Source organism: Rhinatrema bivittatum, chromosome 16 (assembly GCF_901001135.1).
Source record: "Rhinatrema bivittatum chromosome 16, aRhiBiv1.1, whole genome shotgun sequence".
NCBI lineage: Eukaryota > Metazoa > Chordata > Amphibia > Gymnophiona > Rhinatrematidae > Rhinatrema > Rhinatrema bivittatum.
This window is the reverse complement of record NC_042630.1, coordinates 15,918,488-15,990,372: the sequence shown is the minus strand read 5'-3', so window position 1 is coordinate 15,990,372 and position 71,885 is coordinate 15,918,488. Positions and strand designations below refer to the sequence as shown.

The following is a 71,885-nucleotide window of genomic DNA, read 5'->3' as shown; positions in this document are numbered from 1 at the left end:
CTGAGGGATACTAGCCCAGCCAGGCTACTTCTGCTGCTCACTACTGCCACCTCTGGTGGCTTCATCACATTGTCCAATAAAAGATCAGTCTCTGTGTTTGTGTGTCCTAAGCTGAGCCTGACCTGTGGCCCCTCACGGGACTTCCCCCCATGGGCGTGGTCAGCTGCCACAGTGTCCAAGGGTCCACCCAAACCTCACTAATTATAACACTAATGCCTCAACTTAAATAAAAGTGAACCCCGTGGCCTGCTGGCCAGCCATACCTTTCCTTCTGGTTTCTTCCCTCAAATTATTTTTATGAAATCTGAAGGGAAAGCACTGGGATCCCCTTGCCTGCTCCAGTCCAAATAAGGATAGAGGGCTGGCCTGGAGATCCCTTTCCCTGTACCTCGGAGGAGCATCGGGAGGAAGAGGATGGGGACTGTGGGGCACTTTATTTTATATCAAATGAGCAATTTCTTTTTTTAAAGATGACTTAGCTGGTTAATGCCAGATTTTTAGGACTAACTGGTCAAGTTTTGCCAGGAAACCCCAGATGTGCTGAATCTATCTGGTTACATTTTGGCCAGCTAGATTTAGCCAAATATTCAGCTGAAAACTTGGATGTTTAAGTTCAGCTGAATATTTGGGTGATAACTGATCATAATTAGCTGCTTAGTGGGCTTTTACATATCTGCCTTACAAATACTACCACCAAACCTTCTTGACCTACATTGTGTATTTACATTTCCCACTTCAGCACTAGAGACTAGAATGAGAATACTAAGAGACCAGATGTTATAGCAGGTGCATACTTTAGGTGCTTTTTTGGATCACTAAAAGGGTTCTTCAGGAACTAATCAACCTGCTTATTAAAGATGGAAGTCCAGTAGACAGGTAAACCTAGTTTAAGACAATCATGGGTAAATGATAGATCAGTTGCTGAAAGTTCAGTTTAATATAGATCTTACGTAAATCAAAACCGCAACTAAAACTCGACATCATTTGCAAACAATAATATTGAGTGAGTCGCATATGAAGAAAGAGATCTGTCTGCTTTCTACAGTTCCTGTACTATGTCTCTTTGAGTGATCCAACATAATATATCAGAACCTACAGAGTCTTCCAATTTTTTTCAGGACAATTCTGGCTACTGGAAATGGAAAGTGACCATTTGATGTAGAATGCATGAGTGTGATGGATTACTAGATTGCCTTTATCCTCTTTTTGTTCCCAATCCCTTTCCCTAAGAGCTGCTCCCTGGTGTTCATGTCAGGTCTCAGTAATATGATGTAACACTTGGGTAAGAAAATACAAATGAGAATCCCTGCACTGGAAGAGATAATCCCAAAGATCTCCATAGTGACGGTGTTTCTCCCCTGGGTGCTCAGATAGCCAGGGATGAAGGACAGCCAGACGCTCAGGAACACAAGCATGCTAAACGTGATCCATTTGGCTTCATTGAAACTGTCGGGCAACTTGCGTGCAAGGAAGGCCACCAGGAAGCTGACACATGCCAAGAGCCCCATGTATCCCAGCATGCACCAGAACGCAACATCTGAGCATTCATTGCACTGCCATATGATAGTGCCAGTCTTCAGTTTCATGTTCTTCTCTGGGAAGGGAGGGCAGAGCAGCAGCCAGGTGGCACAGATAAGAACCTGTATAAATGTACAAGCAGTAACTGTAACAACTGGGACACGGGATCCCACCCAACCTCTTAAGTTACTGTTGGGTTTGGTGGCATTGAAGGCAATGACTACCATAATGGTCTTGGCCAACACACAAGAGACACAGAGAACAAATATGGTGCCGAAGGCAGGTTGACGAAGCAAGCAGGTTATTTGCTGAGGATCCCCAATGAAGAGCAGGGAACAGAGGAAACTCAACATCAGTGCCCCTAGGAGTATGAATGAGAGTTCCCGATTATTGGCTTTGGCAATGGGTGTATCTCTGTACTTGATGAAAACACACAATATGGCAGCTGTGGTGATAGAGCAGGAAATGGCAACAAGAGCCAAAATGATTCCCATGATTTCTTGATAGGAGAGGTATTCTATTCTCTTTGGGACACATTCACTTCTTCTTTCATTGGGCCAATGATCATTTGCACACTGCCAACATACAGTTGAATCTAGAAATCAGAAAATCAGAAATTCATTAGGAATAGGAAGAAGACTGTTTCCTGTCATGATGAGAAGCAACAAGTAATGTTTCTAAACTGACCATGCAAATATCTGTCAGTTACAGATGATGCTTTTACCTTTGTATTCCACCAGGTCATATATTTGGAAGGTATTGTTTTTAAAACTTGTTTGCAAGTTATGGATCGCAGTGAAGACATCAGTCATGTGATTGGGCAAAGTCATAAAAATGTAGATTATCTTGACTATGGCAGCCAAGGGTTTTCCACCAGCTATGCAGAACGAATAATTAAGATCACTCCAGTGGTGTCATACTATGGTTGGAGCCTGGTGATCACCAGGTTCATCCCAGGCATTTCTACAGCATTGGACATTGTTTAGCTTGGTGACTGTAAATTCCCCTTTTCTTCCTTCTCCAGCAGGCATGATAATAGCCATAATGACTGACAAACTATGTAAACTTAAGGAATTCATGTCCCTACTTTTGAGCCCTTAAGAATGTCATGTGTACATCCTAGCTCTGACTAAATCGTTTAACATCTTTTCAAGACTAGAGACTTTATCTCCTGAAGTGAAAAGGAATCTCTGTTAGTCAATGTAACTCCATGCACCGTAGTGCATGGATTCATTTGAGAAGTCATAATGGCAGCAATTATCTGTATTTCAAATAGTCTTATTTTCAGTTACATGGAATCCAGTAAATGCAGTAATCCGGCACTGTATACCTACTACGTTAGAAATCTCCCCCTCTGCACATGGGGTGCAGTCAAAGCAGCAGAGGGGCTCCCCCTGCTGAGCCACCTTCCTGTACCCGGGGCCACAGCTTTCGCTGCACACGGAGCGCGGTACCTGGGAGTGGATGGAGAAAGAAAGAGAAGGGAATCTGTTGGGGGTGCTAAGCTCTATTGAAAAGAGTATACATGAAAAAGAATATTTAACTGATAAGATGATAATTGAAGACTTCTGGAAAGGAAGGAAGGAGAAGCTGCAAACCTCCGGCACCTGCTTTTTCTGTGGGCAGTTTTTTACTGGGGAAAAGTACACTGGAAGATTTGAAAATGAGCACATTATCCCTCCTCCAGCCTAAGCACACCCTCGGGAACACCCCCTCTGATCGTGGCTAACAGTATTGGCGTTCTGGAGGAGTGCTTGGATTTTTTTTTTTTTTAAACTTTATTTTTAAATGTTTGAAGGCAATTACATTACAAGAACATCTTGACCGAGGAAATCTGACAGATTATAAAAATGCAACAATTCAAGAAAAATCACGAAAAGAAACAGAAACATCAATCCTCATCATTAGCTCACATCTTGCGGAGAGAGAGAGAAAAAGAGAGAAACAGAATCCAACTTTAAAATAAAGTCGCCATCTAAACTCAAAGGGCCTTCGCAGCCAGGGGGGGATCAGTTCCTGCAGCTGCCACCGGAGCAATCCCATTTGAAAGAAAACCTTCTAATTGCGCTGGATCCGTAAATACATAATGAGCACCCTGATATTTTATTAAACATTTACATGGAAATCTTAAAATAAAGGACAGCTCCCAAGTGCTGAAACCCTCGGTTTTTACCGAAGAGAAATTCTTCTCCTGGCCTGTGTCTCGTTCACCACATCCGGGAAATTGGATAAAGTTTGACCCATAAAGAAACCATTTTTCAGGACAAATAAAACAGACTCAATGTCCATTGCTTAGCACTCACAACAGTCTCAGGCAAAGGCCCGGACTGTTCAAGTGAAGCAGGTAGATCAGCTCCCAAAGACACTACTTGTCTCTTAGCCCACGTGATAGATTTCTACTAATAGGCAAATAATATAGTCTAGTAAACTCGAGGAGTATTTCTTTAGAGATATTTAAGAATTCCAAGTAAAATTTTCTCAAGATTTCCTTAGGAGATATCAGGGAGCAATGAGGAAAACTGAGAAATCTGAGATTGCAACGCCTAAGGAAATGACCCGCATTTTCTAGCTTCTGATGGACACGTTGAAAATCTTTAACACGGGAAGCATCATGTTCCTGCAAACTAACACATTGGCCTTTAGGTTCCTGGAGCTTCCCAGCCTGAGCCAATAATGTTTGAGAGTGATTATTAACAGATAGACAATGACCTTCCACACTTTCATGGAAACTGAATGACCCAGATTGGCAACTGCAATCCACAAAGCATGTGAAGGTGATAACCGCAGGTTTCTCCAAAGGCTGGGAATCAATTTCAGAGTAGGATGGGTAGACGTTACGCATTCCCCCTTACCATAAGAGAAGTCTCTCCATCCCCAGCCGGAAAAAGAAGAGAGACCATTGCTTGTTCCATCCTACTGGTAGCACCCTCTGAAATTCTTAAACCTGAATCAGGAGGAGTAGGTGCCGCGGAGCTGAGAGAAATGGCAGACTCATCTTGCATGGAGCAAAGCGCTCCTAATTCATTACCAGCCCATGACATACCTGGTGAAAAGAATTGTGGTATGATGATCGACTGGGAAGAAGCAACTGGAGTTCCTGAGATGGATGGGATTGGTTCCTCTTTTTCCCTATCGAACAACAGAACACGAGAGGAGCAGCAAGACTTTTATTAGGGGTGCGCCTTTTCGCCCTGTGGCTTTGGCGTGCCGCTGACAGCCACCTTTTAACACCTGGGCTGAGAGTGGGATGTCTACTGGAAGCATCTAAAAACAGCCGATATACCTCCTGCTCTCTCCCTGTACTTGGATTTTTCACCGAATTGAGGGAAGGCAATTTTCAGAATGGCCAATTAATGTGGGTTAGATGCATTTTACTGTCATTTTATCCTCCTCAGCACATTAAAGACTGAAATTTCCAATGTATTTACACTTATAAAACCTGATTTTATGTGCATAAACAGGCTTGTGACATTCCCAGGGATTGTGCATGTAAAAGTATACACATGGGTGTTTTTGTATGTACTTTTACGCGCCCTAGAAACAGGCATTCTGGGGGGTCGGAGTTTGGGCAGGGAAAAAATGTATGCTCACACTTTTGCTTTTCAAAAGCATGCACATACAGCTCCATGCACACATTTACATCTCGGAAGCAGATGTAAATCTCTACATGCATGTCAGTGTCAGTTCCACACATACACAGCCAATTTTCAATTTAGACTCATGTGCATAAGTCTGCTTTTAAATTTCGGGTTAAAGTCCATGTGTACTTTCTACACACAGCCTTTAGACCAATGTGGGCTGTTATAATATTACCCTTCCTGGGTCTTATCTGAATAAGGACTATTTATTTTCCCTATTCTCAGCCACTGGAAAACATCTTTATTGAATAGCAGCCCTAGATCATCATTTCAAGATTAGTAAAAAAAAAAAAAAAAGCCCAAAACAAACCAAGAGTCCTAGTTCACTAAGACTTGTCTCATTCCATAGCCACAACAAAAATTATTGGAAAATTTCTGCTCTAAATCCCCAAAACTTGTAAGTTTCTAGGACTATGACTTTGCTACTTGTAGATAATTTAAAAGAGAATAAGTTGACCTTATAGAATGTTTCCCATACTAACTGTATCATGTTGTGTTTTGCAAAGCAGAAGAATCTGCTGGAATGCCTACACATGCTACAGACAAAAGGAATTGGCAGCAAGAGAGAGAGAGAGGCTAAGCAAAGGTAAGTAAGAAGCCTCGTTTAGAACCATTGCAAGAGGAAAAGACATGGGGAAACTTGTCCGAGTTTCACAGATGTTTGGCTAACAAAAAATATCAAATGATACACTGTTGGGATGATGAGTAAACAGAGATTGAAGAAAGCAGTGGGGGTTAGGCTGCATGGCTTGTTCAAGACATGATATTATTGGATGTGTTTGGATTCATATCTCCATTCTTTACAACAGGATCTGAGAAGGTTCCAGGTCTTGCTTTCTGTATTTTGGGTTTCTACCTCTGTGTGTTGAGTATTCCATCGGATGGCGCTCATGTTGATGGACAACTCCTGACCTTTGTGTGCTCTAGCATCAAAGCTTCCCACTTTCACAGATTGAATGCTACCATCGGGATTTGGTTGCCAGTTAACGATGTCATATACAGCAGGAGGATCGCCATTGTTGTCAAAGTATATCTCTTCCCCCATCTTGTTCACAAAGTGCACCTTTTTCATGTAGTATAGAAGCTGTGGATAAAAAAATGCTTGGTATTAAAGTCATGCCGATGGTGTACGCAGGCAATGGAGCAGTTGCTCAGTTTGTTCATTTTAACACAGTAAAATTAAAGCACCTATGTTTTGGGTCCAGACCACATATTCAGGGCTTTACCTGAGGGCTCCCCTGGAGTTTATCCTATGTAAGCACATACTCACTGGCCATGTCAAAGGTGGAATCAACCCAAGGGACTCATCTGCACACTCACAAAACTATATCTTGGGAGCTTAGCCAATATAAATATATTCACTGGAATTATATCTGAGGACTTTAGTCCAGGAGTTTATTCCACACTCAAATAGTCACATGCACACTCTGGCTCACTTATGGCTCCAGGTATTTTATAATAGGTTTATATGAGCCAAAGGAGGATGGAACAGAGAATAAATAAAATCAGATAATATGGAAGAGTTAATTGCAGATAATACAATTACTAAAGAGAATACATAAATATGTAGATAGATAGATATAGCAAAGGTTAATTTCCTGACTGATATTGAAAACAAGGGGCAAAGAATACCATATGCCACTTACCGAAGTTTGAAGTATGTATTGATCGGATCTTATTTTTATATTAAAAACTAGCAACTGAATGAGACAAGAATTTACAGCTGCTCAAGACAGAAGTGATGCCGCCTCCCTCTCGGTGTTCTTGTCAGTTCAGACTGAGGAATTAGAGTTTTAAGAGCTTCTCAGTTTGAGACCTCTGAGAATCTTGGATCTCTAATTAGGCCAGCTAGAGGAATGTCATAGAGGAAAAATGTTTAAAGTTAGGCTAAGAATGCTGTTCCTACAGGCTACTGGCTTACGATATAATGTTGCATTCATGCTATCTAGAATCTAGGGTAATTTTAGATTTGCACCAGGATCCTAGCTAGAATGAAAGTGAAAATGTTCCTGTTTTTGAGGGATGAAAAACCATGTTTTTAAGTTGAGACGAAGAAAAACATCACATGATGCCTTCTACAAAATGGAAGCATAAGGGCTACGTGACCTTGAGACCTAAGATGGCCGATAAGGGATACATGGCCTACGGTGATTGGTAATGGGGCCTGCTATGGTATTATGATGTAAATTGGGAAATAAATACAGTTGATTATGTTGGGAATGGTAGACCAGACGCATGATTGGTTAGGGGCATAGCAGCTGAACATTAGAATATGATGCAAGGAAATACCTAAGGACATGGCAACGTATTAACTGGTTTTGATATGTCTTTAGTGAAACCTATAATTTATTTAAATGATTGTAAGTGCTTGGAAGTTCAGAACAGCTTTAAGGATTGCCACTGGCCTTTTTCTTTTTCTTTTTTTTTTAATCTTTCACAAGAAAAGTAGTTGTGGTCTGATGTGACATTTTTCTTTTAAATTATTTTAATTTGGACATAGCCCATAACCATTAGCTGTGCTCCTGGAGGAATTTCTACTGGGAGCCTTTATCCTTAAAAAAAAGGCCCATTTTGGTAACGGAAAACCGCAAGACCTCTCTGCCCAGTACACCTGTCAGCTGTTTATCTTTGTGCCTGGGAACCACCTTTGGCGCTAAGTCCAGTTCCCAGGTTCTCGCCTGGCGGTTCTCTAGACGCGTTAGCATAGCACGTTCCACATGGTTCCCAAAGCCGTTCTCGGAAGCATTTTATTATAAGCTGCATGGGATATGATTTATCATCACATTCTGCTTCTCTGCAAACCTTAACACTTTCTGAGTCAGGCTGAGTGTGACCGCCACCCAGACAGACTCAGAAAGACCCCGGGACCTGACCTTTCAGTGTTATATTCGTGGAACCTTGGGCCGGCTGAGACTGCAAATGTTATACTGTGGGAACCCACAGGAAGCGTCACAGTCGGGAGGCGGCGCTGAAGAGACTCCGGAGAAGACTTCACCACTGGAAGTCCGAGGTCCCCCAGGAGGAGCCCGTAGGAACCCGGACCTCTTGGACATAGGCGGGACCCTATGCGACCAAGGATCCAGGCAGCGGCCGAAGAGATAGGTGATGAGGACGGCAGGGCCCAGGAGGCTGGAAGAATCTTCACCCTCGGAAGCCCGTGGCTCCCCCGGGAGGAGCCCGTGAGAGCTCGAGCCGCTGGGACTTGGGAGAATCCTCTGGGCCTGCAAGTACCAGATACCTGAGGTGGTGGAAGAAGCTGAAGTCAGAGTCCAAGAACAAAGCTGAGTCAGAAGCCAGAAGTCAGCGGTCCGAAGCCAGAGCCAGGGGCGGAAGCTGGAAGCAGAGTTGTGGGACGGAGCCAGGACAGAAGCCAGAAGTCTGAAGTCAAAACCAAAACCAGGAGCGGAAGCTGAAGATGTAGTCAAGAGACGAAGCCAGGTCAGAAGCCAGAAGGCAGAAGAGACAATCAAGATCCAATGCAGCAACTAGCAACTCAGGGGACTGAGTGAACCTCGTTGCAAGGTGAAGTACAGCTGAAGCTGCCGGGTTTAAATGACCCGGCAGCGTCTGACGTCATCAGGAGGGCTGTCCTCAGATTCCTGCGCTGGCCCCTTTAAATGTTTAGCCCCGGCGTGCGCACCTATGGGGCAGGGCCAGCCGCGGCCCGTCGGCGGCGTCTCCCTCTCAGGGAGAGTGCCGTGGTAGGCCGCGTCTTCGGGCCTGGGCGGCCGACGAAGATGTCCCGCGGCTGGACCGGCCATGCGGTAAGCGAAGGTCCCGGGGCACGGCCCGGGACCGTAACATTCAGAACAATGCAATCCTCTTTTTGTTTGTGTAGGAGGTTGATAGCAAGGGAAGCTTCCTCAGTCTGCTCTGCTCTGGAAGACTTTAAATGGAAGGGGCACAATAGTAGATGGATTAAATAAATTAAATAAATCTTCAAGGGCATAGAGGTAGCTTGACTAAACAATGATGTCTTGTTGGTTGCTCAAATGTATAGGGAGGGGGGCAGTTTTCAAACTGTCCACATTGGGGCAAAGGCGCACTTTTTGACCGTTAGATTTGCACTAATTCTGAGAGTGAGAGTGCAAGCGCACTTTTGCTTAAAAACATGCTTTCATTACACAGTATGTGTGGTCACTCGCAGATGCTTTTCCTGCAGGTAGAAGTTTGCTGGAAAAGTAAGCACAGGGATATGAAAATGCCCTCTATGCCCTTCCTTTTCCTCCCTCTATCCTAAATATGTCCCCGGGAATTAGGGGCGTGGATGGGGAAACTCTTTTGTATAATTTCCTTTCTAGTTTGTTTTGTTTCTTTCATTTTGTTTGTAAAAGTATGTTGTTGAGTTTTTTTATTTTGTTTTTAATGTGCACTAATTTGTGGAGGTGTCTGCGTGGGAATGGCAGACTGAAAGGCCACGGCGTACTGCTATTTTGCTTTTGCAGCTTGTCGAGTGCGAGTTGGAGAGCAGAGGCGCTGATTCCCATTGAATCTGAAACAGTCACTGAGGTGGAAGCTTAGCTCTTGTGATACAGATCTTAGCTTATAGATTTATTGTATGCTGTCTTATGGCTGATTGTTATATCTCATTGTTTTCTACTTCCTGTCTCTGTTACTTTAACCTTGTGTGTTGCTTGCTTGGAAATACAACATTGCACCCGTTCACTAGTAACTTTCAGTTGCCTTTCTTTCTTCTTATGAAACAAACTGGATCCTAAAGGTCTTTGTGCTCTGGAGAATCATTAAGGGAGGGCAGGGGGTGGGTGGGTTGAGTCAGGGATTTTTTAAATTATATCTCAATAGTGGGCATGAAATGAAAAGGATTACGTTGACAACATTTCCTATCTCATTCCAAATAAAAGTGCATCCCTAGGTCAGGGTTTGAACCCACAATCCTAAGACTTCCAGGCTCTGAACTTGCAGCAAGTCTTCTGGCTTTCCTGGGAATCTTGGTATATTTATCTTGTTTCCTGGGAGAGTTAGACACGCCCCTTCAGTCTTCTGATTGGACCAGCACTAAGTGTGCCCGATATTCCCAGTAGTATATAAGGCATACCGAGAAGGCACATAGTGCTGGTCTGACAGTCCTCCTGCCTTGTGGGATTGCGCCAAATCCTGATTTTCTACTTAGACTAGTTCTAGTCTAAGTATTCACGTTCCAGCATTCCTGCATATAAGTCTTCCTGCTTCACAGTTCAATCTCCAGTGTTCTGCTTGAGTCCAGTTCGTGTTCATATTTCATGTGATTCTCCTATCTCTTCACCAACCCATGACTATCACTTTACCTTTACACATCTTCCCTCTGAGGTGGCCCTGATTGCCAAGCCCAGAGATCCTCATGACACCCTACCAGAAATGTCTCCTCTCATTGTGCCTAAAAGTACTGGTGTTGTAGATGAGCACATGGACACTTAGCCACATTGAAGACAGGCAGTTCTCAGGCAATTGATTAACATGGTTAAAGCACTTTTTGTCCTCCCCACACAAACATTACAGTTACTGCTGTTTCTTACCTGCCATGGTTTAAAATTCCTTATATCAGCGCACGTGTGATTAATGAAGGGCCCTTCCCCCGGTATACAGGAGTGCATGTCTTGAAGGCCATGGGCCACAGAGTAAACTGCATTGTAGACATTGTAGCTAGTGCTCATGTCAAATTCACGTGGAATTTGACCATTAAACTCCTTCAGCTTCTCAGCGCCAGTGCACATGGTCATGGGTGTACTGACATCCATGCTGGCCAAGGTGGTCAAGTTGTTCTCTGAGTCAGGCCAGTGGCACCTGAAGATCTCCTCCCATAATGGTTTGATAAATATGTCATGTGGAGAGGTGGAAGGATGAAGTTTGAGAAGGAACTCTTTGAACCCTGGTATCTCACCTTCATGAACTGCAAACCCAAGGGTGCCAATCAAAAGATGAGTGTATTCTCTTTTTAGTAAGTTGAAGCTGTTTGACCAGCTATGAGAGGTGATCCATATCTTGCCAGTAATGTTTGCTCTGGATAACTCCTCTACCACAGGTATGAAAAAAGCGACTGAAGAATAAACTAGTATGATTTTGGCAGATGATCTCTTGACCACCTCAAGGATGAGCTTGAGATTCTTGGCTGTGGACACTGTCGGGAATGTTTCATGAAAGGCAATACAGATGCCCAGCTTTAAGAGCTCCTCCTTCAAGATCTGGGATCCAAGAGTCCCATAGTCATTTGGACTGGATAGCAGTCCCACCCATGCCCAGCCAAAGCGGACCACCATCTGAGCCAGTCCCCGGGTCTGAATGTCATCACTGGGAAGCATCCGAAAAAAGGATGGAAACTGGAACTTGTCACTCAGCACTGGACTCGTTGAAAAATAACTTATCTAAAAGAGTAGAAGGTTCATTGAAGGGTCAGAGTTCCATAGTAGAAGCAGGGTGAGAATTTTACAATATTGCAATATTATTTGGATTAACAGTATCATCATAACATATGTGTCTTTATACTGTTTTTATGTTAACCATGGATAATAGCATCAGGAGAGGAAATGATCATTTTAAAGGAGCTGTCTGTTGTTGGGCTATCTTAGTCAATTTTGTCCTCAATCAGGTTTTATTTTATCCATTCTCTGACTTTGGTAAAATTGGTCTCAAGACTAAAGCCAAGAGGATAATTTTTGTTTGTTGTTCCTTGCTCTATGAATTCTTGTAGGAGTCTTAGTCTTTACAACCACCCTTATTACCATACCACTAAACTTGTTGCAGATTTCAGATAATGAGACCATGTCTTACCTGGGTATACATGTAAAGTCCCAGGACTCTTGCCATTGGAATGGAGAATGTAGAACTGCGTTCTCCAATGATGGCTGCCAATGGAGCCTGGCTTTGGCATTGATAGTTCAAGATGGGCTTCTCCTGCCCTGTCAACATCCATATGGTGCCCCTTAGAGCTCTAGTGGTGAAGAAACAGGTATCATAGATCTGGAAGCCCATGCTGATGTTGGGAAGGAGGGATTGGTCTTGGTTGATTTCGTTGATGGAGAACACCAAAGCTTGCACCCAGCTATATGCCTTAGTGTCTAATCTGAGAAGCAAACAAAATTCCACACTAAGGTGGTGTGTGCAATGATGTGTGCATAATAATCATCTTTGGTTGTCTGAAGCCTTCGTGTTTTTGTGTTAAGACTTCCAGATTATATCTGTAGCTTATAAACCTTATTTTGTTGTTTTCTAGTAAACTGCATTCTGGGCTTTGTCATCTTGCTTCTCTTAAGGAATCTGGAATCCTGGCTATAGCAAGTCATGTAGTTCATTTTGTTACTTCTGACCCTAATTTGTATGTTTGTAGCATTACAGAAATAAGTAGTACTTAGCAGTGATAGATTTTGGACTGATTTCTGAAGATCAAGCTCATTGCTTGTGACATCATTAAATGAAGACCAGGTGAAGGTCGAATGATGCAATGAAAGCAAAATATACAAAGGAAAAGATCAATTTTACCCAGAAAAACAACTGGCTGGGCCAAACAACATGGTTTATAGTCAGGAAACTGAGGCAGATGTAAGCTGAAGGTCACTAGAGATATACACAGAAAGGTGACATTCTCAGGGAGTGAGGAAGCAGCATCCGGGTAACATCACAGAGCTGACACATATACACACAAGTCACTCCTAGGAAGTTATAGGGCAGAGACATATACACAAACTGTCAGTTTTCAAGGGGAATCACCACACAAAGACACAAAAAGTTGCATCTGCTGAGATCATTCTTACACAAACAGGAAACTTTTAGAACATGAATGCAAGAGAATTAAGACGAACATGAAAAGTAGACATCTTACGTATCGCAGAGATCTGGCTGTCCAGTGATCTGATTGTTTGGTCTCAACCAGCTGAGGTGTACAGGAATTATTCCTCCAATCAGGATGTCCCCGTCTTGCATGAAGCCCACCTCTTTCTGGCTCTGGAGGGTGCAGCCCAGGGACAGGGAGAGAGGAGGGGGCATCACCAGCAGAACCATCAACCCAAGAAGTGCCATGATGCAGTCTGGCGTAAGGGGCGGGCTGAGGAAATATTAGTAATCAGTGGAAACACAAGAGACAATCACAAGGAGTCAGCAGTTCACAGGAAAAATTTTCCCAGTCTTCCTATGTTCACACTCTGATGTGTGGAAAGAGATCACTTCATTATATGTTGTATTTAAGGACTGCTCTTTGGCAAATCAATTCCAGGTAGCAATGAGCAGAACCAATGAAGATTTAAGTTTTGGAAATCTCCTCTTCCCCGCCCCCCAAAATATTTTGTGGGATTTGGTGAAACCTGAATCTCCCTCACCCTCTCAGATTCGGGAAACTTCACTGGTATAACAATTTGCATTTGTGTCAGCAAAGTAATAGTTGAAGTCTCTGGCTCTCTCTTTCATGGCTAGAACATCAAAAGTTAATAAAGAAAATAGAAAAACAGTGATTTCATGGAATGTAAAATCAAGATCTCACTCATCAATACAAAAAACGTTCTCTCAGTCTCTCGTTCTCATTTCTTCTATTAGCTTTATTTCTTGCGAAGAAAGTTTTCTAAAGATCAATTGATAAAAGAAAATGAAAAATTTCAGCAAAACAACCAATGCATCAAAATATTACATCAACACCTACTCCCACCCTCCCGAACAACATGCTGGAAGAATATATCACCTTAAATAATAAATTTAAAATAAAATTAAAATGAATTAAAATAAAATAACAATTCCTCACATACTGTATATTAATTCAGAAAACTTTGATCCAGAGGAGCCTTACACAGTCACCCAGGACAAAAACTCCTAACTTCCTATCCCATTTTCGAAATATTTTCCAAATTTCACTAATGTTACTGTATTTCTCTTTTATTGTTTGGGTTTAGCTGTTCCAGTGCGTTCACGCTCCATAGCAATTGTCTCCAAGCTTCTCGAGGCCCATGGTTGCTCTATTCCACTAACTTGAAGTTATCCTTCTTACTGCTACCATCATATGGTAATTAAAAGGTTTCACCCTTTCTAAATTGAAAAGGATCTTTTCCTTCTGAAGAACTTGGCAATAATATTACAGATTCTGCTGGCAGCAATTGTCCCTCTACGTCATTAATCCATGACCCAACCTGTGTCCAGAAAATCTGGATTATCAGCATTGCCACCACACATGACATAAAGACTCAATGCCACTACAATTCTGCCTAATTGCAAAAACTCTCCACTTGGAGCTATGAATCCCAGTAAATTACAAAAAACACACCTCTTTATAAATCAAAATGGACTAAGCAAAAAGTGAACCATATTTCATAACATTAATAATTGATATCACCAAATATATATATGGAAAGGGATGGCAGTTTCATATCATGCTCTATACCCTCCAGGTTATCAGGGCCACGAATTGCCATAATCATTAACTACCAACCACCTTCCACTGAACTTATAACAAAAAAAATGTTTTTTGAGAAATTAAAAACAGTGTATGCAGCACTCTATATCTAAAAACAGAACTTCACTGTTAGAGAAAAAAAAAATGTTGTGTATCTACAATAGAATATGGAGAGATCCACGATGAACTCTAATTTGTTTGAAGATAGCTGACAATAGAAAGTTCACAGCATAAACAATTGAAAGTTTTATCTTATTGCCCTCCCAATGTAGATGTGTTTCAAACAAAAGTTCTTCCTTAGGGGATGTCAATCCAAATCTGTAATGCTGTAACACCAGGATCTTCCAATTCCTTATATCAGTTGCGTAGCCATGGGTGGGCCTGGAAAGGGCTTGTAGTTGAGTTAAAAAGGGGTGCTCCTGCCAGTGTGTTTAGGTAGCTGGAGTAAAGCAGTGAGGGTACCTGACATTTTTGAATGCAAATGTGCTATTAAAACTCCGCCTCCACCCCCCCCCCCCCCCGGCAACTGCACTCACAGCAGATATGAGGTGCACGGGGGCTACTACCGCTCATACTTTGTGGCTTCTAATTTTCAAATGTGAGCAAGACGTGTTACTCCATTTTGGAAACCGACTGCAATGTGCGTGGCCTAAAAGTGTTCATGCACACTACAAATCACCCCCGTTACCAAAACTTCCAGAGGGGTGGCTGTGTCAGTCTTTAGCAGCAAAAAACGAAATGGAGGTTGGTGGCATCTTATAGACTCCATGGATTATTGAGGTATCAGCTTTCCACGACAAGAGTCAGTAAGGTGTCCCCATCCTATTTGTCATTTTTAACTCCCATTATGTGCACACACACAACCCTGGAAATGAAAGGATAAGATCTTTTTAACAGGCAAAAAGCAAAAAAATATCTAAACCAGAAATCTTGCTATAATACCTGAAATCACGATTGCTTGGCTGTATCCTTGTAGAGTTCAGACTGTGTGACCATTCTCAGACTCCCCAGGTCCTGATGTATCACCGCAGTGGTGACTGCCCCTGGATCCTGCCTGCATTTATACTCGTTCCTCCCCACCCCCTGACAGGGAGAGATCTCCCTCCGGAGAGAATTATCCTGTAATTGTCTCTCGTTTCTTCCAGATCCTATCGGAGGAGGAAGAGAGTCATTACTCATTGCTGATTTCAGTTGATTATAGAAATGGAGGACAGAAAGGTCCAAAGCTGTGGCCCAGTGAGGCTTGGGGATGATGCACTATGAACAATTAGGATTTGTGCATGAGATTGCATCCCAGCAAAGCTGATAATTCAGAAGGAGAGCCGTGTCTGGGGTGGGTGTCCTGAGCACATTTTCTTCAGCCGGGGCAGCATCAAAGCTTCCAATGAGGAGAGGGTGGAAGGAACAGCGCTATTTAAATTATTATTAAAAATAATAATGTGTAAAGTGAGGTACAATGAGATAAAATGACATATGCAAGGTAACACATTCAGAGTCACTGGTGAGAGCCACAGATAAGAACTGAAGCACAAGATTAGAGAGGGGCGCTATACAATGAACCTCAGTCGAAAGAATATGTTTTACTCGTGAAAAAATTTAGCTTTCAGTTTTCAGATAATTTGGGGAGATGGTAGGCAACCTGCAAGTGTATTTTTTAAACATGGGTCGGTGGTATGGCTCTTCCACCTACAATACAGAAAGTGGCAAATACTCACGGTAAGGCACAGCCCAGGGCTTTCCAAATAAAATCCCCATGCGTAGGTTCCCATTCTCCCCAGAACCCTAACCCTGTGACTGGCCTCTTCTAAAAGGAGCTTTATGTAAATAACAATTAACATCCATCAACCAGCCGTCTGAATATCACCCACCCTCAATGGGGGCTGAATGTCCCTGCATTTTTTGACAACCTGCGTAATTATGAGCTGCAGTGAGGACGGCCAGTTTTCCCATGGCCGATCATTATTCACCTGTCTAAATGGCTTTTGAAATTGTCCTCTTCTGTGCTGTGCACAAACTTTTCTGGCATGCAAAATGCCTGCTGGGATCACTTGATGGTGGCCACATGTTGCCTGGCAGTGTCATTGAGCAGCTGCAGTGGTGTTACAAAGAGTGCAGGTTGTTCCTCCTGATGGTGAGCATCGGGACTCTCCGGAATGGGAGGGAGGTCAGGGAGGTAACCTGGGTGGTGGTGAGGAAATCACCTTAAGGGGGTCTGGGTCTGCTAGGGGCTGTGAGGGTATGATCAGGTAGATAGGGGGTGAAGTAGCCTTGATGATGGGCTAAGTGAATAAAATCCCCTGCATTAGTTGGCCTTTTTATTTCCTAAGGCTGGTTAGTATGGGGATTTTGAGCAACAATGTGCTCGTTATTAAAAGACGTTAATTTCTGAAGTCACTTCCAAAGGTAAAACAGTGCTGTATGGCCTCCTAAACCTGGCATAGTTTGGGGCCTCTGTATGTCTTAATCCAGCCCTGGATAGAGCACAGCATACCATGCTAGTTCAAACAGGCCTACTGGAGTCTCATTTACATCTGAGGCTGCCTTATTAAAGTGCATGTATGCTCTAATTTTAGCATGGAACTGGTAGCATGGGGGACTACTGAGGGTGGGGGAAGGGCTGGTTTAACATGCACTCTAAACCATTAGGGTCCAATATTCAGTGCCACTTAGCTGAATAAGTGGCAGCATTTGAATATCCAACTGCATTCACAGGCCACCATTTAGCCAGCTAAAATCTAACCAGATTAAGTGGCTGAATATCGCAAACCTTGCCATTTAGATGGATACATTGAGAGTTACCTGTAGAAATGGCTTTTGAATATCGACCTCCATATGAATAAAACATTTCCATTACAGTAAATGCAGCATACACAATGTAAAATTACACATTACACATACACATTACACATACACATTACACCAGTCCTTAAAGACCTTCACTGGTTACCAATCCACTACAGAATAATTCATAAGTCCCTCACCACAATCTACAAAAATATCCATGGACTGGCTCCACTCCATCTACAAATAGCTCTCAAAAAACAGTCCTCCAACAGACCCATCAGAGAAGCGTATAGAGAATATCTACAGGTACCACACACCAATACCACCCAACATATAACATTGAGAGATCGGGCCTTCTCCACAGCAGGTCCCCCACTATGGAACTCAATCCCCTTAGAATTACGTCAGGAACCATGTCTTCCAACCTTCAGGAAGAGACTTAAAACATGGCTGTTCATGAAAGCATTTCCGGACCCTTAATGATTCTCTTCCATCAAATGCAACTAGACTGAGCAGCTTTTATTAAACTGAACCAGACACTACCAACCTTTCAATACTACGTTTTACTTCTTGTTAAACTTTTACCTTTCCTCTTACACTGCTCCCAGTTAGAATAACCCCTGTTTTATTGTAACTTATTTTTCTATGCACTTGTTATAATGTGTAATGTATACTCTTATGTTTTAGTTATGTACGTTATAATGTATTGCTCACCCCTTGTTTTATGTAAACCGACATGATACGAACTTCCGTGAATGCCGGTATAGAAAAACACAAATAAATAAATAAAATAAATAAAAACCTGTGAGTTCGTTTCTTAAAATATCTTTTCATTGGCAGACTCATCAACACATTCATAGCTCTAATGACACAGCAGCAGGGCACTCTGTAGTCTTTATTGTATTCCAAGTGTCATTTTACTGAAACTTAACATTATGAGGTCCGTATTCAGTGGCTATACAGCTTGACTAGTAAGTTGGATGAAATTCTCCATCTAAATTAACCTATATATTCAGTGGTGTAGCTACGCCGCTGAATATATCCAGTTAAAGTTGTCTACATAAGTTTATCTGGCTAACTTTAGGGCAGGTCTATGGGCCAACCACAGTTAGCTGAAAAAGTTATCTGGCTGACTCAACTCCTCCCAGGGACGAGCCCGGACTGCCCCTACCATATCTGGCTAAACTTTAGCTGGATATCTTCTTATCTGGCTGGAAACCTTATTATGCATTTAGAATTTAGAAGGATAAGTGCTGAGATCTCCATTTAGCTGGATAACTTATGAGCTTCTGACTAAATGCTCCTGAATATGGACCCTATATTGCTTCGTAAATATTTACAAGAAAACATTATAAAATACAAAATGAAACAAATACAAGTAACAGTCAGCAATTATATATTTCGAGACAAAATATACAAAGGGATCTAGCCGGCTAAGTGAGGGTGTGGCTGGCTAGATCAAACCTTTTATAATTGGACTATAATTTTTATAACTAGCTCAATTCAACTCCCTCAGTGGGGGGGAATTTAGCAGAACAAATTCTCAGCAACCCTGAAGAAACTGTTATGATAAAGCCAGAAATTTAGTGCTGATTTCCAGTGCTAGTCCTTATGAAAAAAAACCCCCAACATATTTCACCTGAAGGTACCATTGCCTTCCCCTTTCACCTACCCTCTCGATTCTTCTTTGACATAAAAACTCGAACCCAACCTTTGACATAAAGACTCGAACCCAACCTACCAACCTACTCGAACCAACTAACCCAACTCGAACCCAACTCGAACCCAACTACTACCCAACTCGAACCCAACAACTAACCCAACTCGAACCCAACCTACCAACCTACTCGAACCCAACCTACCAGACATAAAGACTCGAACACAACCTTTGACATAAAAACTCGAACCCAATCTTTGACATAAAGACTCGAACCCAACCTACCAGAGTTCAAAAAAAGGTTAAAAACCTGGCTCTTCAGGCAAGCGTTCCAATTCCCAGAGTGTAACTAGGCACCTCCTCCTGTCTTTCAGATCCAACCATTGCAAGGTGTCACAAACACATTGACACTCAAATTCATACACGGACTTGATTATTCGCAATATCTATTTATTTAAGTCATCCTTCTCATATTATATTATTTAACCGATTACTTGCAGACTATATACGCTACTAAAGTTCCTTGTAAAATGTGAACACAAACAATGTTATAATAATATTATCTGTTTGTTAAATACTATTGTTACTTTCACTGTTCCTTGTAATAATGTTCAATAGTTGATTGTTATTGTTCTATGTTCTATGTAAAAAACCCCAGTCTAACCTCCCAGACCAGGGCAACCTTTTCGTTACTTGTAAACCGGACTGATTTGTATTGCATACAGGAATTCCGGTATATAAAAATTAAAAATAAATAAATAAATAAAAGAAAGGGTCCCCATCCCCCAATGCCTCAACTTTAAATAAAAGTGAACCCCGTGCTCTGCTGGCCAGCCATAGCTTTCCTTCCAGTCTCTTCCCTCAGATTATTTTTAAGAAAGATGAGGGGAAAGCCCTGGGATCCCCCTGCCTGCTCCAGTCCAAATAAGGATAGAGGGCTGGCCTGGAGATCCCTTTATCTGTACGTCGGAGGAGCATCGGAAAGAAGGGGATGGGGACTGTGGGGCACTTTATTTTATATCAAATGAACATTTTCTTTTTTTAAAGATGACTTAGCTGGTTAATGCCAGATTTTTAGCACTATCTGGTCAAGTTTTGCCAGGAAACCCCAGATGTGCTGAATCTATCTGGTTACATTTTGGCCAGCTAGATTTAGCCATTAGAAGAGAGAATCAGGCGTTAGGTCAGGAGAACTGTGCGTGCGGGGAGGAAGGGTGCGCCTGACACTGCCGCACTGTTTTTACCGCGGCCTTACTGTATCGAGCCGAGTGAGGGTTCTTCAGGAACAATCCATCCTGCTTTTTAAAGATGGAAGTCCAGTGGACAGACAGGTAGACACAGTTTAAGACCATCATGGGTAAATAAAAGATTGGTTGCTGATGCCCAGTGAAAGACCAGTTTAATGTAGATCTTGCATAAATCAAAACCACAACTAAAACTCAACATCATTTACAAACAATAATATTCAGTGAGTTGCATATGAAGAAATAGTTCTGTCTGGTCTCTAAAGCTCCTGTTATTTTGTCTCTTTGACTGATCCAACATAATATATCAGAACCTACAGAGTCTTCCAGATTTTTTCAGGACAATTACAACTACTGGAACTGTGAATATGTGTGTGTGTGTGGGTGTGCATGTGGTACTGGAACCATACTACAGAAAGTGACCATTTGATGTGATAAATTACTAGATGGCCTTTATCTTCTTTTTATTCCCTGCGCCTTTCCCTAAAAGCTGCTCCTTGGTGTTCATGTCCGGTCTCAGCAATATGATATAACACTTGGGTAAGAAAATACAAATGAGAATCCCTGCACTAGAAGAGATGATCCCAAAGATCTCCATAGCCACTGTATTTTTCCCCTGGGTGCTCAGATAGCCTGGGATGAAAGATAGCCAGACGCTCAAGAACACGAGCATGCTAAACGTGATCCACTTGGCTTCATTGAAGCTGTCGGGTAACTTGCGTGCAAGGAAGGCTACCAGGAAGCTGACACATGCCAAGAGTCCCATGTATCCCAGCATGCACCAGAACGCAATATCTGAGCATTCATTGCACTGCCATATGATGATGCCAGTCTTCAGTTTCATGTTCTTCTCTGGGAAGGGAGGGCAGATCAGCAGCCAGGTGACACAGATGAGGACCTGAATAAATGTGCAAGTAGAAACTGTAACAATGGGGACCCGGGGACCCACCCACTCTCTCAAGTTACTGTTGGGTTTGGTGGCATTGAAGGCAATGACTACCATGATGGTCTTGGCCAACACACAAGAAACACAAAGGACAAATATGGTGCCAAAAGCAGGTTGACGAAGTAAGCAGGTTATTTGCTGAGGATCCCCAATGAATAGCAGAGAACAGAGAAAACTCAGCATCAGCGCCCCTAGGAGAAGGAATGAGAGCTCTCGGTTATTGGCTTTGGCGATTGGTGTATCTCGGTACTTGATGAAAACGCACAATATGGCAGCTGTGATGATGAAGAAGGAAATGGCAACAACTGCCAAAATGATTCCCAAGACTTCTTGATAGGAGAGGAATTCTATTCTCTTTGGGACACATTCACTTCTTCTCTCATTGGGCCATTGGTCGCTTGCACACTGCCAACAGATCGTTGAATCTAGAAATCAGAAATTCATAATGTATAACCTTCTGTCATGATGAGAAGCAACAGGTAATGTTTCTAAATTGACCGTGCAAATATCTGTCAGTTACAGCTGATGCTTTTATCTTTGTATTCCACCAGGTCATATATTTGGAAGGTATTCATTTTTTGTAGAACTTAATTGCAAATTATAGATTACAGTGAAGATATCAGTCATGTGATTTGTAAAATAAGAGTGAAATTTATGTATGTATGTATTTATTTATGTAATATTACTGTTATCCACCTTTCCATAGTTCAGAGCGGGCTACAAAGGAAAACAAGCACAATAGTTAAAAACATACATCGCATCAAACTAATTCTGAAACATCAATAACATCAATAACAGAACATTCAAATCATCACTGTATGCCAGCTGGAAGAAGTACATTTTAAGTGCTTTTTAAAACATTTTTGGCTCTTTTATGGAACGTAGTTCAACTGGTAAAGAGTTCCATAATTTAGGTCCTGCAACCAAAAAGGTGAACTCGCTTGTCTCGTCTAGATGAGCATATCTGTGTGATGGGATTTCAAGTAATCCTTGGTTTGAAGGGTCTGCCTAGATGTATAGAGCTTCAGTGTGGCATTGATTGAAGAAGATGACAACTTATTGAGTAGATTGTGACTGATAGTTGCGAGTTTGTATTATGTGATATGTAATAGGGAACGAATGTAAAGAGAATAATATGGGAGTTTTGTGTTTAATCACGGATGGATGTATTAGTGAGAAGGTGAGCTGCAGAATTTTGAATCATCTGAAGCAGATGTGTAACATAACTGGGAAGTCCAATGTACGAGGAATTACAGTAATCGATGTCTGAAAAAGGAAGTGATTGAAGTACTTTTCTGAAGTCTTGAGCTTCCAATATTGTTTCCAATTGCTGTAATAGCTGAAATTTATAAAAAGAGACTCTAGTTATTGCTTTTTAGTGAGAATTTATGGATAACGATGGATCAATAAGAACACCAAGACTGCATTCTGTACCTGTGATGGAAATATTGTGGCCATTAAATGGGAAGGTATCTGGGATATTTGGGGAAGGAAAATGGCATAGATTTATGATCTCAGTTTTGTTAATATTAAGTGACAATTTGTTTTGATAGAGCCGTCTGTGTATTGAGAGAAGAAAAAGAGATAAATTGTTCAGTGAGAGCCCAGGATGATTTTAGTGGAAACCGGGATTGTATGTCATCAGCATACAGTTTATAGTGTTCCCCAAGGCTAGCGAGTAGTCTGCAAAAAGGGGTCAAAAAGATGTTAAATAATGCTGCTGAGAGGGCTGAGCCTGATGAAAGGGAAAACCAAGTAGAGTGTTCAGAGCCAAATGTCAGATGCTCCATGTGATTCGTTAGATAAGATGAAAACCAGGAAAGAACATTTCCAAAAAAACCCAGAGACAAATCAAGTGTTAAGAATGGAGTGACCACTGACCAATGATGACAAAGGCAGAAGAAATGTCCAGCAAAATGAGTGCATATTGTGTACCAGACTCAAATCCACAGCGAATAGTATTGAAAGAAGAGAGAAGTAATATTTCAGCATTGTGGTATTTGCCAAAGCCAAACTGAAACTGGTCTAATATGGCATGTGAGGCAAGATAGAGGGCAAGCTGCTGTAAAACAGTGTTTTCTATGATCTTAGAGAAGTAGGGAAGAGATGACGCAGGACGGTAGTATGAAAGGACTGTTGGATCTGCAGAGCTCTGACTAATTTTTTTTTACTTGGTTTCAAAACTAGAGGCTTTATCTCCTAAACGGAAAAGAATATCTGTTAATGTGCATCATTCTAGTCTTGTTTGGACGGAGTTTGACATTCTAGTGCAAACAGATCATGGATCCATTTGTGAAGTCATAATGGCAGTAACCATCTGGATATCAAATTGCCCTATTTTAAATTACATGGAATCCAATAAATGCAGTAATCCTGCACTGTATACCTACTACATTGGAAATCTCCCCCTCCGCACATGGTATGCAGTCAAAGCAGCAGTGAGGTTGTCCCTGCTGAGCCGCCTTCCTGTACCCGGGGCCACAGCTCTCGCTGCACACGGAGCGCGGTACCTGGGAGTGGATGGAGAAAGAAAGAGAAGGGCTTCTGAGAAGGAAGAAGGAGCACCTGCAAGAAGACACTGGCATCTGCTTTTTCTGTTGGTAGTCTTTTGCTGGAAAAGTACACAGGAAGATTTGAAAACGTTATCTACATGCATGCTATCCCTCCTCTAACCTAAGCGCACTCTCAGGAACTCTTTCTCTCGTTGTGGCTAAACGTACGGGCATTCTGGAGCAGTGCGTGGAATTTTAGCTTTATTGAGCGTGGACGAAATGCTTTTTACCTTCAAAAGTCCTTCTCAGGATGCTAAGGGCTAAATTTTCCATAGGCATTCTGGAAGAGTATGTGGATTTTTAACCATAATGAAGGAAGGCAATTTTTAGATGGCTGACTAATGTGGCGAAATGTTTTTTTTTACCTTTTTAAGTCATTTTGAAAATTGTCCCTCTTTAGGATATTAAGAATTTTCTATACACAGCCTTTAGCCTAATTGGAGCTGTTTTAAAATTACCCTCATTGGGTCTTATTTAAATAGTATTATTTTTCCCATTTTTAGCCATTAGAAAATATCTTTATTGAATAAGAGTCCAAGAATATCATTTGGGAATTTAAAAAAAAAAAAAGCCAACAACAAGTCAACAGTCATAATTCCCTGAGACCTGTCTCATTCCATAGTCACAACAAAAATTGTTGAAATGTTTCTGCTGTGATTCCACAAAATGTAATTTCATAGGATGTGACTCTGCTACCTATAGATAAGTTAAAAGGAAAATAAGTTGACTTTAAAGAATGTATCTTGTAGTGTTATACAAAACAGAAGAATCTGCAGGAGGGCTTGCACATGCTACAGACAAAAGGAAATGGCAGGGAGAGAGAGAGGTTAAACAGAGAGAAGTAAGAAGCCTCGTTTAACACCATCCCATGAGGAAGAGGCGGGGGGAAACCTGTCTGTGTTTTACAGGTGGAGGACAAAAAGCATCAGATGATTTATTGGCAGAGATGATGAGTAAGGAGAGTAGGGGAAGGTTGCATGGCTTGATTAAGAGACGATTCTATTGGATGTATTTGGATTCATATCTCCAGGCTTCACAACAGGATCTGAGAAGATTCCAGCTCTTGCTTTGTGTACATTGGGTTTGTACCTCTGTGTGTTGAGTATTCCATTGGATGGCGCTCATGTTGATAGACAACTCCTGACCTTTGGGTGCTCTAGCATCAAAGCTTCCCACTTTCACAGATTGGATGCTACCATCGGGATTTAGTTGCCAGTTGACAATGTCATATACAGCAGGAGGGTCACCATTGTTGTCAAAGTACATCTCTTCCCCCATCCTGTTCACAAAGTGCACCTTTTTCATGTAGTATAGGAGCTGTAGATAAAAAGGTCTTGGTATCAAAGTCATGCTGATCGTGTATGTAGGTAATGGAGCAGCTACTCAGTTTGCTCATTTCAACATGGTAAAATGAATGCACCTGGGTTTTGGGTTTAGACCGCACACTCAGGGGCTCACCTGCATGCTCACGGGATTTTTTTTCCCAGGAGCTTACCCAATGCAAACACACACACCCACTGTCCAGGTCGAAGGTGGGATTTACCCAAGGGTTCATCTGCATGATCAACAAGCTGTACTTCAGGAGCTTACCCAATAAACAAACACAATCACACTGGAACTATATACAGGGGATTAAACCCAGGATCTTCTCCCCCCCCCCCCTCAAATAATCACATGAACACTCTGACTCACTACATTATGGTTCCAGGATTATTTGAGCAAAAAGAGGATATAACAGTAAAATAAATAAAATCAGATAATACAGAAAAGTTAATTGCAGATAATACTGAAGCTTACGTTCCTGATTGATGTCGAAAACAAGGGTCCAAAGAATACATCAGCAACTTTCAGAAGTCTGAAGTGTATTGATCTGATTTTGCTTTTATACTATAAAGCTAGCAACATTTGCACCTGTTTGAGACAGAAGAGACTCCCCTCCCTCATATCAATTCAGACCTCTCTGCCCAGTAGATCTGTCAGTCATTTACCTTCATACCTGGGAACTGCCTTCATGCTAACTCCAGTTCTGAATGACTTATGACAAATGATTTATGAGGAGAGACTGAAGAATCTAAATAAGTACACCCTGGAGGAAAGGAGGAGCAGAGGTGATATGATACAGACTTTCAGATACTTGAAAGGTTTTAATGATCCAAAGATAGACAAACTTTTTCCGTTGGAAAAAAATCAGCAGAACCAGGGGTCACGATTTAAAACTCCAGGGAGGAAGACTCAGAACCAATGTCAGGAAGTATTTCTTCACGGAGAGGGTGGTGGATGCCTGGAATGCCCTTCCAGAGGAAGTGGTGAAGACCAGGACTTCAAAGGGGCATGGGATAAACAGTATGGATCCATAAAGTCTAGAGGATGTGAATGAAGAGTGGGTGGCTTGTGGGAATGACGGCTACTACCTGGAGATAATACCCTTATTCAATAAACATACACACGGTTAATGCGACTCCAATATTGCTCTAAGCTTCAACGGCAAGAGGAAATGTGGAAAAAAGGATTTGCATTCACAAAAAAGCAGGGAGTAGCTTGCTTTACGGCGGTTACTACCCCAAACCAAATAAGCCTGATACTTCACTTTCAATGCATATCAAGCATAGCTCTCTGCTTCAATGGCAGGGGAGAAAGACTGATACTTCACTTTCAATGCATATCCAGCGTAGCTCTCTGCTTTAACAGCAGGGGAGAAAGACTGATACTTCACTTTCAATGCATATTCAGCATAGCTCTCTGCTTCAACGGCAGGGGAGAATGAAGAAAAGGGGATCTATACAGACAACAACCAAGGACTGAATTACATAGTATGGGTAAACAAATAAGCATGGGTGTAGCTTGCTTATTGCGGCGGTTAATACCCCTAACTAATTAAGCTAGATATTTCACTTAGATGCAGTTCTAACACTGCTCTCTACATTAATGGCGGGGGTGGAAGGGAAATAGAACCAAAAGGTTACTAATGGCCAAGAGTAACAAATAAGTATGAGAAAAAAAAAATTGTGAAAGCTTGCTGGGCAGACTGGATGGACCGTTTGGTCTTCTGCCATCATTTCTATGTTTCTATGTTTCTCGCCTGGTAGTTCCCATAAACACGTTAGCATTATTTATTTATTTATTTTTATTTAAAAACTGTTCTATACTGTTGCTAAGTTAAATACCATCGCAATGGTTTACATGTAGGCACATATTTAATGTAGGTAAAAGTGTACTATAGTACATTCCAGTGGCGTAGCTACGGGTGGGCCTGGGTGGGCAGTGGCCCATCCACTTTCCATTCAGGCCCACCCAAATTTCTTTGCAAGACTCTGCAGCCAATAAAAAGCAGGCAGCATCAGCAGACACCCAAGGGAGAAAAAAAAATTAATAAAACCAGCTGATGTGTTGCGGCTCCCGGTGTCCCACAGCCCCCGTAATACTTCCCTTTACCTTCTTCCTGCCCCCGCGGGCCAATGGTAACCTCCTCCCTTCTTCCTGCCCCCGTGGGCCAATGGGAAACCTCCTCCCTTCTTTCTGCCCCCGTGGGCCAATCGGAAGCCTTCTCCCTGCCAGTGGGAGGAGGAAACCTCTGATTGGCCGGTGGGGCAGGAAGAAGGGGGGCATCGGGCTGGGAAGAGTGGTAGTGTTCAAGCCACGGGCTGGAAGTGCAGGGCAGGGAAGTGACTGGGGTGTGTGTGAGAGACAGACAGTCTGGGCAGGGAAGTGACTGGAGTGTGTGTGAGAGACAGACAGTCTGGGCAGGGAAGTGACTGGAGTGTGTGTGAGAGACAGACTCTGGGCAGGGAAGTGACTGGGGTGTGTGAGAGACAGTCTGGGCAGGGAGGTGACTGGGGTGTGTGTGAGAGACAGACAGAGTCTGGGCAGGGAAGTGACTGGTGTGTGTGAGAGAGAGACTCTGGGCAGGGAAGTGACTGGGGTGAGTGTGAGAGACAGTCTGGGCAGGGAGGTGACTGGGGTGTGTGTGAGAGAGAGACTCTGGGCAGGGAAGTGACTGGGGTGTGTGTGAGAGACAGAGTCTGGGCAGGGAAGTGACTGGGGTGTGTGTGAGAGACAGAGTCTGGGCAGGGAAGTGACTGGGGTGTGTGGAAGACAGAGACTGATCGTAGGGTTTAATTGGTGGGTGGGTGGGTGTGTGTGTGTGTGTGTGTGTGTGTGTGTGTGTGTGTGCGTGCGCGCAGGGCCGGTGCTTCCATTAGGCAAACTAGGCAGTGGCCTAGGGCGCCACAATTTTTTTTTGGGGGGGGTTGCAAACTCCCACCAGCACAAGACGGCCTGCGACAAATCCAATACCAAAGGAGGGAGTGCTGTGCTGGAGCTGCTGCCAATACGTAAGCCAGGGGAGGGGTTGCATTACTGAAGGTTCGCCTAGGGTGCCGGCCCTGTGTGTGTGACTTGTGGGCCCTAAAGAAGAGGACCGTGAGGACAGAGCTTCAGCAGCCGCTGCTGCTCCTGGTCTGTGCTTTCAAGGGAAAGGAGTAGGAGAGTTGCTGGAGAGGGTAAGTAAAAGTGGCATTTTAAGTTTATTTTTCTTCATTGACTGCCATTTTAATTATTGAGTATTATGTGATGTGTCTGCTGTTTTGAAATATTTTATTGATATTTGGACAATGTTTAATTTTTATGAGTTTTGTTGGATGTTATTCTGTTCATCAGCTGTTTTGAAACATTTATTAATATAGTTTTAGTTATTTCTGTGTGGGGCTCTATAGCAGCTTGGCTTGTTCTGTTTTCCTAATAGGAGGTGTATTAGTGTTTAGGACCTGATTTAATATTTGAAGTGTTGCCTTTTCATAGATAGGTTGTTACGTGTTCCATAATGCAGGTGTAACTTTCTGCAGATTAGTTTCTGTGTATTATTGCAGATCCTGGGACTGTGTTAGGTGCTATATTTCTCTTTCCATTTCTCCAGTTTTGTACTGCATGCAGAGTGGCTTTTTTTTTGGTTTTCCATTCCAGTTTCTATCTCCATATTTATAATGTGTGGTATTTCTGTACTTTTGTGAAGGTCGGTTCTGGGTGTGTGCCCGAGGTGAGGTATTTTACAATGATGTAGGCATTTGTATCAATCTTATTTGTGGATGCAGAGTGCATGTTTACATGATGATAGCTTAGTAAATGACAGGGCTGGAGAGCCTTTTTCTCCCGTCTACCCAGTTATCCTCTCCACACTGCTAAGGATACATCCCAGCTGTCAGCCAAAGGGTGTGACCACCTTCAAGACATCTCTTTATCCAGAACAGTCTTTTTTCTGTTCTTCCTTTTGTAAAGAAATGGGGATGAATGTCAGGAGCCCCTGGACTCGATTCAGCAAATGTCACCGTCAGAGGAAGACTAAAACTAAATAGTTGAGCCATAGGAAAGGAAAAGAAGTCTTCAAAGATATTTATCTGTTTTATTGATACAGATTAATAAGGCATTTGCTCAATTATGGTAAATATTTTGGTACCAATCACACAAATAACCCACACACACCAACTTCTATATTCCAGTACACCCCAATGTAAACAAACGTCTCTTATTAATATAGCACACTATCACCAAATATACTTATGTAAGACCCTCTATTCACGAGCAGGCAATTATATTATCAACTCGTTTGTCATAGGGGTCTATATTACTTTAATTATCAATCCTCCATCTATTTTGTTTTCTTAATTTTTTAGTTTTTTTTAAAAAGTTACCACAAAAATTATAGGGAAAATCCCAACTGAACAAGTCACATGGGTAATATTAGAACGGATAACTTATCCACGCTGAAAAGGTCCCAGATAACCCGACATGGCCATGTTTTGGACAGCAGTCCTGCTTCAGGGGAAAAGCGGAAACCGATTCAACAATCCATCTTCTTGCGGCGATTTTGTCCGTGCAGATCCTTTTCTCAAAAGCGGGCTGAAATCCAGCCCGCTTTTCCCCTGAAGCAGGACTGCTGTCCGAAACATGGCCATGTCCGGTTATCTGGGACCTTTTCAGCGTGGATAAGTTATCCGTTCTAATATTACCCATGTGACTTGTTCAGTTGGGATTTTCCCTATAATTTTTGTGGTAACTTTTTAAAAAAAAACTAAAAAATTAAGAAAACAAAATAGACGGAGGATTGATAATTGAAGTAATATAGACCCCTATGACATACGAGTTGATAATATAATTGCCTGCTCGTGAATAGAGGGTCTTACATAAGTATATTCGGTGATAGTGTGCTATAAATATTTTGGTACAACATTCCAGAGGGTTTTAAAACAGAATACTGTGATGCATGATGAGATATCTGTCTTTATAGTAGACTAGTATATGGTTCTTTGTAAGTTATGGGATACTGCCACTTGAGATCTCTAAGTATAATTGAAATGCTTCCATAACTATATATTAGGTTTAGCATTGGTAGCTGCTTGAAGTAATTGAGTTTAAAATATTAAAAGTATAACAGCTGTAGCAGATTATTTAGAAATCTATTGTAAGGTGTGTGTGTGAAAGTATTTATCAATAAGAATATGAATTCCATGGCTCAGACTTTGTTTAGTGCCCACCCATGTTAACCTTGGGCCCAGCCAAAAATTCATTTCTGGCTACGCCACTGGTACATTCTAACAGGTGCCGACAAAGTTTCGGTTACAATATATCAATCATTAGACATAGTTATTTAGCGAAGTAGTTCATGACCAATTGTACCAAGGTACTTACACGGGTAGTTTTATCACACATAGTATTCTAGTTATGCTTTATTGTGGGGTAGAAGTCATAGACTAATCTACTGTACAGTCTTAAGGACTGTGTGTCGGTGCCTTTCTGTCTTTTCCCGAATAATTTCTCTCTATTCTCCTGTCTCTTTGTAAAATGCTTGTTTAAAAAGCCAGGTTTTTAAACTTTTCTTGAATGCCTTGAGATCACTTTGCAGTCTGATCTCTGGAGGCATTGGGTTCCAGATTATGGGTCCTGCTAGTGATAGGGCTCTTCTGCATGGTTCTCAAAGCAGTTCTCAGAATCATTTTATTATACGCAGTATGCGAATTGTTTTATCATCACCTTTCCCTTCTTTGCAATCTGTAACACTTACTGAGTCAGGTTGAATGTGGCCTTCACCCAGACAGACTCAAAAAGACCCCCCGATTACAACCTGAAAGATCCTGGACCAGAATTTCTGCAGCATGTCCAGCACGAGTTGGAGAAGAGAGACACTGATTTTCATTGAACCTACAACAGTGGCTGAAGTGGGAGCTTGGAGGCCTGTGTTACAGATGTTAAATTATACATTTATGCCACCTTATGGCTGATTGTTATATCTCACTGTTTTCTCCTTCCTCTGTTACTATAACCTTGTTTGTTGCTTACAGGGTAATAGAACGCAACAAAGCACCCGTTCACAAGTAGCTTTCAGCTGACTTTATTTCTTCATATGAAACCAAATGGGTCCTAAAGGTCTTTGTGCTCTGGAGGATCATTAAGGGATGGGGAGTCAGGGATTTTTAAAATGATAGTTTAATAGTAAGCATAAAATGAAAGAGCTTATGTCAATGACATTTTCATTGTCATTTTCAACTAAAATTGCATCTCTATGTCAGGGTCAACAGGACTTAAACCCACAATCCTGCAGGTTGTGAACCTGCTGCAAGGCTGCTGCTTTTCCTGGGAGTCTTGGTATATTTGTCTTGTTTCCTGGGAGAGTCAGACATGTCCCTGAAGGCTTCTGATTGGGGCAGTACTAGGTGTGCCTGATATTCCCAGTAGTATATAAGGCATACCCAGAAGGCACACAGTGCTGGTCCAACAGTCCTCCTGCCCTGTGGGATTGCTCCACAGTCCTGATTTCATATCCTTGTTCTAGACTAAGTATCCTGTTCTAGCATTCCTAAATATAAATCTTCCTGCCACATAGTTCAGTTTCCAGTGTCTTGCTTATGTCCAGTTCGTTTTCCTATTTTATATGTTTCTCCTGGCTCTTCACCAGCCCCTGATCACTACTGTGCCTTATCCCTGCCTTCATGAATCTTCCCTCTGATTGCCAAGCCCAGAGATCTTTATGACGACCTACCGGAAATGCCTCCTCTCATTTGTGGTTAAAAGTACTGGCATTGTGGATGAGCACACAGTCACACATTGAGGACAAGCAGTTTTCAGACAGATGATTATCATAGATAAAACATTTTCTGCCTGCATAAATTGCTTTGAAAACCGTCTTCCCCATACAAACATTCCACTCACTGCTGTTTCCTACCTGCCATGGTTTGAAATTCCTTATGTCAGCGCAGGTGTGATTAATGAAGGGCCCTTCCCCTGGCACACAGGAGAGCATGTCTTGAAGGCCATGGGCCACAGAGTAAACCGCATTGTAGATGTTGTAGCTGGTGCTCATGTCAAATTCACGTGGAATTTTACCATTAAACTCCTTCAGCTTCTCAGCGCCCGTGCACATGTTCATGGGTGTGCTGACATCCATGCTGGCCAAATTGGTCAAGTTGTTCTCTGGGTCAGGCCAGTGGCACCTGAAGATCTCATTCCATAATGATTTGATAAATATGTCATGTGGAGATGTGGAAGGATGAAGATTGAGAAGGAACTCTTTGAACCCAGGCATTTTGCCTTCATGAACTGCAAATCCAAGGGTGCCACTCAAAAGATGAGTGTATTCTCTTTTTAATAAGTTGAAGCTGCTTGACCAACTATCAGAGGTGATCCATACCTTGCCAGTAATGTTTGCCATGGATAACTCCTGTACAACAGGTATGAAATAAGCAATTGAAGAATAAACCAGTATGATTTTGACAGATGATCTCTTGACCACTTCCAAGATGAGCTTGATATGCATGGCTGTGAAGACTGTAGGAAATGTTTCATGAAAGGCAATGCAGACGCCTAGCTTTAAGAGCTCCACCTTCAAGATCTGAGATCCAAGAGTTCCATAGTCATTTGGACTGGATAGCAGCCCCACCCATGCCCAGCCAAAGCGGACCACCATCTGAGCCAATCCCAGGGTCTGAATATCATCACTGGGAAGCATCCGGAAAAAGGATGGAAACTGGATCTTGTCACTCAGCACTGGACTCGTTGAAAAATAACTGATCTGAAAGAGTAGCAGGTTCAATGAAGGGGAAGAAGAGTCAGATTTCTTACAACAGAAGCAGGCTGAGAATTTTACAAAATTCCAATATTATTTAGATTAACAATCATTATACATATGTGTATTTATACTGTTTTTATGTTAACCATGGGTAATAGCAACAAGAAAGGACCTGAGCCTCAAAATAAAAGAAGTTAGACCATTTTGAAGGAGCTGTCTGTTGTTGGGTATCTCAGTTGGTTTAGTTCTCAATCAGGTTTTATTTTATCCATTCTCTGCCAATGGTAAAATTGGTCTCAAGACTAAGGCCGAAGGGATAACTTTTATTAGTTGTTCTTTTGTCTATGAGTACTTGTTGGAGTCTTGGTCTTTACAACTACCATTATTACCATACCATTAAGCTTGTTGTAGATTTCAGATAAGGAGATCGTGTCTTACCTGGGTGTATTTGTAAAGTCCCAGGACTCTCGCCATGGGAACTGAGAATGTGGAACTACGCTCTCCAATGATGGCTGCTAATGAACCCTGGCTTTGGCAATGGTAGTTCAAGATAGACTTATCCTGCCCTGTCAGCATCCATGCAGTGCCCCTCAGAGCTCTGGTGGTAAAGAAGCAGGAATCATAGATCTGGAAGCCCAGGCTGATGTTAGGAAGCAGCAGTTGGTCTTGGTTGATTTCATTGATGGAGAACACCAAGGCTTGTACCCAGCCATATGCCTTAGTGTCTAATCTGAGGAGCAAACAGAATTCCATACTAAGGTGGTGTGTCCAATGATGTGAGCATAATAATCATCTTTGGTTGTCTCAAGCCTTTGTGTTTTTGTGTTATGAGTTCCATATTATATCTGTGTAGCAGATAGGCCTTGTTTTTTTTTTTATCTTCTAGCAAACTACATTCTAGGCTTTGTCTTCTCACTTCCCTTAAAGAATCAGGAGTCCTGGCTATAGCTCATTTAATTACTTGTGACCCTAACTTGTATGTCTAGTAGCATTATAGAAATAAATAGTGTTTAATAGTAGTAGATTTTTGATTGATTTTTGAAGATCAAGCTCATAGCTTGTGGCATTATTAAATAAGTAATGAAAGTAGAATGTAACTCTACTGTTGTGAAATCATAGATTACTGAAAAGATAAGTAATTCATGAAAACCCAGATGAAAATTTTATTTGCAAAAACAAGAAAGAATAGTTATGAAACTGGGACCTATGATTAAATAAAAAGCAACGAAGGTGAAAAATGGCTCATGCTTATTATGATGGTCCACTAATGCCTAACATATGAACTTGTTTACTGTAGTTTCTATGCAATCACTAAATTAAGACCAGATGAGGGTCTGATGATGCAATGAAAGCAAAATATACAAAGGGAAAGACTCATTTTACACAGAAAAGCAACTGACTGGGTCAAACAATGTGGTTTGTAGCCAGCAAACTGAAGCAGGTGGAGTCACAAAGCAGAGATATGGATAGGATGGTGACATCCTGAGGGAGTCAGGAAGCTGAGACACGCATGACCCAATAGCATCCACAGAGCATCACATACAAGTAACTGCAAGGAAGTTACAGGGCAAAGATATATACACACTAACATTCAGTTTTCAAGGGGAATCACAGAGCAGAGGCACAAAAATGTGCACCCACAGAGATCATTCTTATATCCAAGAGAGTTTTAGAACAGTGCAAGAGAATTAGTATGAACATGAAAAGCAGGCATCTTACGTATTGCAGAGGTCGGGCTGTCCAATGATCTGATTGTCTGGTCTCAACCAGCTGAGGTGTACAGGAATTATTCCTCCAATCCGGATGTCCCCGTCTTGCACAAAGCCCACCTCTTTCTGGATCCGGAGGGTGCAGCCCGGGAACAGGGAGAAAGCACAGTTTAGAAGAAAGGGCATCGCCAGTAAAACCATCAACCCCCAGAAGTGCCATGATGCAGTCTGGCACATAGAGCAGGCTGAGGAAGTATTAATAATCGGTGGAGATATCCAAGGTCAGTAGTTCATAGGAAAAATTCTCCCAGTCTTCCTATGTACACACTCTGGTGTGTGGAAACAGATCACTTTATCATATACAGTATTTAATGAGTATTCCTCGTAGAATCAACAAGAGTCAATAAGGTGGATAACTAGGAAGATATAGGTAGATTAATTGTAGTGTTTTGAGTGTCATTGCCAGACAAATAAAAAATTAATCTATAGACTAAAAATACTTTAGGTTAGATTTACATCCATTTTCCCTTAGAAATTTAACTCAATAACAAATTAACAAATTTATGATGCAGAAAGTAGTCCAGCATCAAGAGGGAGGCTTTCCAGTCCTTTGCATTAAGTGCCACATGTATAATTATCTTCCAGCTGGCAAGAGGTCGTATGCGTGTGCACTAAGTGCAAAGAGCTCCAAGCCCTCAGCGAATGAGTCCAATCTCTGGTGACTAGAGTGGGAGACCTGGAGGAGCAAAGGGAGACAGAGAGGTACATAGAGGAGACCTTCAGGGACATAGTTGAGAAGTCCCACCTCCAGTCTGGTAGCCCCTGTGCTGCTTTGGAGGAAAAAGATCACCTGGAAGAAGAGCATCAGCTTGATGAGGTGGGAAGCAATCCTGTAGCTAGGTCCTGTCCTCAAGGTAATGTAATATCCTCTCACACCGAGGAGAGGTCTCCAGGAGCATATGCCCAGGAGGGAAGGTTTAGGATAGCCGTTATAGTTGGTGATTCAATTATTAGGAAGGTTGATAGCTGGGTGGCGAGTGGACGTGAGGCTCACTTGGTAACTGGCCTGCCTGGTACCAAGGCAGCAGATCACATACATCACAGAGATAGGATTTTAGATAGTGCTGGGGAGGAGCCAGCTTTCTTGGTACATGTGGGTACCAATGACATAGGAAAGTGCAGGAGGGAGGTTCTGGAAGCCAAATTTTGGGTTTTAAGTAGAAAGCTGAAATCCAGAACCTCCAGGGTGGCATTCTCTGAAATGCTCCCCATTCTACTTGCAGCACCCCAGCATGGATGACAGTGGTGCAGGGAAGAGGGTTTTAGGTTTGGTAGGATCTGGGCTTCATTTTGGGGAAGGGGGGGGGGGGCTTTTCTGAAAGAATGGGCTCCATCTTAATCAGAGTGAAACCAGACTGCTGGTAGCTTTTAAACTAGATGATGGGGGAAAGCCGACAGTTGCTCAGCAGTCCATGGTTCGGAATGATGTATCTTCGAAGGATACTAAGAGAACAGGTAAAATAAGGCATTGCAGTACAGAGGTTGCAATAAATGCCAAAGAGGACCAGGTGCCTGTAAGTAAAGTGCTGAAAGATTACAAATGACACCTTTCAACTGACGAGCAGGTTGTTAATACAATCAAGAAACCTACTTTGAAATGCCTGTATACAAATGCTAGAAGTCTAACAAATAAGATGGGAGAGTTAGAGTGCATAGCAATGGATGAAGAGGTAGATATAATTGGCATCTCAGAGACCTGGTGGAAGGAGGATCACCAATGGGACACTGTGATTCCAGGGTACAAATTATACCGAAATGATAGGATGGATCAAATTGGTGTAGCAATGGCATTAAAGAGTAGGGGTGGGAAGTCATTTGCAATGAAATAGGAATTACAAATGATATTTCCTAATTTGTTGCATTTTGCAAAAAACAAAAAAAACGATAGGAAAAAAACCACTAAATTTAATGTTGCTTTTCCAATCATTTCTTTAGGGGGGTTAAAAAAAATGTAAAGGGGAAAAGAACCCCAAAACCTGCCCAACCCTTCCCATTTATAAAAAATCAGAGCCCCCTCCACCAGTGGACCTCCAACCTGTACTCCCGACCCCCCTCCCCCCAGACTCACCGCAAACACCCAGTGTTCTAGTGGGGGCCCTAGGAGCAATTTCTCGCTCCCTGGCCGCTGGCTGCCCTCATTCAAAATGGTGCTGGCCACTCCTTGTCCTTAACTTGTGACAGTACCTACTGGCGACATTGGAGGCATTTGTTCATGGGGCATCCAAAGGCAAGACCCAGGCAGCTTCAATGCATTTGTTCGTAGGGTGTCTGAAGGATCTTGCCTTTGGACACCCTGATGAACAAATATGTTGAAGTTGCCTAAAGGGAAGTAACTTTGATGTCTGGATTTTAATTGCATAATAAGAGAAAAAGAATTTTTAAAAAATAGTTGAGCACATTGCACTCAGGACTGATGATTATATGTGCACATTAAATACGTGTATAAGCGTAAGTTTAGCATTACATGTTTGGATGGTATGATGGTTCTTCACTTCCATAACAAGCAATTTTGAATAGTTTGTGAATGCTTATTTTTTTATATAGAGATAAACCCATGCCAGAAATGATATTCAAGGGAGATAATTCATAGAAACTGAAACAAATCTCAGTGAACCTGGAAGTTGTACTAGGGCAAATTGACAAACTAAAGAGTAGTAAATCACCTACAAAAGATGGTATACATCCCAGAGTGCTAAAAAAAACTGAGAAATGAAATTGCGGGCCTGCTATTGGAAATTTGTAAACTATCAGTGACATTGTCTATAGTACATGAAGCCTGGAGGGTTGCCAATATAACGCCGATTTTTAAAAAGGGATCAAGGCATGATCCAGGAAATTACAGACGAGTGAGTCTGATTTCTGTGCCAGAGAAAATGGTAGAAACTCATAGAGAACAAAATTGCTGAACATATAGATAGGCATAGTTTAATGGGACAAAGCCAACATGGATTTAGCCAAGGGAAGTCTTACCTCACAAATGTGTTACATTTTTTTGAGGGTGTAAATAAACATGCGGATAAAGGTGAACCAGTTGATATAGTGTATCTGGATTTCCAGAAAGCATTTGACAAAGTCCCTCATGAGAGGCTTCTTAAGAAATTGAAAAGTCATGGGACAGGGGGCAGTGTCCTATTGTGGATTGCTAACTGGTTAAAAGATAGCAAACAGAGACTAGGTCTAAATGGTAAATTTTCCCAATGGAGAAAGATGAATAGTGGAGTGCCTCAAAGATCTGTTCTGGGATCACTGCTTTTTAATATATTTATAAGCGACCTGAAAATGGGAACAGCAACAGGCTAGCGCAAAGGTTAACCTATGGTTGGACGTGCATCCATAACCCCTTATTCAATAAAGGGATTAAAACGTCCAAACGAGCGTGTAGCTAATAGCGCTCATCACATGTAAATGCCATGTTGATGAGACTATTAGCTAATACCACCTTATGTAAAAAATAAATGTGCTCCCGATGCGCACATTTTTACCCTCAAAAATTAACATCAGGCCCAAAGCTGGTGTTAAGATTCAAGGAGCCCCAAAAGTTAACAGAAAACCAGAAAATACTGCTTTTCAGTAGTTCCTCCGACTTAATATCAGTGCAACCTCATCTTGAGAATTGTGTGCAGTTCTCGTCACCACATCTCAAAAAAGATATATAGCAGAATTAGAAAAGGCACAGAAGGGCGACTAAAATGACAGAGAGGATGGAACAATTTTCCTATGAAGAAAGGCTAAAGAGGTTAGGCTTTCAGCTTGGAGAAGAGACCACTGAGGGGACATACGATAGAGGTCTATAAAATAATGAGTGGAATGGAACGAGTAAACGTTAATCAGTTGTTGACTCTTTCTAAAAGTACAAGGACCAGGGGACACACAATGAATTTACTGGGTAATACAGTTAAAACTAATAAGAGAAAATATTTTTTATTCAATGCATAATTAAGCTCTGGAATTCATTGCCAGAGGATGTGGTGAAAGCTATTAGTGTAGCTGCATTTAAAAAAGGTTTGGACAAATTCCTGAAGGAAAAGTTAATTAACCATTATTAAAGTAGAGTTGCAGAAATCCACTGCTTATACTTGGGAGAAGCAGCTTGGAATTTGTCTACCCCTTGGGATGCTGCCAGGTACTTGTGACCTGGATTGGCCACTGCTGGAAACAGGACTCTGGGCCTGATGGACCCTTAGCCTGACCCAGTATGGCAAGTCTTATATTCTTATAATTGTTTTGCAGCAAAACAATTAACCAATGCATCAAAATATGACATTAACACCTCCTCCCAACCTCCTGAAGAGCATGCTGGAAGAAAAATTCACATTAATACATTTAAAATAAAAATACAATTAATTAAAATAAAACAAAAATTCCTCACATATTGTATATTAATTCAGAAAACTTTGATGCAAAGGAGCCATACTCAATCAACCAGGACAGAAACTCCCATCTTCCTAGTCCATTCCAGAAATGGTTTCCAAATTTCACTAACGTTACAATATTTCTCTTTTATTGTTTGGGTTTAGCTGTTCCAGTGCATTCACGCTCCATAGCAATTGTCTCCAAGCTTCTCGAGGGGGCAGGGTCGGTCTATTCCAGAGACTTATTGCTATTCTTCTTACTGCTACCATCATGTGGCTAATAAAGGTTCAACTTTCTAAATTGAAAAGGAGCTTTTCCTTCTGAAGAACTCAGCATTAATATTACAGGTCCTGCTGGAAGCAATTGTCCCTCTACCTCATGAATCCATGACCAAATCTGTGTCCAGAAAATCTGGATTATTAGCAGTGCCACCACATATAATATAAAGACCCAATGCCACTACAATTCTGCCCATCACAAGTCAGGATCTTTAATTCCCCTCTTATTTAGTCTAACGGCAGTATAATATCATTTTAAACAAATTTATACTGTAACTGTTCTAATACTATTTCCCTTATAAAGCCTTTTAAAGATTCCTATCCATTCACCATCAGTTATTACATGATCACAGTCTCTCTCCCAGACCTTCTTAAAGGTAATTTTATAAATAATTCAAGAATAATGGCTGTTTGCCTTTGTATTTTTAGACCCAGCCATTATGAAGACCAACACAGTAGTGGCATTTAGAGACTGTGAATACCAGTGGCTCCCCTGAAGCAGAAGAAGTGAAGAATCAAACAAGGAAGGACAACAAAATTATTAATGTCCTTTATAACTTCAAATATTTTTATGGTATGTCAGGCAAATGTGTCAGCGTACCAACGTGGTTGACAGAAGCTTCACGGTCACCCGACATGGGCCGTGTTTCGAAAAACTGCGCTGAAGCAAACCATTGAAACATGGATTGTCTTTGTGTTAGATAAGTAATGGGTCTTTACAATGCTGTTTGGGTTCTTGCATGTTTAAGAAGTTTCAATTAAAAATTAGGGAAGTTTGCACCTTTGATGATGGGATTGTGAATAATTAGAACTGAGGATAACAATAACTCTGATCCTCACATAATATGTTTGAGTTCCTGGGTCTGGCATACGATGGTCCTGCTCTATAAGCTTATGTTTAAAAATATATGTTTAGTTTATTTTTGAATTATAGATTCTAAACAAACAGATTTTTTGGTCAATTTTTGTCAGTAGTTTCAGATAAGAAATTTTCTTGTAATAAAATTTATAGTTTAGAAACCAGACATTTACTCTGTGGATTAGACACCAAGTTAGCGCTCTCCTGCAAATCTTCTTATAAGGAACATTAGTAAGTAAATCTTTTAACGGTAAATATTTGAATATGGAAAAATTAGATGAATTCATTTTCTCGCTCATTTCCTGAAAGGGTAGGAAAAAGTCCCCATGAAACATCAGAGGGAGCACCTCCAACAGATCCAGGTTTTCCCATAAATGAATGAAAGGAGATGGAAAGGAGACGCGCTTACTTGTAGCTGAGTTAAAAAGGGACGCTCCCTCCAGCGTGTTTAGATCGGGTATCTGACATTTTCAAATGTAAATGTGCTTTTAAAACCCGCCTCCCCCGGGCGACCACACATACAGCAGCTACGAGATGCAAGAGGGCTTCTACCACTCATACATTGCGGCTTCTAACTTTCAAAGGTGAACAAGGCGTGCTACTCCAGTTTGGAAACTGACCACAATGTGCGTGGTGTAAAAGTGCCCGGGCACACTGCAAATCACCCCCCGTTACCAAAACATTCCAGAGGGATGTCCATGTCAGGCTGTAGCAGCAGGAAAAGACATGGAGGCTGCTGGCACCTTATAGACTCCCCCAATTATTGACTCATGAGCTTTCCAGGACATGAGTCAGTAAGGTGCCGCCATCTACTTTGTAATTTTTTAACCCCCATTATGTGCAGATACAGAGCTGGAAATGAAAGGATAAAATCTTTTTAACAGGCGTGCTGCAAAACAAGAAAAATATCTGAACCAGAAATCTTGCTATAATACCTGAAATCAGTGTTGCCTGGCTGTATCCTTGTAGAGTTCAGATCTGTGTGACCCTTCCCGGAGACTCCCCAGGCCTGACGTATCACCGCAGTGGTGACTGCCCCTGGATCCTGCCTGCATTTATACTCGTTCCTCCTCACCCTCTGCCAGGGAGAGATCTCTCTCCAGAGATAATTATCCTGTAATTGTCTCTCATTTCTTTCAGATCCCATCGGAGGAGGAAGAGAGTTGTTACTCTTTGCTGATTTCAATTGATTATGAAAATGAAGGGCAGAAAGGTCCAAAGCTGAGGCTCATTAAGGCCAGCAGAAGTGTAAACTTCTTAATAACACACTATTAACAATTATGATTTGCAGAATAAACTGCATCCCAACAAAGCTGATAATTCAGAAGGAGAGCCGTGACTGGGGTGCGTGACCTGGCCGTATTTTCTGCTGCCTAAACGCATCAAAGCTTCCAGTGGGGAGAGGGTGGAAGGAACAGAGTTATTTCAGCATTTAAATTATTATTGAAAAGCCAATGACAGTTGTGTAAAGTGAGGCACAGTGAGCTAAAGAGACCTACCCGACGGAGCCACAAGATTATGGCGGAGCCTATCCAATAAAATTCATCCCCTACTAGGGTTTGGTAAAAGAATGTACTAATCAGTGTGGGGAGAGACACAGAAATAACATTGTAGGTTTACAGCTCGCCCATGGGAAACCGACATTGGGATGTCCCTCTGGCACTTGAACTCACGATACCATTTTGCCCACATGGATCCTTTCTGCTTTCGAGGGGGCAGCATGTCCTGTGCTGTTCTCTCATTTTTTTTTCTAAGTCTTAACTTAAAGCCGCATGGAGACTTTTGGACAAGGGTTTCTTTCCGCCTTCTCATGCCAGCTTTAACTCTTCACCTGGGAGTGGTCCCCCTTCGTGGGCTGGGCACAGACTTTTAGCACATTTTGGCATGCAGCATGGTTGGCGAGATGGTGGCCGCGTGCCACCTGGTGGCATCATTCAGCAGCCACAGTGGTACCGGCAGGAGTGCTCCACGCTTCCCCTGCCGCTGAAAGGGGATAGGGGTGAGGGGCCAGCCTATGCTGCTGTTAAGCAGGTCTAAAGTTATTCATGCCACTCAATATCCCAGCTAAGTTAGTTGGATAAGTTTAATGACACAACAGCAGGTTGTTTGTCTCTGTAGCCTTTATTATATTTTATTTACTTTTTTACTCAAAGCTGACATTATATTTTCTCATAAATATTCACAAGCCAACATTATTACAAATGAAATGAAATAAACTCAAGTAGCTATCAGCAATTGTACATTTAGGGGTGAATATACAAAGGCATCTAGCCAGCTAAGTAAGGCATTGTGGATGTAAAGATTTCTATTAAAAAATAAATCTGTGTTCTCGTTGCTGTAACACCTCTGAAATATTGCCTCCGTGAGGGTGTACAATCTGTTGAATGACCTGATTCATACTAATAAGGCCTTGATTAAGAAATAGAATGGCAGACATTTTTATAATGACCAGCTGACACCATTGGAGAACACAGGCACTTGGCATTATTGACCGATGACATCATAGTTGGAAGGGGCTTCCCTTTTAAATATTTAGGCATTTACGTTGCTTGGTACGGATGCTGTCATTGATACAAATTTGAAGCACTCTGGTAAAGGATAATTCATTGGGGTAGGACATTCTGATGATTTTTTTTATTTTCATTGAATAATGTTTGTTTTTGCTTTTTTCTTAGATTGCTCTAAAATTTGGAATCGATTTATCAAGCACAAAGTTACAGAAATGTGTTCATTAAGATAGAGGAGTAGTGCTGTTTTGACATGGAGTTTTCAGTTGAGATTTAATGTCCACTTTATTGCCTGATGATGTTCTAAACAAGTTAGACTTGCCCCATGAATAAGGGTGAAGCATGGGACCTTTGTTGGAGATTCATCAGCATAATCTATATCTGAAAGTTTGTGAACTTGAGTCAGATCATAGGTGCTTGGGAAATATTTTACTAAACTCAGAGAGTTGGACTGCCTCTAGCAGCCCTTTGATAACAATTTATGAGCTGCTTTATTCACATCCTATTTCTGTGATTAAAAAAATCTTTCCTACAATATATTTAATTGATGTTTATAATAATTTTCACATTATTTACATGTGGGATTTTCTGATTTTCACTGTCAGGCATATCTCCACATTTTTGTTTGTATGACTTTATTTTACTAAATGATGGGATATGACAGATTACTAGATGGCCTTTATCTTCCTGTTCCTAATCCCTTTCCCTAAAAGCTGTTCCCTGGTGTTCATGTCAGGTCTCAGTAATATGATGTAACACTTGGGTAAGAAAATACAAACAAGAATCCCTGCACTAGAAGAGATGATCCCAAAGATCTCCACAACAACTGTGTTTTTCCCCTGAGTGCTCAGATAGGCTGGGATGAAAGACAGCCAGACACTCAGGAATATGAGCATGCTAAATGTGATCCATTTTGCCTCATTGAAACCGTCAGGCAACTTGCGTGCAAGGAAGGCCACCAGGAAGCTGACACATGCCAAGAGTCCCATGTATCCCAGCATGCACCAGAACGCAACATTTGAGCATTCATTGCACTGCCATATGATGATGCCTGTCTTCAGTTTCATGTTCTTCTCTGGGAAGGGAGGGCAGAGCAGGAGCCAAGTAACACAGATGAAGACCTGAATAAATGTACAAGCAGAAACTGTAACTATGGGAACCCGAGGTCCCACCCATCCTCTCAAGTTACTGTTGGGTTTGGTGGCATTAAAGGCAATGACTACCATAATGGTCTTGGCCAACACACAAGAGACACAGAGGACAAATATGGTGCTGAAGGCAGGTTGACGAAGCAAGCAGGTTATTTGCTGAGGATCCCCAATGAAGAGCAGGGAACAGAGAAAACTCAGCATCAGCGCCCCTAAGAGCAGGAAGGAGAGCTCCCGGTTATTGGCTTTGGCGATGGGAGTATCTCGGTACTTGATGAAAACACACAATATGGCAGCTGTAATGATGGAACAGGAAATAGCAACAACAGCCAAAATGATTCCCATGACGTCTTGATAGGAGAGGTATTCTATTCTCCTTGGGACACATTCACTTCTTCTCTCATTGGGCCACTGATCACTTGCACACTGCCAACAGATAGTTGAGTCTAGAAATCAAAAATTCAGATATTCATTATAGGGTCGATTTTAAGACCTGCGCGTGCGCACATGGATGTGTTGATTTTATCAACTGTAACTCACATCAACTCCAATATCAAAAATCAAAATACTCAGCCTATTATGACAGGTCAAAATTTACTTTAAGCGTCTACTTAATACATTTATAGTACTGGGGGTATTTTGAGTCTGACAGTGTGTTGATTTTATAACATGTGCACATCACCACATGCATGTTATAAAATATGATATCTGCATGCACCTGCGTACCAGATTTTAACATCCGTGCATGCATGTGCAGGTGGCCCATGACTTGCATGCGCAGGGGGGATTTTCAAATTACGCGCAGTGATGCCTTTTTTGCCAGTTCCCTCCCAGTCCTCTCCAATTAAGGAGGAGACTGAGAGGGAACTTCCCTAACCCTAACCCTATCCTTCCTCCCTCTTCCACTCTCCACCCCAACTCCTAACCTAACCCTACCTAACCTTAATTTTTTTATTTTTATACTTACTGCTCCTCGGGAGCAGAAGTAAACTCCATGCGCCGGCCAACTGCCAGCAAGCGCTTCCCCAGGACAGCGTCTAATGGCCCTTCAAAGGCCCATGAACATCTACTGAAGAGGGGGAGAAAGAGGAGTAAGAGATATATCACCCGTAATATTACAGGAAGAGGTTGGAGATAAAAGACAAAATCTATAAGGTATGCCTTTGAAACTTCCACTATCATGGGAAGGAAGCATCATAGTTTTGCCCAAGAACCTAATGGCAGGGAAGAAATCAAGTATTGCAAAGACCTTAATTTAATTGGAGTAGCAACAACTGACTTTGAAAAGACTGTGAGAAGTCACAAACTTACTAAAAGCACTTCCACCATCTTGAGAGTGAAGTACCCAGCTATAAAGACTTTAATTTATCATTGCACCTTATCAGTAAAAGGGAAACGTTGGAAGCCACCACACAACTCTCATGTGTCCTATTGAGTGATGACTTTAGTATATTACATGCTGTGATTTTCAGTGTTGAGTACCAAGATACATTACATTACATGAAATTCAATACATAGTGGAGTGGAGGAGTACCCTGGTAGTTAGAGCAGCAGGCTACAACCCAGGAAAGCCACAGTACAAATCCCACTGCTGATCTCTGTGCTTTGATGAAGACACATTAACTCATGTACAAAATTAGGATTAGAAACCCTTTGGGGATAGGAAAATACCTACAGTACCTGAATATAATCCTCTTTGAAATGTCTGAAAAGCAGAATATAAGTAAATAAAATGCAATAATCCTGCACTGTATACCTACTACGTTAGAAATCTCCCGCTCTGCGCATGGGAGGCAGTCGAAGCAGCAGTGGGGCTGCCCCCGCTGAGCCGCCTTCCTGTACCCGGGGCCGCAGCTCTCGCTGCACACGGAGCGCGGTACCTGGGAGTGGATGGAGAGAGAAGGAAATCTGTTGCAGATATAATCTATATAGAAAAAAAACATACCTAGAAAAGAATATTTAAGGCCAAATTTTAAAAGCGCGCACAAAAACCGGGGAATACGCGAGTGGCTGGGGGGCAGTGTGTGTGTGCGCCAAGCACATTTTAAAAATAGTCCGGCCACACTCTTTTCTCCCAATACGCACGAAAGTGTTAGGCTTGATAAAAGGGGTGGGCCGCGGGCAGGCAGGGACAGCGGCGATTAGGCCCTGTCCCAGGGAAGCACACGCTGGCATCCAGCCGGCACGCGGAACTTACTACTGCTCAAAGAAGCAGGTAAGTTCAATAATAGAAGCAAAAAATAGGTTCATTAGGGTAAGTTCAGGGGTCGAGGAGGAGAGGGGGAAAGGGAAAAAGACTAGGTAGGGGGGTTAGAAAAATTGAGCACGCATGTGCGCGCGGGTATTGTATTTTATAACAAGCGCGCGGCGACACACTCATGTTACAAAATCACCGCATCCACGTGTGCACACCGCAAACCACGCACAGATGGACGCCCATGCGAATGTTTTAAAATGATCTACCCTTTAATTGATAAAATGATAGTTCAGGATTTCTGGGAAGGAAGCTAGGAGCAGCTCCAAGCCATTGGCGCTTGCTTTATCTGTAGGTAGATTATTGCTGGAAAAGTACACACCAAGATCTGAAAATGTCATCTACATGCATGCTTTCCCTCCTCTAACTTACGCACAGCCTCGGGAAAGCCTCCTCTCATTGTGGCTAAAAGTATAGGCGTTTTGAAAGGGTACGTGCATTTGTAAGCGTATTGAGGGAAGTCAGTGTTCGGATGGTCGACTAACATGGGACAAATGCTTTTTGTCTTCATAAATTATTTTAAAAATTCTCCTCCTCAGGACATTAACCGCAGAATTTTCCAAAGTATTTGCATTCATGAAACCTGGTTTTATCTCTTTAATCAGGCTTTTTGATAATTCCAAGGGGTTGTGTGTGTAAAAGCATGCACAGAGGAGATTTTGTAGATACTTTTACGAGCTACAGAATGTGGCATTTTGTGGGGCGGAGTTGAGATGGGGAAACTATTTACCGTGCATGCATACTTTTCATTTCAGAAAATATGCGCGTGAATCTACACAGTTCTGCAAACTAGGATTAAAGTGTGTGTGTACTTTCTACACACAGCCTCTAGCCCCCCCCCCCCCCCCCAAGGGCTGTTGTAAAATTACCCTCCCTGGATCTTATCTGAATAGGGCTAGCTCTCCTCAGCCACTGGAAAACATCTTTACTGAATAAGAGCTCTACAACACTTGGAAATTACTGACAAAAAATACAAACAAAAACTCTTTCCATGAATCCTCAAAATATGAAAATTTACAGGACAGTGACTCTGCTGCTTGTAGATATTTTCAAAGGAGATTAAGTTGACCTTATGGAATGTTTTTCATACTAACTTTGCTTGCACATGCTACAGGAAAAAGGAAATGGCAGCGAGTAAGAGAGGATAAGAAGAAGGGAGTAAGAAGCCTCATTTAACACCATCCCATGTGGAAGAGGCGTGGGGAAACCTGGGTTTTACAGCTGTGTGGGTGACAGAAAGTATCAGATGATACACTGTAGAGATACTGATTAAGGAGAGTTTGAAAAGAGCATTGGGGGAGGCTTCATGGCTTGCTCAAGACATGAGACTATTGGAAGTGTTTGGATTCAATCTCCAGGCTTCACAAGGGTTTTGAGAAGATTCCAGCTCTTGCTTTGTGTAGATTGGGTTTGTACCTCTGGGCGTTGGGTATTCCATTGGATGGCGCTCATGTTGATGGACAGCTCTTGACCTTTGGGTGCTCTAGAATGAAAGCTTCCCACCTTCACAGCTTGGATGCTGCTATCGGGATCTGGCTGCCAATTAACAATGTCATATACAGCAGGAAAGTCGCCATTGTTGTCAAAGTATATCTCTTCCCCTATCTTGTTCACAAAGTGCATCTTTTTCATGTAGTGTAGGAGCTGTGGATAGAAAAATATTCGGTATCATAATTATGCTGATGATATAGGCAAACAATTGCTCATTTCAGCATGGTAAAATGTTAAAATGAAATAAAGTACCTGAGTCAGAAATCCAGGAAACTATAATAATTTCGTTATGTTTGGAGAAGGTTATCAGCAAGGGAAGCCTCCTCAGTCATTGATCAAACCAGTATCTCTCAGTTTTGTTCTGGGAGGCCTATTCAAGGCTCAGAAGTAGCTTGACTAAACAATGGTGGCTTCTCAGATGTATAGGGGGCAATTTCCATCTGTCCACATTGAGACAAAGTCATACATACTTATTGGCATAGGTTTTGCACCAATTCTGAATGTGAAAATATGAGTGTATTTTTGCTTTAAAACATGCTGCAATTACACAGTATGTGTGGTCACTCACAGCTGTTTTTCCTGTGGGTTAGCTCTTGCTAGAAAAGTAAGCACAGGGATTTGAAAATGCCCTCTATGCCCGTCCTTTTCCTCCCCTAAACTAAATATGTCCCCAGGAATTAGGGGTGTGCATGGGAAAAATGTTTAGTTCATTAAATGTCTACTTTACTTCATTTATTTTGTTTTGTTGTTAAAAGTGTGTTCTTTATTTTTTAAATTTTGTTTTAATGTTCCCTATTTTGAATAGCGGGCACTGTTTAAAAACATGCACTCATTTCTGGAGGTGGCGGCACGGGAATGGCAGAATAAAAGATAACGGAGCACTGCTATTTTGCATCCGCAGCATGTTGTGCATGGGCTGGGGAAGAGAGACTCTGATTTTCATCGAATCTGCAACAGTGGCTGAAGTGAGAGCTTGGGGGCCTGTGACACAGATGTCAACTTACGGATTGATGCCACCTTATGGCTGATTGTTTTATCTCACTGCTTTCTACTTCCTGTCTCTGTTACTTTTGCCTTCGTTAGCTGTTGGCACCCGTCCCCTGGTTCTCTTTATTTATTTATTTTATTTTAAAAGTATTCATTACCCGCCCAGGACGGGGTACAGTAAAACATACACAGTTATCGTAGAGCAAAATGAAACTAAAAGGACACAAAATGGCACAAAATAAAGCACCTTATTCAATGCCATTAAAGGGACCTATATTCTTTATTTCCTCTTGTGAGGCAATTATCGTGAGGCAGAGTGGAGACCCGAAAATAGAAAAAGCGCAGTTTCCCGTAATAGACGAGCGCACTACTTGATGGGCGGGAACATCAAGGAACTACTGTCCGGATGAGCGTGACAAGCGAGAGGGAGTAAGACAGCACTGATCCAGGCAGAGGAAAGATTTATATAATAGGTTGTGTAATGATGTCTGCGGTTTTGTATTGCATACGGTACTGGAATTATGAAATGTGGTGCAGAAGTATCCAGTCCTGCTTCGCTTCCCTACATTTCAAGTAGAGAAGTTTCCAGACTGCAGTGGGGAGAAGGCAAGGCTTGGAGTGATTTTGATTGGCTTAAGATTGCGCGTGCCCTCCTGTGGATCCTGAAGCAGGAGAGAGTGTCTCTGCATCATGGCAGCTGCAAACAGCATTCTTTCCCCCTACCCCCAGAGACAAGAAGTTTACTGGTGGTTTAATTAACAACTGAAAAAAATTCAGGGCAGGGTTTGAAAACTACTCTCTAGCCACAGGTTTAAAGGTGAAATCAGCTGATGTGATGGGTACTGAATGTCACTTTGTTTATAAGCACAATTTGAGTCGGGGTTTCCTGGGAGAGTCGGAGATGACCCTGCAGTCTTCCGATGCAACCAGCACAGGCTGTGTCCCATGTTCCCTGCAGGATATAAGGTAGACCCAGAAGGCATACGGTGCTGGGCTAACAACCCTTTTGGTGTCTGTCCTGTGGAAGTGCTGTCTGTTCCAGCCCTGATTTCCTAGCGCTGTTTGTGTCTAAGCAACCTATTCCAACAGTCCTGCACTTGTATTCGTGTTCCAGCCCTTCCTGCTTATAAACTTTCCTGCTTTACAATTCGGTCTCCAGTGTCCTGCTTGTGTCCAGTTCGTGTTCCTGTTCCACGTATCTCTCTTGGCACTTTTCCGGCCCCTGACCTCCATCACCGTGCCTCAACCATGCTCTCAGGTATGCAACTCCCTTCCAGGGTGGCCCTGATTGCCAGGCCCAGAGATGCTTCCTCTCATTGTGGCTAAAAGTAGTCACATTGTGAATGAGCACATGGACACTTAGCCACACTGAGGACAGGCAGTTCACAGACAGATGATTAACATGGATAAAACACTTTTTGCTTGCAGTAATTGCTTTGAAAATTGGACGCCCCATACAAATATAGGGATCTTGTTAGTCCCCCTACTAGGATTTAGCAAGGAATATATACCATTGGTCAGGGAAGAGACAGTTTAGTGACTTAGTGAGTTTGCAGCTTCCCCATGTGGAAGCTAGCAATGGAAGTGTCCCTTGATTTATACAGACGTATCACCATTTTTACCTTGTGGATTCCCTTTTACTTTTGAAGGGTTGACATATCTTGTGTTATGCTCTTAATTTTCTATTATTAACTTAAAACCTCCATGGAGTTCTTTTGTTTGGATCGGAGTTCCTGTCCAACCTCCCAGTCCACTCTTTAATCTTTAATTATAATATTTAAGTTTAACAATCACTTGAGTTAATTTTGCTCTTCAGTCTAATGGGAGAGGTTCCCTTCATGCAAGAGGGACTTGTGATCATCAAGGTCCAAGGAGAGGATGACGTACAGCCATCCTGAGAGGAAGGAAGAGAGGAGACGGACCACATCAATGGCCCATATACATCTACGGAAGACTGGAAGACAAGAAGTAATAGGTATCACCTGATACTATGAAGAGGAAAGAGGAGAATAGCTGAAAGAGAAGAAGAAGAAGGAGATAAAAGACTAAACACTTTAAATTCCCTCTTTCATACTTCATCTGCTTTGGGAGGGAAGCGTCATAACTTTGCCCTTTATCCAATGGGAGGGTAGAAATCAAGTAACTAAAAGAGCTAATTCAATTGGACGTAACATCTGATTTGGAGAAAGGCTGGGAGAAGTCACAAGCTTGCTAAAAAGCACTTATACCATCTTATAAGAGAATATGCAACTGTAAAATCTTTAAATCATTATTTGCACCTTATCAATAAATGACAAATGTTGGAATCCACCTTGTGGGTTTCTTTGAGTCCTGAATAATATTCTTTATGCTGTGATCATCAGGGGTGACTTTAAATATGGGAAAGCCTGAGGTCAATATGAAAGGACGTGAAAGGAAACTCTCCCGCCCTTTGCAGGAAGCCCACAGTTACATCTTATGATATAACAACAGTGTCCAATTTAAAATGGAAACAATGCAATATGGCCTCTGGAGCTAGTATCCTATCCGGGTTCAACCATCACAGGGGTTACACAAACCTTACACTTACTGCTGTTTCTTACCTGCCATGGTTTGAAATTCCTTATGTCAGCACACGTGTGATTGACGAACGGCCCTTCCCCCGGCACACAGGAGATCATGTCTTGAAGGCCATGAGCCACGGAATAAACTGCATTGTAGACACTGTAGCTGGTGCTCATGTCAAATTCACGTGGAATTCTACCATTAATCTCCTGCAACTTCTCAGCACCAGTGCACATGGTCATGGGTGTGCTGATGTCCATGCTGGTCAAATTGGTCAAGTTGTTCTCTGAGTCAGGCCAGTGGCAACTGAAGATCTCCTCCCATAATGGTTTGATAAATATGTCATGTGGAGATGTGGATGGATGAAGTTTGAGAAGGAACTCTTTGAACCCTGGTATCTTGCTTTCATGAACTGCAAATCCAATGGTGCCACTCAAAAGATGAGTGTATTCTCTTTTTAAGAAGTTGAAGCTACTTGACCAACTATGAGAGGTGATCCATACCTTGCCAGTAATGTTTGCTCTGGATAGCTCCTCTATCACAGGTATGAAATAAGCAATTGCAGAATAAACCAGTATGATTTTGGCAGATGATCTCTTGACCACCTCAAAGATGAGCTTGAGATTCTTTGCTTTGGAAACTGTAGGGAATGTTTCATGAAAGGCAATGCAGACGCCTAACTTTAAGAGCTCCACCTTCAAGATCTGAGATCCAGGAGTCCCATAGTCAGTTGGACTGGACAACAGCCCCACCCATGCCCAGCCAAAGCGGACCACCATCTGGGCCAGTCCCAGGGCCTGAATGTCATCACTGGGAAGCATCCGAAAAAAGGATGGAAACTGGAAACTATCACTCAGCATTGGACTCGTTGAGAAATAACTTATCTGAAAGAGCAGAAATTTCAGTGAAAGGGAAGACATGTCAGATTTCCTACAACAGAAGCAGGTTCAGAATTTTACAATGTTACAATATTATTTAGATGAACATCATCAACATCACAAAGGTGTCTTTATATTATTTTTATGTTAACCATGGGTAAAAGCATCTTGAGATGACATGAGCCTGGAAATATAGGTGTTAGATCATTTTGAAGGGTTATCTCAGTGGGTTTTGCTCTTAGGTAGGCTTTATTTTATCCATTCTCTGTTTTTGGTAAAATTGATCTTGAGAATAAGACAAAGGGAACAACTTTTGTTACTTGTTCATTGGTTTATGAATGCTTGTTGACGTATTGGTCTTCACAAGCACTTATCGTACTATTAATCATGTTGCAGATTTCAGATAAGGAGACCGTGTCTTACCTGGGTGTACTTGTAAAGTGCCAGGACTCTCGCTATGGAAATGGATACTGTGGAACTGCGTTCTCCCATGATGGCTGCCAAGGAACTCTGGCTTTGGCATCGATAGTTTAAGATGAGCTTTTCCTGCCCTGTCAGCATCCATATGGTCCCCCTCAGAGCTCTACTGATTAAATAGCAGGTATCATAGATCTTGAAGCCCAGGCTGATGTTGGGAAGGAGGGTTTGGTCTTGGTTGATTTCGTTGATGGAGAACACCATGGCTTGCACCCAACTATATGCCTTTGTGTCTAAACTGAGGAGTAAATAGAATTCCACACTCAGATGGTGTTTCCAAAGATGTGAGTGTTATAATCATCTTTGATTATCTCATGCCTTTATGTTATGACTTCCAGATTATATCTGTCTAGTTTTGGTTTCTTTCTTGTAGTCTTCTATCAAACTGTATTCTGGGCTTTGGCTTCTCAATTCCCATAAGAAAGTAGGATTCCAATACTTGGCCCTAGCAGCGTGATGCTGCTTAGTTATTTGTGACCCTAACCTGTATGTCTTGTAGCATTATAGAACTAAGCAATACTTAGTAGTAACAAATCTTTGACTGATTTCTGAAGATCAAGCTCAGTGCTTGTGACATCATTAAGCAAAGATCAGGTGAGGGTCTATTGATTTAATGAAACCAAAATATACAAAGGGAAAGATTAAATTTAAACAGAAAAGCAAGACTGGCCCAAACTTGTGGTTTATAGCCAGCAAACTGAGGTAGATGTGACCTGGTAATCACAGAGCAGAGAAACACATAGGTCGCAGTTCCGAAAAATGATTCTTGAAGCACTCCACCTAACAAGAGAGAACAGTGTTAAGTGGAGTGCTTGAAGGATAGGTTTTGGAACCACTATTGTTCAATATCTTCTTGAATGACATTGAGGAGGGGATAGAAGAAAATGTTTTTGCAAATTATACTAAGATCTGTAACAAAGTGAACATATCTGAAGGAGTAGATAAAATGAAAAATGATTTAAGAAAGGTAGAGGAGTGGTCAAAGATTTGGCAGCTGGAATTCAATGCCAAGAAGTGCAGAGTCATGCATCTGGGGTGCAGTAATCCAAAAGAACTATATGTGATGGGAGGTGAAAGACAAAGAGGGGGATCTTGGGGTAATAGTGTTTGGTGATCTGAAGGCAATGAAGCAATGTAAGAAGGTGATATCTAAAGCCAGAAGGATGCTGGGTTGAATAGAGAGAGGAACAACAATAAGAAAAAGAAGGTGATAACGTCCTTGTAGAGGTCCTTCGTGAAACCTATTATTGAGTACTGCATTCAGTTCTGGAGTCCGTATCTCAAAGAGGATAGAGCCGGGATTGAAGTAGTCCAGAGAAAGGTGACCAAAATAGTGTGGGGTCTCTTCTGGAAGAATTATGAGAGACTGAAAGATCTAAATATATAAACCCTGGAGGAGAGGAAGTACAGGGGAGATATGATACAGACCTTCAGATACCTGAAAGGTATTAATGATGTGTGAATTTCAGACCTTTTCAGCCTGGAAAGAAAACAGTAGAACTAGGGGTCACGAAATAAAACTCCTGGGAGGATGTGTCAGAACCAACATCAGGAAATATTTCTTCACTGAAAGGTTGGTGGAAGCCTGAAATGCCCTCTCAGAAGATGTGGTGAAGATAAAAAAAAAAGAATAAATGAATTCAAAAGAGCATGGAATAAACATTGCAGATCTCTAAAGGCGAGATGTTGGAAATGAAGAAAGGGGTACATAGGGGTCACCTACATGATCCAACATTATTACCTTAAACAGAAACCATGGGGACAACCTGCACAGAGGGGCAGTTACTACCATGAGCAACTTGCTGGGCAGACGGGATGGACCATTTGGTCTTTATCTACCATCATTACTATGTTATCCTCAGGGAGACAGGGAGCTGAGATACATAAGACACAACAAGCATTCATAGAACATCACAGCCAGTGATGGATTTAGGATTTTGCCATCCCTAGGCACACTTGGTATTGTCACACACAACCCCGCTCCCTCCTCTCACCAAGATTGGACAACAGGGAGCAGAGGCTCGAAAACACAGTGTCACAGTTTTCCATGGCAAAAATATTGAAAATTCTGAAGCAAATTGGCATACATTTCCATCTTTTATTATACTACATTATAAAAATAGTTTTCCAGACCTGCATGTGCCTCTCTAATTTATTTTCTTTTAATTGGATGAAGAAAAGAGATCTCAGGTAGCAGTACAGGGGGTAGATCTCAGGCATGGGGAAAGGAGGAGGAGAGGACCAGGGAAGAGGAGAGGAAGAAGGATGGATGGGGTGAAGAGAAAATGAGAGGACTGGGTGGGCATGAGGGGAGAAGGAAAGCAAACTAGGGATGGGGAAGGTGGGCGATGGGGATGAGCAAGAAACTGGAATGAGGAAGGGGAGGAAGAGAGTGGGAGGATCTGGGATTGAGAAATGGGAAGAGAAAGTAGGAGAAGTTGGTGAATGTGTTCCGGAAGCTGAAAAGAAAGGAAAGAGAGGGAGGAAAAGAGGTCTGGGATCTGGGAGACAGAATCTGAGATCAAAGGAAAGGAGATCTAAATTTCGGGAAGAGGAGTGAGATGTCCTTACCATGCTTCAGTCCTACTCCCCCTTGCATCCCCTCTCTCTAACCATGCACCCAGTCTGACAGGAACACAAACATCCTCCCATCCCTCTTCCCCATATATGAACACTGACCCCTTCCACCATTCCCCCCTCTCTCACACACAGACATACCCTCCCATTCTCTCGTCCCCCAGCCTCTCTCCTCTCTCTCCACTCAGCCCCTCCTGACCGCCTGAAAATGATCCCCCTTTGCTCTGTCTGCCGTTCACTATGCTGTTCACTATGCACTGCCTTGGAGGGGAAGGGCTGGATCATGAAGCTGAGGGCTGTTCTCTGATGAGTGAGGTTCAGCACCGCCAAAGGCAGCAAATCTGCAGCAAGCCTGATGCTTCCCAGATTTTTGCCGTCCTAGGCATGCACACACACACACAAATCACCCTGTGGAGTTACAGAGCAGAGACACACAGACACACAGACACACGGTATAGTAGAATCATTGAACAGAGACACAAAAGGCTGCTCCCTTCAGGGCCAACCTAACACAGCCAAGGGACTCTTAGAAAAGTGTAAGAGACTTAAGGTGAACATGAAAAGCAGGCATCTTACGCATCGCAGAGATTGGGCTGTCCAGCGATCTGCTTGTCTGGTTTGAGCCAGTCGATGTGCACTGGAATTATTCCTCCAATCAGGATGTCCCCGTCCTGCGCAAAACCCACCTCTTTCTGGCTCCGGAGGGTGCAGCCCGGGTACAGGGAGAGAGCACAGTAGAGAGGAGGGGGCATCGCCAGCAGAACCATCAACCCAAGAAGTGCCATGATGCAGTCTGGCATGTGGAGCAGGCTGAGGAAATAGTAATAATCAGTGGAAATACCCGAGACAATCACAAGGAGTCAGCAGATCATAGGAAAAATTCTCACAATCTTCCTGTTTTCAAGCAGATCACTTCATCATTTGCCGAATTTAAGGACTGTTCCTCGGCAGATCATGTCAAGCCAACAATGAACAGAGCCAATAAAATCTTAAGCTTCACCAATTTCCTGTCCTCCCCCCATGTGATATCTTGAGGTATTCCATATAAATCAAATAAATAAATATATGTTTTGGCAAAGTAATACCTGAAGTTTCTGGCTCTTTCATTCATGGCTAGATTATCAAAAGATAATAAGGAAAATACAAAAACAGTGATTTCATGGAAGTGAAAGCAAGATCGCACACATCAATGCAGAAAGCATCTCTTTTTTTCTGGTACCTGTTTTTATCTTGTGAAAGAATAATTTTTGAAGATCAGTTGATAAAATAAATATGAAACATTTTAGCAAAGCAATTAGACAATGCATCAAAATATGACAATAACACCCCTCCCACCCTCCCAAACAACTTACTGGAAGGAAAATTCACATTAACTTAATACATTTAAAATAAAATAAAAATATAATTAATTCAAATAAAATAAAGATTCCTCATAGGGAGGATAACCTTCAAACAACTCAGCGCGACTCCATATACTCACGTGTCTGGTCGTGCGGAGATCTACTGCAGCAGTTCGTAACCAGCGCGTATCAAGGGTGCGCTGATTATAAAATACGCGTATGCTTGCTGACTCATGAAAAGCTGCGATTTACTGAAAGCACATACTTTTCCTACCTATTTAATAACAGAGGAGCATATATACTATGCACAGAATGAAATATAACTTACGTAAAACCCTGATTTACACCTGGAAGACAGTGAACTTTAAAACGTGAGCACGTTACTGAAAGTACCAGTTTCCCCATTCCTCTTCCAGTACACCCAGTCCTTCTCCAGCTCATCCAGACCCTCCTAATTCTACATCCTGAAGTGCCCCCAGTTCACACAGACCACCCTCCCATTCAAGAGTAAACAGACAAATCTGATATCAATTGCACGAGATAATTAGCAGGCATAAAATTGTGCAAAGAAGTCACCAAATGTACTCGTGTGAGTCTCTTCTAAAATAGCAACTTACACCCGTAACTTATCCTCACCCTAGAAAGCTTCTAGACCTCTCCTTTATGTTCATTTAAAAATGCAATCAAAACTGAAAATATGCACGGATATTTGATGTGTATACGATAGCAGGCATGTAAGTATAAGCTACTTATGCACATATATGCTAAGTTTTCACATGTAACTCCTTTGAAAATGTATTCAGTGCTGTATATTAATTCAGAAATGTTTGATGCAGAGGAGCCATACTCAATCAACCAGGACAGAAACTCCCATCTTCCTATCCCATTCCAGAAATGGGTTCCAAATTTCATTAACGTTACAGTATTTCTCTTTTATTGTTTGGGTTTAGCTGTTCCAGTGCATTCACGCTCCATAGCAATTGTCTCCAAGCTTCTCAAGGGGGCAGGGTAGGTCTATTCCAGTAACTTGCAGTTATCCTTCTTACTGCTATCATCATGTGGTTAATAAAGGTTCACGTTTCTAAATTGAAAATGAGCTTTTCCTTCTGAAGAACTCAGCAATAATATTACAGGTCCTGCTGGCAGCAATTGTCCCTCTACGTCATGAATCCATGAGCAAACCTGTGTCCAGAAAATCTGGATTATCAGCAGTGCCACCACACATGACATAAAGACCCAATGCCACTACAATTCTGCCCATCACAAGTCAGGATCTTTAATTCCCCTCTTATTTAGTCTAACAGCACTATAATTCCATCTTAAACAAGTTTATGACTGTTCTTCTACTAGTATTACTCTTCCACATTTTATTTATTTTATTTATTCATTAGTTTTTATATACCGCCATTCATCAAAGATATCATGTCGGTGTACATAGAACAAGCATATACGCCGGGGCATTTGACAATAATCGAGTTAGAACATAGGGAGGTTAAGATATGATATGAAGATATAGTATAACGAACATCGGTATGTAGTAATTTACAGAGTTAAATGATAATTATAGGGAATAAATAATGAACAGGGTAACATAATATAATATAGTATAACATAACTAAAAAGCAACGAGAATGTGGAGTAACAGAATATATGCATAATACTATGTTTTAGAACATATGACTAGGAAGATGTGACTGGGGTAATCAAGGCAGAAAACGATAATTCTGAAAATGAGAAAGGGTAAAGGGGGCAAGCACAGGGAGGGGGGAGTGGAGGTTAAGTGGGGAAACAAGTTTAAGGAGAAGGGGTGAAGGGAGAGGAACAGGAATGGGTAGTAAGGGGTAGGGGGGGTGGGGATAAGGGGTAGGGAGAAAGGGGGAGAAACAAGTTAAGAGAGAAGGGGTAGGGAACAACAACTAGGATAATGAAAGGGAGTAGAGATGAGGGAGATTAGGTGGTCAAAGGTGTAGGTTTTAGGTATAAGCCTGTGTGAAGAGCCATGTTTTGAGTTTTTGCTTGAAGATTTTAGGGTACAGTTCCATGCGTAACGCTGTAGGCATTGAGTTCCACAGCATAGGACCAGCTAACGAGAGCACTCATTAAATTATTTTAAAGATCCCTATTCATGCACGACCGATCACAGTTTCTCTCCCAGGTCTTCTTAAATTGAATTTTTTTAGATGAAAAATCACAGAAAAAATATTACAAAGTGATGGGAACACTGATACAAAATGAGTTTTAAGGGGCATTCATAAAAAGCGGTCAACATCATGAAAGGGTTTTATTAATGAAGTACTACTGAAAATGTAATCATAGCCCAAAATATCATCCCGTTTTTGTTAAACAGAATTTTCTTTTATTTTTCAACATATAAATTTCATTCAGCAATATCCATTTATTTAGTTATTTTATTATATATTAAATCCTTTTATTCGATTTTAAGAATAATTAATGCAAGTGAATTTTGTTATAAGAATACAAGGTAGTATATTTTTACATTGAAATGATAACAATGAAATTAAGGAAATAAAACTTTCCAAACCATTCATTAGACCACATTAAGTGGGAAGGTGAAACAAAGAAACTAATGTATAAAGTATTCCACTTTTTTCTATACAGGGTCTCTCCACAGCAATTTATGACTGCTACTTTTGGACTAATAGGATTCTTGGCCTGTAAAAAGATTTTTTTTCGAATCTTTTTGAAACTGACCCATCAGTATCGCTTGGTTTGTGTGTTTAATACATCCTGTACGAAAAACTCCGTGCGAATCCTTGTTGGTTATGCAGTCGTTCCCCCCCCCCCCCCCCCCCCCGAGGAAACTTAGGTGAAACATAAGGCCTTTGTCGGGGCTACAACGATTGACTTTTTGATCAACTGACATCTAGTATCTCCTGAGTCAAATAAAAAGCCGCAACAATGAAAGGATTCATGCTCGCCATGTGATGTGATGCTGATATTTTGAAACTCTTGTTGAAGCATGCAAGAAGACATATTTGTTTAAGTGAGAACTGTTTCATTGGAATCATGGCTATTTTATAACTGAAGTTTGAATAGTTTCATTAGAAATATGACAGGATTGTATTGAGAGTGTACAGCAAAACGTTTTAACATATTCTATGTAAGAACATAGTTTTGTACAATTAGTGGCTTGGGTAAATTTTGTTTTTTCTGCATAAAGTAAATAAAGTCGAATTTGAATTCCCCTGTGCGCGTAAAAAACGGGGGTTTCGCATGTGGCTGGGCCTTGCGCGCATCTTCAAAGGAGCCCAGCCACGCGCATAACCCCCATTACGCGCCGAAGTGCCAAGCCCAGATAAAGATACGGTCTGCGGGGCATGGAGGGGTGGGGCTGGAGGCGGCCATTTGCCGCTGTACTAGGGAAAGGTCTGCCGGCGCATGCAAGTTGCTACTGCTCCAAGGGAGCAGTAAGCAATGAAATAAAATTTAAAAAAGATATGGTAAAGGGTTTAGGTGGTGGGGAGGAGAGGGGAAGGGGAAGATAGGTTAGGGTAGGGGGTAGGGAAGTGCCCTCCCAGTCCGCTCCAATTAAGTAGTGGAGTGGGAGAGAACTGGGGAACGCCAGGATGCGTTGCCATGTGAAATTTGCTTAACATGCCGGCGCGCACATGTTATAAACTTGGTGTGTCCATGTGCGCGCTTCTTTAAAAATCTACCCCATATTGTAGAATAAATAAAAATATTTTTTCACAAAGTTTTTCATTAATGCTCTCTCTCTTTTGGTGGATATATGTATACCTATTACCTTGATAAGGCATTTACAGTGAAACCTTAACAAAAAGGTTGCATCTATAGCCAAAATGCTAGACTGTTTTGAAAGAAAATGTTTCCTTCTAACTTGAGTTTCCCTCACAATATCAGGAAAAAGGACAATATTTTGACCCATAAAAGATTTATTAGCAATGTGAAAGGAAAACTTTATAGTCCATTGCTTGTCACCTTCCCTCCCTCAGAGATCCCCTCGCCAATCCCATGAATGCTTTATTCAGAAACCATTTTTTCCTCCACCATCTCCACAGGGAGGCCATTCCAAGCATCCACCACCCTCAAGCAGCTCCTCAACCAGGAAATAGCGGAACCCTGGAAGCCTCTTCTAAAACGGGAACCCTTCATTTCTGGAAGACCATGCCAAAGGACAAATATCTCAATATAAGGCTTGCTGCCCTCTGAATTATTTCAGTGTTCGGCACAATCTATCTTTGTGAGTTTGCTTTCTGTACCTGCAAACACATAAAGTCCAGGCACGAATCTGTTCTGACTGACACACACACACACAAATAGGAGTTATTACATTTGTGCGAAACTGAATGCAAGCCAAATTCAAAGAGCATTGTGGAAAGGAAAGAATGTAGGACGCCTCGCTGAGAATAAGAGGGCTGGAGAATACCAGGAGCCAGGTCACCTACATGCCTAAAATGTGGCACCCTTAGAAAAAAATCATCAAGTCTAGATTCTCTCTTCACTCAGCAGTACACTTGGTATAAAATGGTAGCGTCACTGAGTGAGCTACCATTTTACACCATGGTAGGGTCATCTGTAGAAAAAAGCTTTGCCCTAGCTTTAGATGCAGCCTTCACTCAGCAGTACTCCTGACAATGAAACAAAGAGCCGAGAAGCAAGATGGTTGATATTTTTATGGACTGTAACTTGTTCTACAACCTTGAAACTGAAATAACTCAAACCGAGCAGATGTGATACAGGGATCACATACAAGGAACACACTGACACGCTCAAGGACTTTTTTTCATATAAGGACTTAATAATTGAGTTGCTTTTTGCTCAGTCTGACCTTATCACACGAAAGTGGCAGAGAAGAGAGACAGAGCATGGCTGGCTTATGGCTCCAACAACAAGAAGAAGAGAGAGGCGGAGTGCGGTTGACTCCTGGCACCTACCGGAGGGAAGAGGAAGAATGACCCCTGACACCCAGCACAGCAGAGAGGCAGATGGTGGCTCAACAAGAGATGAGATGCAGTATGGCTGAGGCCCTGGCACCCAACACAGAGAGGCAGAGTGTGGCTGAACCCTGATATTATTCCATTTTGGAAACTGACTGCAATTTGCATGGCCTAAAAGTGCCTGTGCACCCTAAAAATAACCGCTGTTACCAAAACTTTCAGAGGGGCGACCATTTCAGTCTGTAGCAGCAAAAAAAAAATGACAAGGAGAATGGTGGCACTTTATGGAATCCCCGAATTCTTGAGGCATAAGCTTTCCTGGACAGGAGTCTTCTGCAATAAATCAGTTCATCACAAAGATGCCACAATTACCCTTTCATGTTTTAACCCTCATCATGGGCACACACATACAGCTGGAAATGAAAGGATGAGATATTATTAACGGGCATGCTGCAAAAAGAACCCCCCCCCCCCCAACCAGAAACAATGATACCTGAAATCCCTAATGCTTGGCCGTGTCCTTGTTGACCCTTCCCGGTGACTCCCCAGGTCCTGACGTTTCACCGCAGTGGTGACTGCCCCCCGGATCCTGCCTGCATTTATACTCGTTCCTCCCCACCCTCTGACAGGGAGAGATCTCCCTCCGGAGAGAATTATCCTGTAATTGTCTCTCGTTTCTTCCAGATCCCATCGGAGGAGGAAGAGAGTCGTTATTCACTGACGATTTCAGTTGATTATGAAAATGAATTGCTGAAAGATCCAAAGCTGAGGCACAGCATGGGTAGGGGATGTGCAAACCTGTCAATAACAATGATAATTCTATTAACAATTAGGATTTGTGCATCAAACTGCATCCCAGCAAAGCTGATAATTCAGAAGACAGCCATTTCTGGGGCGGGTGAGCAGGCAGAATTTTCCCCTGCCTAGGTGGCCTCAAAGCTTCCAGTAAGGAGAAGGTGGAAGGAAAAACATCATTGCATTTTAAATTATTATTAAAAATCCAATGACAGTTGTGTAAAGTAAGGCACAGTGAGGTAGAGACTTACCCAAGATCACACGCACAGAGTCCCTGACAAGAGCCAGAGATTGGATCTGAAGCACAAGATTATATAGAGGGGTCCTTACCATGAAACTTGTGTAAAGAATGTGTTTTACTTGTCCTCATTACAAAATAATGTAACGAACAATTTTGAAAGAGCGTGGAGAGATGGCAGGTGACCTGCAAGTGAATTCTGGAAACTGTTTTGTGCATTATGTTTGCTTAAGCAGATTATAAACAATGTAAAATAAAATAAATAAATGTATGGATTTTCCACCATCTTTACAGCAAGTGGAAAGTGCTCATGGTAGGCACACCCGGAGCCTTCAAAATGAAATCCCCATGCGTACGTTCCCTACACCTGGCCCCGCCCCTTTCTGGAATGTACTTTTAGCTGCATTAGAAGGAGGGGAATTTTTACAACATCCCCTTCTGTGTTAATCTGTTTTAACTCAAAAAGATCCATTTGAAAATGTTCCTCCCAACCTGCATTCTAAAACTCTACTAAGGGGGGAAATTTTTAAAATATGTCAAATTCCAAGGGTACTTTTTACTTGTAGAAAGGTAAATCAGGACATCTTGAGGTTAATGGAGAAGAAGTGGACTGTACCATTTGCTATGGCACTCCCCTCTAGGAGGGGTCAGAGTGCTGTAGCCCTGAGATTTGGTCAGAAGATTCTGGTGGGAAGGTGAGGTTAAGGGGACAGAGTGAGGGGCTGGATAGGAAGCCAGTTTATTTGTCTGAAGCAGTCTGGAGCTCGGAGACGGGGGGTGGGCGTGAACCTGCTTACTGTCCCTAGAATTTATCAGAGTTTATATACTGAGCATAGAGGGCCATGCAGACAGTCCCCTCTGGTGGTGCTTGATCCATCTGTAGTGCAGAAAGTATCCTCATTCTGAGGGGTACATTTTATAAAAAAGCACGAGTGCATACTTTTGTTTGCGCACCAGGCGCAAACAAAAATACACAGGATTTTATAAGATACACGCGTAGCACATTTGCGCACCTTGCGCACGCCGAGCCCTGCACGTGCTGCCCGTTCCCTCCGAGGCCGCTCCGAAATTGGAGCGGCCTCGGAGGGAACTTTCCTTCCGCCTCCCCCCAACTTCCAATCCCTTCCCCTACCTAACCCACCACCCCCAGCCCTATCTACACCCCCCCCCTACCTTTATTCCCAAAGTTACGCCTGCTTATTTTAATGCGAAAATAAATCTTTGTTTATTTGTTACATTAGTTTATTTGTTTGCCATTAAAAGCCATGGGGGTGAAGCATTGCAGTCTATTTCGGAGTCCCTTATCGCGTGCGATACCAGGATGGGGGCGGAGTAGGCCCCGGAAGAGGAGGAGTCGGGGCGTCACCGGGACCGATTCCGCGAAGACGCCACGGACGACGAAAAGGTAAGGGCCTTTTCGCTTCCGAGTTCGCGCCCAATAGCTACACCTTCTATGGTGGCGCTATTGGGTGCGAAACCGGCAGTGATCGCACCGCGGCAGTGCGATCGCTGCCGGCTAGCGCAAGACCGCCCCCTGGGTCAAGCCCCCGCCCCTCATTACCTAAAGTATCGCAGGCCTGCGATACTTTAGAAAATGAGGCCCCAAGTTAGCGATCTCCTGCAAATCTTCTTATAAGGAACATTAGTAAGTAAATCTTTTAACGGTAAATATTTGAATACGGGACAACTAGATGAATTCATTTTCTCGCTCATTTTCGGTGAGGCTAGGAAAAGGTCCCCATGAAACATCAGAGGGAGCACCTCCATCATATCCAGGTTTTCCCAAAAATGAATGAATGGAAAGGAGACGCGCTTACTTGTAGCTGAGTTAAAAAGGGACGCTCCCTCCAGCGTGTTTAGGTCAGGTATCTGACATTTTCAAATGTAAATGTGCTTTTAAAACCCGCCTCCCCCGGGCGACCACACATACAGAAGCTACGAGATGCAAGAGGGCTTCTACCACTCATACATTGCGGCTACTAACTTTCAAAGGTGAACAAGGCGTGCTACTCCAGTTTGGAAACTGACCACAATGTGCGTGGTGTAAAAGTGCCCAGGCACACTGCAAATCACCCCCCATTACCAAAACCTCCAGAGGGAGGTCCATGTCAGTCTGTAGCAGCAGGAAAAGACATGGAGGCTGCTGGCACCTTATAGACCTTATAGACTCCCCCAATTATTGACTCATGAGCTTTCCAGGACATGAGTCAGTAAGGTGCCGCCATCTACTTTGTCATTTTTATCCCACATTATGTGCAAACACACAGCCCTGGAAATGAAAGGATAAAATCTTTTTGCTGCAAAAGCAGAAAAATATCTGAACCAGAAATCTTTCTATAATACCTGAAAGTATTGCTGGACTGTATCCTTGTAGAGTTCAGATCTGTGTGACCCTTCCTGGTGACTCCCCAGGACCTGACGTTTCACCGCAGTGGTGACTGCCCCTGGATCCTGCCTGCATTTATACTCGTTCCTCCTCACCCTCTGCCAGGGAGAGATCTCTCTCCAGAGATAATTATCCTGTAATTGTCTCTCATTTCTTCCAGATTCCATCGGAGGAGGAAGAGAGTTGTTACTCTTTGCTGATTTCAATTGATTATGAAAATGAAGGGTAGAAAGGTCCAAAGCTGAGGCTCATTAAGGCCAGCGGATGTGTAAACTTCTTATTAACACACTATTAACAATTGTGATTTGCAGAATAAACTGCATCCCAACAAAGCTGATAATTCAGAAAGAGAGCTGTGACTGGGGTGGGTGACCTGGCCACATTTTCTGCTGCCTGAACGCATCAAAGCTTCCAGTGTGGAGAGGGTGGAAGGGGCAGAGTTATTTCAGCATTTAAATTATTATTGAAAAGCCAATGACAGTTGTGTAAAGTAAGGCACAGTGAGCTAAAGAGACCTACCCGAATGAGCCACAAGATTATGGCGGGGCCTATCCAATAAAATTCGTCCCCTACTAGAGTTTGGTAAAAGAATGTACTAATCGGCGTGGGGAGAGACATAGAAATATCATTGTAGGTTTATAGCTCCCCCATGGGGTAATCAACAATGGTATGTCCCTCTGGCACTTGACCATTTTGCCTACGTGGATCCTTTCTGCTTTCGAGGGGGCAGCATGTCCTGTGCTGTGCTCTCATTTTTTTTCAAAGTCTTAACTTAAAGCCGCATGGAGACTTTTGGATGAGCGTTTCTTTCCGCCTTCTCATGCCACCTTTAACTCTTCACCTATGCAAATGGTTTTGGGAGTGGTCCCCCTTCGTGGGCTGGGCACAGACTTTTAGCACATTTTGGCATGCAGCATGGTTGGCGTGATGGTGGCCGCATGTTACCTGGTGGCATCATTCATCAGCTGCAGTGGTACTGGCAGGAGTGCTCTGCGCTTCCCCTGCTGCGGAAAGGGGATAGGGGTGAGGGACCAGCCTACGCTGCTGTTAAGCAGGTCTAAAGTTATTCATGCCACTCAATATCCCAGATAAATTACTTGGACAAGTTTAATGACACAACAGCAGGCCATTTGTCTCTGTAGCCTTTATTATATTTTATTTACTATTTTACTCAAAGCTGACATATTTTCTCATAAATATTCACAAGCCAACATTATTACATATGAAATGAAACAAACACAAGTAGCTATCAGCAACTGTACATTTAGGGGTGAATATACAAAGGCATCTAGCCGGCTAAGTAAGGCATTTTGGATGTAAAGATTTCTAATAAAAAAATAAATCTGTATTCCCGTTGCTGTAACACCTCTGAAATATTGCCTCCGGGAGGGTGTACAATCTGTTGAATGACCTGATTCATACTAATAAGGCCTTGATTAAGAAATAGAATGGCAGACATTTTTATAATGACCAGCTGACACCATTGGAGAACACAGGCATTTGGTGTTATTGACCGGTGACATCATAGTTGGGAGGGGCTTCCCTTTTAAATATTTAGGCATTTACGTTACTTGTTATGGATGCTGTCATTGATACAAGTTTGAAGCACCCTGGTAAGGGATAATTCACTGGGGTAGGACATTCTGATGATTTTTTTTATTTTCATTGAATAATGTTTGTTTTGGTTTTTTTCTTTTTAATTTTTAATTTTATGCACTTTCCAATATCACAACAAGAATTATCACTTCTGTTGTTTGCAAACAGATAACATAAGAAATATAGGAAACATAAAAAGAAAGAAGAAAGAGAAAGAAGAAACACAAATTTACATTGAGGAATAAGGCATTACTTATTATCTGTTAACTTCGGGTAATGCTGGGAGAGTAGGTGCAATAAGCGGAATTAAGGAAAGAAAAAACCACAAGGTTTTAAATGCATTGAGAATAAAGAGATACAAAACATACGGTAGTACATTATCCATCCTCCAACCCCATTGCTGCAGCCTCTTGGGTATGTGGATCCAGAAATGCACGGAGTTGCAATGATTCGAAGAAAACATATTTATGATTCAAATATTGCATCTCACGCTTGCACGGGTATTTCAGAAGGAACTCGCCCCCTAGGGCTAACACCTCGGGGCGCATTCCAAGAAATTCCTCCTCCTTTCTTGGGTGGTTCTGGACAAGTCAGGATACAGCCATATCTTTTCACCATGGGAATTTGCTGTACGATTGCGCATAAACAAGCGCAGCACAGAGTCTCGGTCAGTTGGAAGCGCAAATGATGTGTTAATGTTCTTGATATTACAGTATCTATTGAGGACTCAAGTATATCTATTAGATTTAAAGAAACCTCTGCTGGTTTATTTTCAGTTGCAGTATCAACCTTTGCTGGACGATATTGTATATCTTTGAAATAACAGGTAATGCTTGTGATGGCATTTTCAAAACTTGAGTAAGATATACTTTAAACATTTCATATGGTGATATTTTTCACATAAGGAAAACTGAGAACCCTAAGGTTCAAATATTTCAGAGAATTTTCTATATTTTCCAATTTTTTCCCATTCACAATGTCCATACGAACAAATGTTTGCTGGGAGGCCTCAACATTTTCCACCCAAGATTCCAATGATTCCAACTTTGTATTATTTTAGGAAACTGAATTTTCAATATTTAGAAAGCGTTGGTTAGAATCAAGAGTGATTTTAGTCAAGTTAACTATTGCTGATTCCAATGATTTTATAGCAGACCAGAAAGAATCTAAGGTGATCTCCACAGGTTTCTCCAAGGAGGGTATAGCAACCGTAGCAGACCTGGGCTCTATTACACACACTGCAGCCTGGCTCAAACCTCTCATCCCCGGATCAATGGTTCCTGACAGAATACCAGTCCCTGGTTGACAAAAAAGGAATAGACCTCACCTGAGAAGAAATCTCTTTACTGTCCAATATTTCCATGAAGGGTATTTCAGGCAGCAATTTTCTCTCCTCTTCCTCTCTGGCTTCTGGAGGAGCCAAAATGATATTCACATGTTGGGGTGGAGAATAGTACTCGGAGTGCCAGGACTCAAGGATATTACTTCAGCCAATAGTGCCGACACCCACTACATGTTGGTGTCTACAGCGGCTCTTTCTACCGGCATTGTCCCCGATGCTGCCGCAAAGAAGGTCTGAATCCTCGGCTGAGATGTCTCCGGTAAGGAAGATGATGTGGAAATTTCCCTCACCTTTGCCTTGCGCTTAGTATGCGGCATTGTGCAGAGGAAATAGAATTTAGAAGTTCTGCGCGAGGAGAGCCTTCTTCGTGTCTATCTCAGATGGCGGCCATCTTACTCTCCTGCTTTTGCTTTTTTCATAGTTTGCTCTAAAATTTGAGATTGATTTATCAATCACAAAGTTACAGAAATGTATTCATTAGGATAGAGGAGTAGTGCTGTTTTGTTTCAGATGAGATTTAACGTCCACTTTAGTGTCTGAAGGAAACAAGTTAGACTTGCCCCATGAAGAAGGCTGATAAGGGTGAAGCATGGGACCTTTGTTGGAGATTCATCAGCATAATCTTTATCTGAAAGTTTATGAACTTGAGATCATAGGTGCTTTGGAAATTTTTTATTAAACTCAGTTAGAGAGTTGGACTGCCTCTAGCAGCCTTTTGATAACTATTTATGAGTTGCTTTTTCACATCCTATTTCTGTGATAAAAATCTTTCCTGCAATATTTTTAATTGATGTTTATAATAATTTTCAAATTATTTACATGTGGGATTTTCTGATTTTCACTGTCAGGCATATCTCCACATTTTTGTTTGTATGACTTTATTTTACTAAATGATGGGATATGACAGATTACTAGATGGCCTTTACCTTCTTGTTCCTAATCCCTTTCCCTAAAAGCTGTTCCCTGGTGTTCATGTCAGGTCTCAGCAATATGATGTAACACTTGGGTAAAAAAATACAAACAAGAATCCCTGCACTAGAAGAGATGATCCCAAAGACCTCCACAGCGACTGTGTTTTTCCCCTTGGTGCTCAGATAGGCTGGGATGAAGGATAGCCAGACACTCAGAAACACGAACATGCTAAACGTGATCCATTTGGCTTCATTGAAGCTATCAGGTAACTTGCGTGCAAGGAAGGCCACGATGAAACTAATACATGCCAATAACCCCATGTATCCCCGCATGCACCAGAACGCAACATCTGAGCATTCATTGCACTGCCATATGATGATCCCAGTCTTCAATTTCAAGTTCCTCTCTGGGAAGGGAGGACAGAGCAGCAGCCAGGTGACACAGATGAAAACCTGTATAAATGTACAAGCAGTAACTATAACTATAGGAACCCGAGGGCCCACCCACCCTCTCAAGTTACTGTTGGGTTTGGTGGCATTGAAGGCAATGACTACCATAATGGTCTTGGCCAACACACAAGAGACACAGAGGACAAATATGGTGCCAAAGGCAGGTTGACGAAGCAAGCAGGTTATTTGCTGAGGATCCCCAATGAAGAGCAGAGAACAGAGAAAACTCAGCATCAGTACCCCTAGGAGCAGGAAGGAGAGCTCCCGGTTATTGGCTTTGGCAATGGGAGTATTTCGGTACTTGATGAAAACACACAATATGGCAGCTGTAATGGTGGAGCAGGAAATAGCAACAACAGCCAAAATGATTCCCATGACTTCCTGATAGGAGAGGTATTCTATTCTCTTTGGGACACATTCACTTCTTCTCTCATTGGGCCACTGATCACTTGCACACTGCCAACAGATAGTTGAGTCTAGAAATCAAAAATTCAGATATTCATTATGGGGTCGATTTTAAGACCTGCGCGTGTGCACATGGATGTGTTGATTTTATCAACTGTAACTCACATCAACTCCAATATCAAAAATCAAAGTACTCAGCCTATTATGACAGGTCAAAGTGTACCTTAAGCGTCTACTTAATACATTTATAGTACTGGGGGTATTTTGAGTTTGACAGTGTGTTGATTTTATAACATGTGCGCATCGCCGCATGCATGTTATAAAATATGATATCTGTATGCACCTGCGCACCAGATTTTAACATCTGTGCATGCATGTGCAAGTGGCCCATGACTCGCATGCGCAGGGGGGGTTTCAAATTACGCGCAGTGATGCCTTTTTTCCCAATTCCCTCCCAGTCCTCTCCAATTAACGAGCAGACTGAGAGGGAACTTCCCTAACCCTAACCCTATCCTATCCTTACTTCCTCTTCCATTCTCCACCCCCAGCTCCTAACCTAACCCTACCTAACCTTAATTTTTTTATTTTTATACTTACTGCTCCTCGGGAGCAGAAGTAAACTCCATGTGCTGGCCAGCTGCCAACAAGCGCTTCCCCGGGACAGAGTCTAATGGCCCTTCAAAGGCCCATGAACATCTACTGAAGAGGGGGAGAAAGAGGAGTAAGAGATATATCACCCTTAATATTACAGGAAGTGGTAGGAGATAAAAGACAAAATCTATAAGGTATGCCTTTTAAACTTCCTCTGTCTTGGGAAGGAAGCATCATAGTTTTGCCCAAGAACCTAATGGGAGGGAAGAAATCAAATATTGCAAAGACCTTAATTTAATTGGAGTAGCAACAACTGACTTTGAAAAGACTGTGAGAAGTCACAAACTTACTAAAAGCACTTCCACCATCTTGAGAGTGAAGTACCCAGCTATAAAGACTTTAATTTATCATTGCACCTTATCAGTAAAAGGGAAACGTTGGAAGCCACCACACAACTCTCATGTGTCCTATTGAGTGATGACTTTACTATATTACATGCTGTGATTTTCAGTGCTGAGTACCAAGATACATTATATTACATAAATTCAATACATAGTGGAGTGGAGGAGTACCCTGTAGGGATGTGCAGAGGGACGCCATATGTTGCATTCGGGATTTGTATTCATCGGGGGCAGATACGTTGCATTCAGCAAGGGGGGCCCCTGATACGTTCATGCGTTAATTATTATTCGTTTCCCGGCTAAAATTGAATTAACTACAACCCCCACCCTCCTGATGGTGGGGGTTGTAGTCCCTGATGGTCCAGCGGAGGGTCCGGGAGCCATCTCCTGCACTCACACCCTCGACTGCCAGTATTCAAAATGGCGCCAATAGCCTTTAACATTACTATGTCCCAGGGGCTACCGGTGCCATTGTTCGGCCCCTGTCACATGATAGGAGCAATGGATGGCCAGCGCCATCTTGTGCTCCTACCATGTGACAGGGGCCGACCAATGGCACCGGTAGCCCCTGTGACATAGTAAGGGCAAAGGCTATCGGCGCCATTTTGGTTATTGGCAGCCGACGGCCCGAGAGCAGGAGATCGCTCCCAGACCCCTGCTGGACCATCAGGGACTATTGGCAAGTCTTGGGGGACCCTCCTGACCCCCACAAGACTTGCCAAAAGTCCCTGGTGGTCCAGCGGGGGTCCGGGAGTGACCTCCTGAACTCGGGCTGTCAGCTGCCAGTATTCAAAATGGCGCCGATATCCTTTGCCCACACTATGTCACAGGGGCCAACCAATGGCACCGGTAGCAGAAGATGGCACCGGCCATCCATTGCTCCTACCATGTGACAGGGGCTGACCAATGGCACAGTAGCCCCTATGACATAGTAAGGTCAAAGGCTATCTGTGCCATTTTGAATACCGGCAGCTGAGGGAGTGAGTGCAGGAGATGGCTCCTGGATCCCCCGCTGGACAACCAGGGAGTTTTGATAAGTCGGGGGGGGGGGTGTCAGGAGGGTGGGGGGTTAGTTTAAATTCGCTCCTTTAGATGGTTGAATAATTCGGCGAAGATTCGTTGTATTCTTGGGGAATCATGTTAGGTTTCGCTTCCCCACAAATACAACAAATATGGCCCTATACATTGCAGATTACCAATACGTAGGAAACAAATGCACATCCCTAGTACCCTGGTAATTAGAGCAGCAGGCTACAAACCAGGAAAGCCATGGTTCAAATCCCACTGCTGTTCTTTGTGACTTTGATGAAGACACATTAACTCATGTACAAAGTTAAGATTATAAAGCCTTTGGGGATAGGAAAATACCTACAGTACCTGAATATAATCCTCTTTGAAATGTCTGAAAAGCAGAATATAAATAAATAAAATGCAATAATCCTGCACTGTATACCTACTACGTTAGAAATCTCCCGCTCTGCGCATGGGATACAGTCAAAGCAGCAGTGGGGCTGCCCCTGCTGAGCCACCTTCCTGTACCCGGGGCCACAGCTCTCGCTGCACACGGAGCGCGGTACCTGGGAGAGGATGGAGAGAGAAGGAGAAGGAAATCTATTGTAGATATAATC

The 71,885-nt window shown here is 42.3% G+C and overlaps 4 protein-coding genes across 4 annotated transcripts in view; all 4 read right to left on the bottom strand.

The window, feature by feature from the left end:
• Positions 1 to 1,184: 1,184 nt before the first annotated feature.
• Positions 1,185 to 13,166, bottom strand: LOC115077429 (extracellular calcium-sensing receptor-like). The gene is made up of 6 exons (XM_029579718.1): positions 12,970 to 13,166; positions 11,922 to 12,213; positions 10,670 to 11,515; positions 6,013 to 6,240; positions 2,849 to 2,972; positions 1,185 to 2,113 (listed from the first exon to the last, which is right to left on the bottom strand). The coding sequence occupies exons 1-6, from the start codon at positions 13,164 to 13,166 to the stop codon at positions 1,185 to 1,187; spliced, it is 2,616 nt and encodes an 871-aa protein (XP_029435578.1).
• A 7,484-nt stretch (positions 13,167 to 20,650) lies between these two features.
• LOC115077427 (extracellular calcium-sensing receptor-like) lies at positions 20,651 to 34,656 on the bottom strand. The gene is made up of 6 exons (XM_029579717.1): positions 34,481 to 34,656; positions 33,200 to 33,491; positions 31,919 to 32,764; positions 24,796 to 25,023; positions 23,541 to 23,664; positions 20,651 to 21,579 (listed from the first exon to the last, which is right to left on the bottom strand). Exons 1-6 carry the CDS (start codon positions 34,654 to 34,656, stop codon positions 20,651 to 20,653), a joined length of 2,595 nt encoding a protein of 864 aa, XP_029435577.1.
• An 8,539-nt stretch (positions 34,657 to 43,195) lies between these two features.
• Positions 43,196 to 52,510, bottom strand: LOC115077426 (extracellular calcium-sensing receptor-like). The gene is made up of 5 exons (XM_029579716.1): positions 52,253 to 52,510; positions 50,990 to 51,835; positions 47,346 to 47,573; positions 45,432 to 45,555; positions 43,196 to 44,121 (listed from the first exon to the last, which is right to left on the bottom strand). Exons 1-5 carry the CDS (start codon positions 52,508 to 52,510, stop codon positions 43,196 to 43,198), a joined length of 2,382 nt encoding a protein of 793 aa, XP_029435576.1.
• Positions 52,511 to 68,410: 15,900 nt separating this feature from the next.
• LOC115077425 (extracellular calcium-sensing receptor-like) overlaps positions 68,411 to 71,885 on the bottom strand; it is a 12,496-nt gene continuing 9,021 nt past the window's right edge. The window contains exons 5-6 of the mRNA XM_029579715.1: positions 71,711 to 71,834; positions 68,411 to 69,336 (exon numbers count right to left, since the gene is read on the bottom strand). Of these exons, the coding sequence (XP_029435575.1) occupies positions 68,411 to 69,336; positions 71,711 to 71,834 (1,050 nt within the window). The remainder of the gene's footprint in view (positions 69,337 to 71,710; positions 71,835 to 71,885) is intronic.

Bases quoted from the DNA above. Each gene is read 5' to 3' on its own strand.
- LOC115077429 (XM_029579718.1), bottom strand. From the start codon at position 13,166: ATGGCACTTCTTGGGTTGATGGTTCTGCTGGTGATGCCCCCTCCTCTC. The intron at 2,973-6,012 runs GTAGAAACCCAA...ATCCACTCCCAG, and splicing joins GGAATACTCAACACACAGAG to GTACCGCGCTCCGTGTGCAG. The intron at 2,114-2,848 runs GTATACAGTGCC...TCTGATTTCTAG, and splicing joins GGAGATTTCTAACGTAGTAG to ATTCAACTGTATGTTGGCAG.
- LOC115077427 (XM_029579717.1), bottom strand. From the start codon at position 34,656: ATGCCCTTTCTTCTAAACTGTGCTTTCTCCCTGTTCCCGGGCTGCACC. The intron at 25,024-31,918 runs GTAGGAAACAGC...TTTTATCTACAG, and splicing joins GGAATTTCAAACCATGGCAG to CTCCTATACTACATGAAAAA. The intron at 23,665-24,795 runs GTACAAACCCAA...ATCCACTCCCAG, and splicing joins GGAATACTCAACACACAGAG to GTACCGCGCTCCGTGTGCAG.
- LOC115077426 (XM_029579716.1), bottom strand. From the start codon at position 52,510: ATGGTGTTCTCCATCAACGAAATCAACCAAGACCAAACCCTCCTTCCC. The intron at 51,836-52,252 runs GTAAGACACGGT...CTGCTCTTTCAG, and splicing joins CACTTTACAAGTACACCCAG to ATAAGTTATTTCTCAACGAG. The intron at 47,574-50,989 runs GTAAGAAACAGC...TTCTATCCACAG, and splicing joins GGAATTTCAAACCATGGCAG to CTCCTACACTACATGAAAAA.